The following is a 72089-nucleotide window of genomic DNA, read 5'->3' as shown; positions in this document are numbered from 1 at the left end:
TTACAATTATTTATTAATTGTAAATCGTCCACGTTTTCTTCCAAAATTGCCATTGTGCTGAGGGATTATTAGGAGGAGAGCAACATTTTGAGCCAAAATCAGGGACAGCCGAGAGGTTTGGATATACCTATTTCTATAGAGTGATTTATTTGTGTGTACTTCTCAACCTCTTAACGCAGGAAATCTGGACAAGGACAAATATTGGGGGAACATACAAACAGTACTAAAAATTGCTCTTATATAAACTTAGTTGATATAATAACAGGTCTTGCTTTATCAATTATTTTTCTGAAGGGTATGAAGTCTGAAACTCAATCTCTGTCATTATTTAGTGACTTCATTCCTAAATGATTTTCCAGAAAGCCACAAATTTTATTATGAACAAACCAAAAATAAGCAAAAATCTATTAATTCTGTGAAAATCTGGACAGTTGAGAGATATAGTTCACCAGGAGCTGTCTTTGAGTTTGCCACTCTTCCCCCTCATAAAATCAGGCCAAATGGGGCCTCTGCCCTGCAGCCATTCAAATGTCCCAGTACTTGGCTATTTCACCCCATTTAACATAAACACTGTAATGAGCATATTGCTTTATGTCTACAATGATTTGGATTTCATTTAAAAGTTTTATTTTACATTGTACAGCACAAACACTAATAGACATCTGCTAAATAAAGCAATACTGCCTAACAATGAAAACAGACTTAGCATTAAAACCTATCTACACTTGAACCTCACATTCATTGAAACAGCATTGAAACCCACATTCAAAGAAAATGCATCTGGCCAGTGGCAGACAAAGATTAACTTTGGGCTGTTTTCAAATCATAAGCCTCTTGCACATGAAACATACATGTGTTCTTTGATACAACTTCCTGACTGTATTAAATTATATTGTATACTACAGTACAGTTGTTAGAGGGTGTTTTAAATTTATTGCTTTGAAAACTTTTCCAGTAAGCAATGAAACAAAATGCATGCACCAACAATGACAAAACTGCCCAATTCAGAACATTTCCATCATAAAAGTTTACTCAAACGTCTGCAATCCACCAGTCATCTAAATAATTCCACATTATATAGATCTACAACTAATGAAGAGGTTGCTGTTAGCAAACAACTTTACATTTCATTGTTTCATCTGCAAATAAAGTGCCTGTTGACCTTGATGAATAAATTGCTTATGTTACACTAAAAAATGATAATCCAGTAATATTGCAATAGGGACTGGATGGCAAACTGATAGGTTCATAGTTACTAGGTATATTCGCCAAAGAGGACATTCTCAGGACTGCAGCATCCTCTCCCTTTAAAAGTACAACACAGTACAGTATCACCAATGCATCTACATATTGTCGGAGTAGAACCCACAGCCTTCTGCATCCAAAGCAAGTACACTACCTGTTGTGCTATTAACAAAGAAAGCCAACTCAGCATAAGCAGCACTAAACTTCTCTTCCTCTGAAGCTCTCAGCTCCTCGTAAAATCCACTCAACATTCAACTGTATCTCACCGCAGCACAAGAAATCTGGAAAAAGCCAAAATTTATTGTGGGGGGGGGGGAGCCCAAAAACCAGGGACACATTTTAAACATTGCTTGTATAATCTTGGAAAGTTGCTAGAATAAAATGCTGTGTTACCACCATGCATTTCACTGCCAAGTCTTGAACCCAGGACCCTGTGCACTACAGTCAGAGCAACATACCACTATGCCATATTAGCTGCTTCTGCAAAGACAGGAAGACTGAAACTTAAATGGCTATCATTTAGTGAATTTATTTCTCACCATAGCACTCAACCTCTTAGCACAAAACACCTGGACAAAGCGAATAATGGGTGAATACAGCCCCCAAACATATTCAGCGAATTCAGTTCTCACCTTAGCTCTCAACCTCTTAGCACAAAAAAACTGGACAAAGTGAATAATGGGGGAATACAGCCCCAAAAGTAGGGACAAATTTCAGATATTGATCTTATAAACTTATAAAATTGCTAGAATAAAAGGTTTTGTGTTACCATGTACCTTCTAAAGAATATGAAGTCTGAAATTCAAATGCTTATCATTACTTAGTGAATTAAAATCCAGAAAATCACAGATTTTATGAGGAACAGAAGAGAACAAAAATATGAGGGAAAAATCTGAAAATTTTTCACAAGTGGTGGTGGGTAGGGAATTCAGGCTGCTGCTATTTCCATCCAAGGTGCAGGGTTTGAGCCTGTCTCTAGCCACCAGGTATATTTAACTGGGGCATTACACACAGACACACACACACACACACACACACACACACACACACACACACACACACACACACACACACACACACACACACACACACACACACTGGAAACAGCTAGCAATAAAAATAACTCTCCCTACGGTCCTTGCCTCTGGAATAAAAATAACTCACTCTCCCTCCATGATAATCCTGGTCCTCTGTAGTAGTTGTTAAACTCACAGTCTGTGAACTGAAAGCAGAGAAAACTTAAGTTATTGGCTAAAAAACTAAGAAGCAAAGCTTCACCCGGTCCTGCGAGAGTAGAAGCAAAGTTTCACCCGGTCCTGCGAGAGCAGCTTGGTCCTGTGAAAGCAGCACCTACAGGCTTTACAGCCATCCAGCCTGCAGATGTTGCAGTCCGATCCACTTTCCAGTCTATGCGGTTGTAACCGTATAGATTTTTGGGGCATCTGCAGTCTGATGCCTTGTTTCCCAATCCAGACTGCTGTTCAACCAGTCTGAGTTTGGGAACACGTACTCTAAATTATTTTTTTTTTCTTTTTACATCATTCAGAGTTCAGGAAAATGGCCTGGACACTCTAAATAATTTTTTTCTTTTTCCAGCAGTCTGAGTTCAGGAAACGGACACTAAATTATTTTTTTCTTTTTCTTTTTACAGCTGGGAGGCTACAGTCCTGCAGTCCAATACACAAGTCGCCACTGCTAGAGAAGTCAAAGCATGATAACACCAATGTCCTTTTGAGTTTACTCAATCTCAGAAACATACCCCTTGACAATATACTTGGCCCGCCTACTAAGAGACTTCTATCTAGGCAAACCAGAACAACACTGCCTATCAGTTCCAGTTTGTTGAAGCCTCAAGCTAAAAACAACAGAGGAATCAAAGCCCAATTATTCAGAAAGTGTTATTTCCAGAAGTCCAGTTATGATAAATCGAGCAGATTTTTTCATCCATTGAAAGGAGAGATAGCGAGGATAAAAACAGCGAAAGTTTTTGACTGGATTGGCCAAGTAACAAGTGTATGTGCTGAGCTGAGGTCATATTTTGTGAAATATGAGGGTGTGGAGTGCAGGAGAAATCGCAGACATCTTCTTCCTTTAGCAGAATCAATATCGCTGCATTGTTCCTTTGATACAGACTCTAAATCTCAGAGCACTTCAGACAATCTTCCTGTTCCAGAACATGTCTTAACTCCTACTTCCATTCCAGGTAATGTTCCTGATGTCCCCAAAGTTGAACATGCAGCAGAGACAGTCCCACTTGCTACGCCTAATTCTAATTTCTATGTCACACGATTTGGTCATATTTCCAGACCTGGTGTGAAGTACACAGCAGCCTGGACATAATTGTGTATATGTATTTCATTCTGTATAATGCATTTCAAAGAATAATTTTGTATCAATTGCATGTAAGTTAATGTCATCAATAATGCATGCCTTATTTCTCACAGAGGGAGGATGTAGAATAGTATGTGTGCTGTACCTTTAAGAAGCATTTCCAAGGACAGCACGTGCCTATAAATAACAAGCATGTGCTAGCTTCATTGCCATTTTGAGAATGCAGCCAGAGTGTGAACATGTGTGTGTGATATCTAGTTTGTTTATAAGTTAAAGTTATTTAGCCTCAATCCTGATGTGTTTGTACATACTAAAGCTGCTTGAACAGAACCCACAGATGTTTGTCTGCTTTATCCTGACCAGATGAACAACAATATTCTTTTTGATTCTGCCTGTTTTTCATCACATGCTCTCCCAAGGAGTGATAGAGCCATTTCCTCTTCCTGGGTGAAGAAGGTATTTTATTCAAGGATGATTCTAGTGCCAAAGAAAGAAAATGCTTGGAGAACATTTCTACATTTTCTTTCCTAAACTTGTCTGTGATAGTTCCCAAATTCAAAATAATGTCACTTCACAACTTGCTACATCTTCTTCCTCTTTCAAGTTTGCTGGTAACACCAGACTTAAAAGATGTTTATCATCATATCCCTATTCATTCAGACTTCAGGCGTTTCTTAAGATTTTGTGTGTTGGGATCACATTATCATTTCTCTGCCTTACCCTTTGGACTATCCACTGCACCAAGAGTGTTCACAAAATTTCTGGCTCCAGATATAGTTCATTGCAGACTACAAGGTACCCACATTTTTCCATATTTAGATGACTTGTTTATCTTTGCAGACTCTTTTTCAAAATGTCAGGAGTCTCTCTCTTGGACAAGCAATCTCTTGCACAAGCTGACATTACAAGAGATCATTCAAAAGTCTTTCTTGACTCTTACACAGGATTGTGTTCCTGGGGTGTCAACTAGACACCTCTGTTCAAAGAGTTTTTCTTCCAAAGGAAAAATAGATCTTTATGTAGATCTATTTCTGAGGTTTTCCACCCAAAATTTGGTCCCTGTGAGGGAATACTTCAAGATTTTGGCTCGTATGGCATCTATGATCCTTATGATGCTCATGGCAAGACTCCACATGAGAAAGATACAGTGATATCTGAATTTTTTGGTCCCAGCTACAATTTCCTTTATCTTTTGAGATCCCAGTACTGGAGTTTGTCAGAAGAAAAATGTTTGGTGAAGACAAGGGTTGGGAGGGTGGCTTAATGGTTAAGGTATTTGCCTTACAAACACAAGGTGCAGGGTCTGAGTCTCACAAGGGATAATTGGCTAGGCTTAAAATGGCTCGCAAGGGCAGTTAGCTTAGTATTAATCTGTGAACCTATGAACAACAGATATCCTTAAATCCAAGTCTCCCATTCTCCCTCTCTGCTCTAAAGCAGTTAGTCACAGCAGATGCTTCAGAAGTTGCCTGGGGAGCAATTTTGGAGGGATAAAAGTGCAGGGGGTGTGGGGCACCAATGACAGATACAAGCACAAAAATATCAAGGCACTCAACTCTCTGAACTGTCTTTGGTCCCTGGAACCTATTCAAATGGTTACAGACAATACCATAGTTGTGTGGTTCATCAACAAGAAAGGGGGAAACCAGGTTGTACCTCCATCTGCAGACTAGCCATGTTAACTTGGGATATAGTTTTTCAGCACAATCTCACAGTACAGATATCCTCCATTCAGTCACAGCAAAACTGTATTGTAGGCAAGCTGAGCAGGACCAGGGAAGAACCTCACAAATGGAAACTAGATCAGGGGGTCTTCCAAAATTTGCTCCATCTGTGGGAGTTCCTCAGGTAGACCTGTCTGCCTCCTCTGAACAATCAACTGAAAACATTCTGTTTCAGGACTCTATGCAAGAAGGCCTGGAAGATAGATGCCTTTTCCTATTCTTTGTACAGGAATGTTTCTGTATGCCTTTTCACCCTTTCCACTAATATCCATGGTACTTCTGAAGATTCAGAAGGAATCCCCCAAGATCATTGTGGTGACCCCCTTCTGACCCAGGCAACCATGGTTATCCCTTCTTTTGGAAATAACCAGGGGCAATTACCACAAGCTTCCTCACAGAATAGATCTACTAATACAAGAACATGGGTATTCGATACACCCCAATATTAATCATCTTCAACTGATTGCCTGGATTATAGGGTCTTAATTCCTTTTAGGCACCTGATTTCTGAGAATGTACATCAGGTACTGATGGAATCAAAAAAGCCTGCTACTAGAAAATCATATATTAACAAATGGAAACACTTTTCTAGTTGGTACCAACAACATAACCTGCAACCATTCAGGGCTACTTGCTCTTTGGTTTTATAGTGTTTGAGTTACTATCCTAGGGCCCTTGTTATTCCCCTGACAGGGTTCCTTTATCAGGCATTTCAGCCCATGGATCCTCCTCTTTCAAGGTAGTCTCATTTCAAAATGTTCTTGAAAGGGGTTTTGCATATTGGGCCTCCAAGTAAACTGGTGCCCCTTCCTTAGGATCTTGGTGGCCCCTCCTTGGGATCTTAGTTGTGTTAGAAAAAGTAACACATTTGAACTGGATAATCTGGCTGATTTAAAGTTCTTAACAAGGAAAGCAGTTTTACTAGTTGCACTGACCTCTACAAGAAGGGTATCTGAGTTGCAAGCTCTTAGGGTGAGTCAGCACTACCTCATTTTCCATAGGTACAAGGTCTCTTTGAGAACTAATCCTTCTTTTATGCATAAAGTGATATCCAAATTTACTTTAAGCTAAACTATCCATCTCCCTGTTTTCTTTCCCAAACCTAAAAATGAGGGAGAAAGGATAAGCCATAACTTGGATATCCACAGACAACCCAGGTACTGTCTTGACAGAACTAAATACTTCAGATCTTTGGATCGATTTTTCATTTCTTGAGAAGGTAAGAAGGGACAACCTGCGTCAAATGCAGACTATTTCAAAATGGTTGCCTAAGGCTATTACTTTTATTAGTCTCACCATGACAAATCTGTTCCAGGCAAGGTCAAGGCCCATTCTACAGGTCCCTTGGCTTCATCTATAGCTTTTTGGAAAGGGTTGGATTCTAGAAGTATTGTAGATGCTGCTACTTGCTCCTTTGTACATATGTTTACAAAGCACTATAAGCTTGATTACGTCTAGATCAAGTTTTGCTAGGACCATTTTCCAGGAGCTCCTGGACCCTTCTCTTTCCTCTTCCCAAATATAGTTAGCTATGGCAATCTAGCTATATAGCTAAAGCTACTGCAATAGATCGATGTGAAGAACATAGCACAGCTGTGTAAGTTGAACTTACTATAACAGTAGATGCTCAAATGATCACTGCTGCAATAGATGCTCCCTCTCTCTACCACTCTTATTTTTGGTGTGCTTTTTATTCTTAGCATTGTCCTTTCAGGGCTCAACCTCCCTCTGTCTGCTGGCAGGAAAGCCCTGAAGGGCTTCACACCCAAACATGTCTTTTAGTCAGCTCAGCTTGAGCTGCTTGGCAGTTTTGGTGTGCGAAAGGCACCCTGAAGCTTTGTATGCTGTCTAGCTGTTATATCCTTGGCAGGATATAACCCATATAGCTAAGGCTACTGTAGAAGTGATTATTCAAGCATCTACTGTTATGGTAAGTTCAACATACACAACTGTACCTTCTTTTAGTTCTATGACCTGAGCTATAAATCAATTACCTCACGTAGGTTAGAATTTCAGAAACTTTAGCTTTTACAGAAGGGGGAGGGGAGGAACTGTAATTAGTGTACAACCAGTAGGGAACAGCAGGGTGAATAATACTTTAAATGTATCAGTGGAGGCTGAGGCAGACACAAGAATGAGAAAAACAGAAGCAATGTAACAAGTAGAAAGGCACTGGAATGCAACTTTAAGCAGGCAGATGATAAGTATAATGTAAGACTTCAGCAACAAAACTGGAATGTACACAGCTGTAGAAGCACAGAAACATACATTTTGTGGCAAAAATTACAATACTGCCACTATTGCAAGACCAGTGTAGTTTAAGGCACCAAACTAGGCAGACATTTAGCAGTATCCATGTTTATGGAAAAATGCAGTAATAAATGTCTGAAAGAGGCTTAGTTCTAGCAGTATGTCACAGTTATGCCACAGACCAAGTTAAGAATACAAACAGCTAGCTTATTCAAGTAATTCTATTAGAAGTACAGTAAAATGTATAAATGATGCTCATATCTTGCAGTAATTCACAGTTCTCTCAAATTTGAAAATGAAGCTACAATACTAAGTCCCAGAACAAACTAAAAAAAATGCAAACAAATAACTTTGGATAAAATTCTGAAAATGCATGAAAGTACAAAAAGAAACAGTATCACTACACATGTCACTATAAGTGCAATAGAAAATATAAAGCAGAATTGAAAAAAAAGCTTTTTCCTTCCCTTTTTGATGAAAGGTTTGTTTATCACATTTTGGGGTTTTCCTCAACTTCTCAGAGTCTTAGCATAGCTGCCCTTTCCCCAAAGAGAAACTCACAGTTTATTTCAATTTACATTTTACAGCAAACAACAGCAAAGTAGTTACATTTTCTTTCATACATTTAACATATTTGTTCTACATTTATATTTATTATCACTGTACTTTGCAGAAGGGCACAGTTGCAAGCCTTATATACTTTTTGTACATTTTACAGAAAAACAAGAACAAGTCTTACACAGTTCACCTTCTACAGCTCTGCTGCTTTATTTATAAATGTGCAGCTCATAAATTTATTGCAGTCTGACAAAAATGTGGGAAATCTATACACAAGAACTATAAGTGGTATTAAATTAGAAATATAGACAAACATTAGAAAGCACAACTTATGTATCTGAAATTGTTTTAAAACATCTGTTAAAGCATCAGATTTTAAGATGCAACATTAATTCACATAAATTATCAACCATCAAATCTCCTCTCCATGGGAATAATTACATATATTACTACAAAAGAAAGCAAACCTTAGTAGCAGTGTGTTACTGTCATCATGCAGCATATATGATTTCTTTTTACGGTGGTGGTGCTGCGGTAGCGTTGTCGCCTCACAGAAAGATGTTGTCCTGTTCGATTTTCAGCTAGAGCGTCTTCTGTGTGGAGACATGTGTGAATGGGCGTACCTTCGTTGAAGGTTGTGCATCAGGGCTGGCAACTTGGCACGTAAAAATCCACTGCCAATCATTAGCGGACCGGAGTTCCACTGTGGCGACCCCTAACCGAGAAAAGCCGAAAGACACAACAACATTACATAAGCTGCTCAATTTCTACCTTCCCTTAAACGTCACTTCTCTTTCTGAGCATTATTCTGCATGTATTGGTCCCACAAATTCCATTAATTTGTATGAAATTTCCTCCTTTCTTAAGATTCTACCTCCAATTTATGTCCTTTACAATATTTATTGCTTTCATTACATATGTTTGTATTTTATTTATGTATTGATTTTTGCTATAAATAGTATTAACCTTATTAAGTCCTTACTCTGCCTAGACAATTCAGATTCTATGTTTCAGCTGAAAATAATCATTTCTTTAGATATTATTTCTTCTGCCAACATTTCTGACAAAGTACCCTGCATGGACTTTTTTTTAAATCTTCCAATTTATTGCACCCCCCAAAAAATATTCACTATTCCCTCTGTCTTCTCCATCTCATCCCCAGCATTTTCTATTTACTTGAGAAAAATACTGTAAAGTTTATGGGAAGAATAAAAATACCTATGCAAACACATTCATGCAAAACTCCTAAGTGCTTTGGACTATGTTACATACTTGAGAGCCCTTCCAGTTCTTCCCTTGTAATTTGTCTTTCCATTCTCATTTCACAATCTTTTCTAATATCATATGATTGATTCTTATAGTTAATATGCAATATTTATACTCACAAGTAGTTATTTTAACAGCATCTTCCTAGCTCAACAAAAAAACTCTACCAAAGCTGGTCTTTCATTTAGCACCCCACCCCCCCATCATTTTCTCTTTTCCTATACATTCTTAGCAGTCCTTGATAGGAAAAGCAGTCTCTAACCTGCATTTTAAGCTCCTGTTTTGCCCTTGCCATTATATTCCCTTTCTCTCTTGGGTTATTTGTTCCACATATCCTCCTTGGTTCCTTTCCTAACTGTCTCCAGTAAATTCCATCCCCACCTTGCCTGTTTTCTTTGCCTGTGCTTACAGACATCCTTATTTATAACATCTGTTTTCTCCATTCCCATGCTGGCTTAGCTCTTAGAATACTTTGTGCTACTATATGAATATAATAATATTCTATATATGGTTGTTAGAATACTCCTTCAAAACTTGAATCTAAATCCTGGCTTATTAGAGAGCAGCCCACCCACTTTATTTCTTCCTTCTGGTCCTTCATATATCCATCTTATTAATCCTATTGTACTGTAAAGGAATGCATCTGCTACCATTGTCCTGCTCATAAAATTCCTGCTCAGCCTGTTAAATACTTTCAGTGCTTCAAGACTCACCAACAATAGCAGTGTTTTCTTATGCTTCTGTTTTCTGAAGATCACCATTGTTTTATTTACATTATCAGATATTTGCTTCCCCTCCACAAAACCACATTGCTCCATATCTAACAATTTTGGTAACATTTTGGACATTCTCTAAACTAATATTTACATAAACACTTTATGTGTGGTTTAAAATTGAAAAGTGTATATAAGGTGGGATCTGAAGGATCTTTACCCTCATTTGGTAATACTCCTATCATTGTTTACTTTAAGATGCAAGTAGTCTCCCCTTTAAAATATTCTTGAATAAAGCATTCTAGATCTTTATCATTCTTTTCCTTATTAACCATCAATTTTCTTCAGGAATAATGTTTTGATTATACATTACTGTTTTATTTAATCTCTTTCTGTCTTAGCTGTTAATTGTTGAGCTTTGTAGTGCCCTAACTTTTGCATAACTTTGTCATAGATATTTCCATTTGTACCTTTTCTTGACTTCCTTATCCCTTTGATCAGTGCAAATGCTTATCATATATCTTAAATATCTCTAGTACCTCCGCAGAATCTCTGGTTATTTGTCTTGTCATAGGTTCCCTATGTTTGGCATCAGCTTTCTGTTGCCTAAGTCATTGTGCTGATTCTGCACCCTAGAGTTGTTATTATAAAAAGGTTTCTTAATACAGCATAAATGGGGTGCTGCAGTCCTCAGTCAGATGGATGAGACTTTAAATCAAGGCCCCATCTGCCTGAGTTGGTGGTAGCTCAGATGGTTGTAAAATATCCTGTGGCACTTTTCAAAAAGAGTAGAAGTGCTATGGCCAAATTTCTCCTAGTCTGTAAGAATACCACCTCAGGTCTACCTTGAAAAGAGGTCACAGGACTAGTGGGACTAACTCAGTCAACAAGGTACAAATAAAAATATTTTCCTTCTTAATCCACCTTGTTACATCCTAACTATTGCTTATCAGGTTCCAGTTCTCATCCATAAATACTAAAAGATCCTCATAATGGCTGCAGAAGGGACCTGAAGGAGAGGATGTTTGATTATGGTGTGGCCACACTGAAGTACGAGCAATGGAAGTGCTCACTGGTTGCGCTAGTGCTTCAGGGTACTTTGCACAATCCAGTGCATGCAGCAAGAATGTGTGTGGCTGCTTTACAGGATCATGAGGCTTTTGTGCTAACCAAACAATACATTTATGCAGAGAAGATGCCTGTGGAAGGTAATTAAGGGAAGTATGCATAAGCTACAAAGGTAGACAAGGTCTAGGGCCACACAAATACATAACATAGACAAGTCTGCAAAAGGTATATGAAACACACAGATATCAATCTCAAGTAACTTAAGGCAAAAACGGTAAAAAAAAAAAAACATGATCAGTGGGGTACAGAAAAGTACCAGGATATAATCAGCCAAAAGCATTTATGACATCAGCACAGTCTGAAGACTGTAACTGTACTGTAATGCAGATGTCATGAAATAAGCACCCTAAGGTAATGCTGATGTGCCTATGTACAACTCTGAGGGAAATTGAACCCTCAAACTTCTCGACTTATATTATGCAAAGCACTTCATTAACAGGCTGAGCTACTGAAGCAGTCAGAATAACCGTGCCATTCAATGAACCACATAGCAAGTTATTGTTACACACTTTCAGAATGAAAGCATAAAAGACACAAAACACATTCAGTCATAAGGGGACTTATACCCACAACCCACCACAATTACACTGCACAAAGTACTTCATTTACAAGCTGACCTATAGAAGCAGTCACACTAAAACCATTAGCTTTATGCTGTTTTGTATATGCAGACTGCTGCTCAGTGATGTTTAGCTCATTTACACACCTGGTGGTAGCTGAAACCAATATACATAGCAGATGATAGTGGTTATACTTAATCATTGCTGTACAATGAACTCATCCTCTGTACATGGGCTTTGACTGTTCGCTTTTCCACCTGCCACTCGCAGTCACAAATTATAAGTAATTTAGAAGCCCTACATAAACATGTGTGAGGTGTGTTTATGTATTTTTGATCAGATTATAGGTTGAAAATGGGAGTATAGGAAACACACCTTGTCAGCTGTGTTTGCCATCCCCTGCTATCTAACCCTCTTATCTTCCTCTTATGTCCCTTTCTTCTTTTCTCACCATCTGCTCTACTCTCTGCTTGATTTTCAACTGTGGCGTGAGCAGGATGGAGGTGGGGAAGGTTTGGTCATTTTCTTTTTTTGTGGGACAGGTGTCCATTTTTCATGCATAAAGAGAATAAAAGTTCCAGAAGGAAGGAAGTAAGGGACGTAAGAGAAAGGTAAGAGGGCTGTGTTAGATTAAGTAGCATGGAATGACAGACATGATTGACAGGGTGAGAGGTAACACACAGAGGATGGGGAAACATAATGGTGAAAGATGCATCTGACAGACAGGAGGAAGACAATGGTGGGGGACGATTGCACAAATGGATGAACACAAAAGACAGGATAACACCAAGTTAGGGGATAGGATGGAGTGTTCACAGTTGTAGTTTCTGGCAACTAGAACTGTGTGGGCAATTACTCACCACCCTGAGTACCATCCCCTCTAGGCTATGTATCTGATGGTGAACATAGTGCTGGACAAGGTCATGACATAACAAGTTGCCAGAGGAGGTTCTCCCCCTGGATGATTTGGGTATCCAATCTCACATCATTAATCTCTCCCACAATGTCTAACAGCTGCCAATGGGTGACAAAAGTGTCATCTTCTGTGGCACTGCTACGTACATACATGTATCCAAGGTAGTAAGGAAATCCTATTTTGCTCAACTTAAGTACATGGCATTTAGGGCCAGGGAAGTCATTGTACCACTATACTTACTTGGCTCTTATCAGACCAATGATTGAGGATAATGCCCCCTTTGGTATGTACCTGACCAGACACATGCAGCAACTGGAACGTCCGCAAAGGTTCCTTACAAAAAGAATACAGGGCATAAACACAATGTTGTATGCAACAACCCAGTCCAGGAATAAATAAATTTAATGTGTTCTAGTGCCTCAGCATATACTGCCTTCAATGGAATAAATAATAATATTTTTTTATTCCATTGAAGGCAGTATATGCCGAGGCGCTAGAACACATTAAATTTGTTTAATCCTGGACTGAATTGTTGTATTTGATTATTTTGTGTTTGCAGTTTTTGTGGTTTAATAACAATGTTGTATGCAGTTCACCTGAAAGCCCTATCTCTATACTTGGCCTCCTACAGTCTACTTAGAGGTGATCAATGCTTGGCATACAAGGCATCCATGAACCTTTTGCACTAATAGAGCTAAAGACCTAAATTTTGCTTGCAACATAAATAGGAAATATTGGACAGACAGATATATATCTCAGAGAGTTCCCTTTCTCTGGAACAGGTTCCCCATCTATGTGAAACAAAGTCCTTCCCTAACCCTATTTAAGTGCAACTTGGACCATTGGATAGGAAATCGAAAATTCATCCCTGGTATGACATCCACATCTCTGATGGACAGAAGCAGTCAGTAAATCATGTTGTAACCAACAATCACCCTAGAAACATATAACTTGTGGGACACATTTGGGTTGCACAACTAGGCTTATAAAGGACCTTGTAGTTGTTAGTTTAGTATATTCCTATGAACCTGCGAAGATACCCCTGTGATGAAAAGTTGATCACATATACATATTTTCTGTCTAATACTGTAGCTATAATGAGACAGAAAAATAAACCTGAAATATTTCACAATAACCTAAATGATGAGAGTATTGAATCCACAGGAATCCTCACAATGTGGGAGCACTGCCTTAACATCCTGACTCGCTTAATAACATTAAATAGTAATACTTCTACCTTTGTGTTTTGGCAGTCATGAGTACAACTCCTCACAGAGCCAAGTCTTGTATGTTGGGGACATGCACGCGCTGCTGAACCCTTTGCCATGCATGCCCAGGACCTGTTGAGAAGACCAAGCCACGGTGATGCAACTGCTGCTGAGGCTGTGTCACTTGCAGATGCATGCTCACACAACTGTAGCCCTAAGTACATCACATACCTCCACTGACACTGCCCTTCCCCACCACCAGGACTGACATATCACAGAAAACCACATTTACTTTCATACTTCATGCACTTACACTCACACACTTCCCTGTGAAAGACATGGACTTCTGTGTTCCCTTCACCTGTGCAAACTGCCCTTTGCCATTGCCATTTGGGTTTCCTATGTCTGGTGCACAGCACTGCCAGCCTATTCATGAGTAAGTACAGCCTGGTCTTGGTTTTGCATGCATAATTTTTACTGTAATGCTTTACTCTTGTATACTATATTCTGAAGCTATGTGCATATTGCTGCCACTTTGCTAATACCATGAAATACTGTGCCTGCTTCTATCTGCCATGATCAACCCCTGCTGTTGACTCCTCCTCTGACTTCTCATCTGACTCTGCCTCTGCTGCCTGTTGTACTGAGAACTGCTGCTACTGCAAGTGCCCACCCTGCTATAACTGCTTTCTATGTATAATATTTTTAACACTGCAGAAATTGGCATTATTTCTGCACATACTGCAGGGCACCACAAAATGAATCCAGGCAGCAAAAGTGTGCTTTCAGCAGCCCAAACAAGTACTTTGTGATGTCTCTTGTTTGTGATTGTGTATGGTTGTACCCATGGTCTGTGTGATTTTATGGACTTTTTATGGAAGTCACAATCCAGGGTTCCAGGGTATATCTGGCATCACCAACAAAATGCCCATGTGGGAAGTCACCCCTCACAAAACATCATTAAAGGTCATAGATGTGCCATATTTAGGAGTCATGATATCTATCTAGATAGCCTGCACACACGTAGATGACATTGTGTGCATTATAGACCACTGGCAGTTGATGGAGTGATACCCGTAGCATTTCATGTATCTCCTTCCCAGTTTACTGATGGGGCCTTTATTTCAAGTACCATAGGGGGAAGGCTATATCATAGAAATCCCACATGGTGCTGGGCCTCTGTTCCTTGGTACATGGGAACCACATTTACTTCCCTACATGTTGAAGCATGGCATCAAAAAACTGATGGAGTATTCACAAGGCAGATGCCTAAGATACCACAAGTAAATAACACGTACTTTGTATCAGGAACCTTTTATACAAATATTAATACAAATGTTTTATTTATTGCCACCTCTCCAGTCCATTCATTGTCCTTCTAAACATTAATGACATAAACTGGGGATTGTTCTCTGCAGTTCTTCCACCAATTTAACATAACCAGCAAACTGTCAGTCTTTTTCATGCACTTATTTTTGCATAATTACATTTAATGTGTCTAAATTACATCTACTGGTATTCATGCTTTACAGTTCTCCCACATGTTCACTACATTTTTTACATTTCTTCACTACATTCACTTTGTTGCTGGTCTTCTTCTTGACCATCCTGATCTTCCAAATACTGGTCTCTGTTCTGAGGCCAAGGTACTTCTGATACATGTGGTTAGGGCCATGACTTTTTTTCTGCCCCTCAAGTATTTTACTTAAAAAAACAGGAAATGTTTTACTGCCAAAGTCTGTCTCTGGGTTATTTTACAGACAGAAGATTACGAAGCAGAGTTCCCTCCAGATTGCTAACTCACTCTTCATTGACTGAACTTTTTTATTTCTTCCATATTATGTTCTCATTCCAAACATTTCTTCAATCCACTAGGAAGACAATATTCTGATAACTAACCCTCAATATCCCCTGATTGCTGGAATAATCTTGTTTCTCTTTTGCCTGGTCTAAAGTGACTACTCATTTTCCAGAAACTATGTCTATGCTTTTCATTATTTTGCTTTCTGCAAGAATTTTGTCAGGAGGTGCTCTTTGTGCTGGAATTATTGTATTTTTACTAATATATTTCTTGTCTGATTTCTGATAACCAGATTTGAATAATATACAGAATGTGCCCTCTTAGTTAACAAATCTTTCTTTGGAAGACCACACCAGTTGCTTATTTGTAAATTTATAAAAATTGGTATAGACCACTCCTTTCAGTGTCTCTGGTATTGCAAAGAAATCTTAGGTTTTCTCCAAGTGCTGCGTCTTCTAACTGGACTATTTTTGAAACATTTCTTTTGGAGAAGGTTCATGTTCAACCAGTCTTTCCTTCATTTCAAGTCTTTGATTTCTGCAGTTTTATCAGCTCATGTGAATTGCTAATTAGGTTTCTTCTATTTTTACAGCCTTTTGTCACATGACTTTATCTATTCCTTCAGTGTTCCACTTATGTTAAATACCTTTGAGTCCATTTGATTTATTTTTGCCTCTAACTCACTAGAAGCCATCTCTTGTACTAAAGCTGCAACTTGAACTGCTTTTTGCTGAACAGCTGCAGATTTCTTCCCAGCCAGAGGTTTTCCTCTTGGTTTGGTTGACTTCCGCTTAGTTTTTCCCAAAAATCCTTGTAGTGCAATTTTTAACTAGTAAATTAATTTTATTAAAAGTGATATCTTACTGATTTTTAAATAAATTTTCGTTTATCACATTGGGAGAAATCAAGTGAACATTTTGCTCCTTCAGCTGCCATCTTTGAAATCCTATCCATAATTGTTTCAAAAAGAACTAGAAACAGAGAATGAATTAGTTGCAAAGGTTATGGCTAGACTGTTGATTGTAACAATGGAACTAATGTTATATAAATTATACAGAAGTTCATTGGTTAGTTCATATTTCGTATTACATTAGGCAGAGCTCCTCTCTAACCCTCTTCAAGAGAAACCTTGACGAGTGGATGGGAAACAGAAAGTTTACCGAAGGGATCACTTCAATGGCTCTGCTGGACAGAGGCACAGGGAACTAATCTAAGGGGGCGGCGAAAGCCAACACATTCTGGCTAGGCTTATAAATGCCTTCGGGCAGATAGCCTAGTACCTACCTATGAACCTATGAACCTATAGGTTAGTCCAAAGAAACTATTCAGTCCAAACAAGCACCCAAATAAGAGATGGAACGCTGAGGAACGATATAATGTTAACCAAAAATAATTTATTAACGCTGTCACTACAATTCTGCGTTTTCGTATAGAACACTTCTTCAGATAAATTCAAATGCTGCAGGTGCTATTTAAATACCATGACGAACATCAGATAACAAACCTCATTGGATATCCAATATTTAAAATTATACTATCTTTTAAAAATTGTCAAGGATATAAATGAATGAAACATCTATAATAATACCCTAGAATCTTCTGTAAAACAATAATAATACATATATATATATATTTAATTATATTTATAACAGACTTCTATTGATAAAAAATTAGTTAAAAAATAGTTAAAAAGTGTGTATATATATATATATATATATATATATATATATATATATATATATATATATATATATAAGTTCATGTTGAAGGAAATTATTGGTATGCCTATGCCCTCTAGTGGTGCATGTTAAAATGACATTAATAATTATTACAATTTAGCTGATCTAAGTTTTAAAACAGGCATAATAGACAACATTTCATTTAAACCGGGATTCCAGTTGGCCTCTAGCGTGATTTGCCAAAACAGTTCCCTGTATTCCAGTTTTGCCTCCCACATACCTCCCCTAATTTCCCTAGGAACCATTTCAAGAACAAAAAAGAAAAATGTAGATTGTGGACAGGTCATCTTGTGACGAAATAATGCATTTCTAGGATTAGCCTTATTTATCTCATAATAATGCTCGTAAATCGTAAATAAATAAAAAATTATCTGAAGAAGTGTTCTATACGAAAACGCAGAATTGTAGTGACAGTGTTAATAAATTATTTTTGGTTAACATTATATCGTTCCTCAGCATTCCATCTCTTATTTGGGTGCTTGTTTGGACTGAATAGTTTCTTTGGGTTTTCTTGTGTTTGCCATATCGTGAATTTACTGTTTTTTGTGATGGCCGAGCATCCAGGAGAGGAGGCAGAGGACGACTTTCCCAGAAGTGGAAGGGGAGAGCTACGCAAGATGATCGGACAGCTCTCACAACTTGTGGAGCTACTTACACCGGTTTGCCAATCATTTGCAGCTATTTTATCAGGTGTTCTGGGTAATCAGGAAATGCTTAGGAGAAGGACTAACATGATGCCATCTAGTTCGGACACTAATGCACAGGATTCGCAGGGTTTACCATTGCCTTTACGTAATGGAAGTATGGATTGTATGGGATTTCCCAGTATTTTCACTAACAAACCTAGCGAAACTTCGAACGGACTCGGAAGGTCTGTGCAACGCTTGAATCTATGTGGCGACAGTAACGCTGCACAAGGTGACTGTCTTAATGCTTTTAGACCCAACTTGTTACATTTTAAAGATATCATTGATAGAAAGTATGATTTAAATAACTATGTTCCACCAGAACGTATTATTCAAAATGTTCCTACTTACAAAGAGAACTTAGACCATTTGTATGTTTTGATGGACAAATTTAAGGGCTTTGAATGTGACAATGTTTATTTTAACGAATGTTTACAACACAAAATAGTTCCTAAGGGATTGAGAATTTGGAAATTCGCTAACAGAGTTCAACCTGGGTCTGATTTTCATACTAACCTTATTGAAATATTCGACAAATGTGGACTAGAAGTAGTTAGGGCCATTAAGGAAGAGAATGAAAAGGAAAAGACTTTTTTGTTGAAGGAAATGGAAAAGTTGAATGATAATATTTTAAATGATTTACTGTTCACCGTGGAAGAAGAGAAAGCTAAATACTACGAAATTTTTGTACAAATAGATAGGAAATGTACAACTAACATGAATAGAAAACATGGTAAAATGCAAAGGGATTTAAGGGAATATAAGGAAGGTATTGCCTATCCACCCCCCAAACCATTTAAAAAGTTTCCTATAAAAGAAAGGGATAATTTACAAGACATGAATGTTAGGGAAGGGGACAGATATACAGATATTGATTCTGAACAACATGAAAGACAGGGGGAATTCCCTTTAGATTACCCTCCTCTTCCAACGAGGTCAGACAGGATACGAAACAAGCCCCGGACATTTTACAATTACAATCACCCTCAATATCGATAGTAAATGAAATAGATACCTCGAATAATGTTAGAGATAATTTTATTTCTGTATTAGATAATGTTTATACTTACCAGGGATACAACATTTTTAATTATAGTCATATATCTATAGATATAGAGCATTTTAATTTATTTTCAAAAGGTTTTAAATATGTGCCATACAGGAAAACAGATCTGGTAAAAACCATTATAGATTTAAAACTGTTTATCAGAAAAAAGAATTTAGCTTTATTTTTTGGAAATACAGACTCAGAATTGGTTTTAAATCCAGTTTTAAAGAGAAAAGGAACTTCAATTGAAAAATATTGAGACTATTTTAGAAAGGGAAATCAGAAAGGAGGTACAAAATCATAAAGTTAGTTCTAATTTAACACTAATAGAAAGACAATACTTGGATGAGTTAAAAGCAGACCGTACCATCAGAATTATGCAACCCGACAAAGGGGGCGGTACAGTTCTGATGGATACAATTATTTATGAATCTAAAATGAAAGAGGAGTTACAAAATACTTGTAAATATTGTTTAGCATCGGTCAACGAGGTGAATCTAGCCAATTCAAAAATACACATGTTATTGGACGATTTATTACTAGAAGGTTCTCTAGATTTGGATACACATAAGTTTTTGTATAACAAATTTCCTAGAGTGCCTTCAGTATTTGGAATTCCTAAGGTCCACAAAAATTCTAAGGACCCACCTTTAAGGTTGGTAGTTTCTTCTGAAGGTTCCATAACTTCTTTTATTTCAAAGTTTTTGGACAATAAAGTTAAAAAAATAGCATATGAGGGTTCTGCAGTACTAAAAGATTCATGGGATTTATTAAGACTTTTAAAAACGGAATTATGCCATGATTCGTTGATGTTTATTACAATGGATGTTGTGGATTTATATGGTAGTATACCTCATGAAGTAGGTTTAAATTGGTTGGAAGAATATATGTTAAAGTTCAGAAAATTCTCTAACATGGATTTTAACAATATTCTTTTATTCATAGAAATGGTTTTAAACAATAATTTTATGTATTTTGAGGGAGAATTTTATAAACAGATCAAAGGGGTGGCAATGGGAGCAGGATGCGCTCCTACATTTGCCAATATTGTACTTTCTTGGTGGGAAGATCAATTCATATTGAATAGTGAATTTAAAGGTTGTTGGACACTATACAAATGTTTTCTGGACGATATATGTATATTATGGACTGATACAGAACAAAAATTCAATGAATTTTTGAATTATATTAAGACCACTACACATTTTTTGGATTTCACATACAATATTGACCATGATACTTTAAATTTTTTGGATATCAGTGTTTCAAAGGAAATGGGTAGTTTTAGTTCAAAAATTTTTAGGAAACAAACTTTTTCTAATTCTTACTTGCATTTTAATAGTGGTCACCCTTACTTTCAGAAGAAAAATCTTATTAAGTGTCAGCTGGTAAGGATTAGTCGGATGACATCAAAGGACACAGAATTTATAGTCGAAAGCAAAAAAGTCTGTGAAATGTTCAAAAGTAGGGGTTTTCCAACGGACCTTATATGCCAGGTAGAAAGAGAGGTTTCTGAAGGTAGAAAAGGTAGGTTTGGACCTATTTTAGGAACAGACCTGGTTAACCTTCCTAAAACTAAAGATTCAGTTCCAAGAAAAGATGAAAAGGACCCTAAAGAGACATACATCTTTGATTATAATGGAGACTCTAACATTATAAAAAAAATAGTGAATAGGGAATGGAATAGATTTCAACAAATTTCTGATATTGATCCCAAAGTGTTAGGGCCTTTACATTTTATATATAGACGGGATTTGAATTTCAAGAACATGTTTGAATTTGGAAGTAGAAAAACTAACACCAGTTGCCGTTTAAAATACGGCACATATAAGTGTGGGATGTGTTCCCAATGTTTCTTTATAGTGAATGCTCCTTCTATTGAAATCCCTAGTAGGAATAGGAATATTACGAACAAGGTGCATGCAAATTGTAATAGCTCAGGTTTAGTTTATTTAGCTACATGCAAAGTTTGTAATTCATTTTACGTAGGGAAGACAGAATGGAAACTTAGGACCAGGATTTATGAACATTATTATGAGATAAATAAGGCTAATCCTAGAAATGCATTATTTCGTCACAAGATGACCTGTCCACAATCTACATTTTTCTTTTTTGTTCTTGAAATGGTTCCTAGGGAAATTAGGGGAGGTATGTGGGAGGCAAAACTGGAATACAGGGAACTGTTTTGGCAAATCACGCTAGAGGCCAACAGGAATCCCGGTTTAAATGAAATGTCTATTATGCCTGTTTTAAAACTTAGATCAGCTAAATTGTAATAATTATTAATGTCATTTTAACATGCACCACTAGAGGGCATAGGCATACCAATAATTTCCTTCAACATGAACGTGTGTGTGTGTGTGTGTGTGTGGGTGTGTGTGTGTGTGTGTGTGTGTGTGTGTGTGTGTGTGTGTGTGCATATATATATATATATATATATATATGTATACACTTTTTAACTCTTTTTTAACTAATTTTTTATCAATAGAAGTCCGTTATAAATATAATTAAATATATATATGTATTATTATTGTTTTACAGAAGATTCTAGGGTATTATTATAGATGTTTCATTCATTTATATCCTTGACAATTTTTAAAAGATAGTATCATTTTAAATATTGGATATCCAATGAGGTTTGTTATCTGATGTTCGTCATGGTATTTAAATAGCACTTGCAGCATTTGAATTTATCTGAAGAAGTGTTCTATACGAAAACGCAGAATTGTAGTGACAGCGTTAATAAATTATTTTTGGTTAACATTATATCGTTCCTCAGCGTTCCATCTCTTATTTGGGTGTTTGTTTGGACTGAATAGTTTCTTTGGGTTTTCTTGTGTTTGCCATATCGTGAGTTTACTAACCTATAGGTTAGTACTTGGCTGACTGCCCTTGTGGACCATTTTAAGCCTAGACAGTTACCTGAAATTTTGAATGTAAAGAAAGAAACAAACATGTTTTAGTGTGTAACAAAGGAAAACATTGCAAACGGTTTATGAATACCTGATAAATGAGAAGAAGTAAGTACCAAGTAAAGGAATATAATTTTTAGGAATACTGAAGATATACTTACAACAAAAAAATTGGGGTCAAAGAAAATATGTTAGTGTAAAATAAAGAGGAAATGGTGGAGCTAAAGAAAAGAAATCAGAAGTAGTAGTAGTTAAAAAAGCAGTTCAAAAAAGAAAACAAAAAAAAATCTAATTACATGACTGAATGGATTTGAATATGAATCTCAGACTAATTTAAGAGCAAAGCATATGAGTATATTAGTGAGAAGTGTGTGAGAAAGATTTGACAAAGGGACATGGAAAATTATGAAAACAGGAGATCAGTATTAACAGACATTTATAAGTTGTCAAACATACTGCAATAAGGAATATCATGTTAATGTACTGAAAGCTTTGGGAAGACATTTTGGGTCAGAGAAAAAAAACATTTTATGAGAATGAGAAAGCACAGGTGAAATTATAGGAAAAAAGGGGTTATTTATAAACATTGCATTAGATAAGGCTTTTGATTATGTGAGTCACAAACAAATATTTGTTTGTTGCATTAGTAACATTATAAACTAGGTGGAAAGATCAATAGGGAAACTGAAATGGCAACTCTATGAAGGGGTAGAAGTACCACTCTTTTAACTTATGCTGATGATTTCATGTAATGAGGAAGGAAGGTGCTGCATGGAGAACATGGTTAAATTAATGTAGTAAGAGAATAGTGAGGTGGGTTTGAAACTGCACATGCAGAAGAATTAAGGAGTAGGAGTACTATGTCATATAGCAGTGAGAGAGATTAAGGCAAGCATATACAAGTTTGCAAGATAGTGCTTAGTAAAAATGGGATGTGATTGAATTGAGGAAAGAACTGAAGAAAATGTAGAATATTGTAGAAATGTTTATGTACAAATTTACACAAAAGAGGAAGGTTAAGTTGGTAAAAATGTTCCTGTTTGGAAAAACAAGTTATAGTGTTTGGGTTTACATTTTACTTGTGACCTTTGAAAAAGAGGTAGTGGAAGCTTATTTTTGAGCGGTTTGAAACCTGAGGCTGAATCCAGTAAAGTGGGAAATATTATATGGATCTAGAGAAGAATGTGGTTTAGGCACACACATTGTAGTTTTGCCATATTTCGTTATGGTCTGAGTTTTGATTTTGTACAATAGAGGCTAATGGTAACATAAGGAATTTAAATACTAGGAGATTTCTGACAAGTGGAGAGAAGGTAAGGGGGGAGGGGTGGGATTAATTGAAGAAGCTAGGGAAATGAAAAACAACAGCTAAGTTCAAAGTGAAAATAATGAACAGGACAAGACATGTAATATGGGACTATAGTAAATACTTTAGTATTAGAAGAAGGTTGGGAAAGTTTTGGAACAGAAGTAAAAGGAATTTGTACATTAATTTGAAATAGTTTAGTAAAGGTTATACAAAACAACAATTCTAGTAAAAGCTGACATGGATACTTACACAACTGGAGAAAGATTTTTTGATTTTAATGTATGTAAAGGAAGAAAAGGTTAAACCATATTAAGAAGTTATTGCTAGAATAAAAAAAAAAAAAACAAGAAAGGGAGTTTAGTAAACCTATTATGGAAGTAATTTTGTTTATATACAGGTATTTGTTTTGGTTTATACACAGAAATAAAGAGACTAACAAACATTTTTAATGATGCTTTAATTTGAATAATTTTGGGATTGTGGACAGAAATGTATGAAATGTTGCTATATAATAAAGTCAAAGGAGGTGAAGGATTTGTGAAAAAAATATTATTCGGTTTATCAGTTAACAAGGAAGAATGTGTATAATGTGAAAAGTTAAAGGGTATTATAAAGTTTGAATGATATCATTGAATATTAGTCGAATCATTTCACTAAGCTGTGTGGATTCTTCCACCTAAACTACCACAAACACAGGTAAAAGAGACTCTCATTTATGATCTCAAATAAAGGATGGTAGTTCAAGAATTCAGCTTTCCAAATTCTGCACTCCAACGTAAATATTAGATGATGAAACCAAGCATCTAGTTGGGGTTAGAACTCACATACTCTTGATCTTCCTGGCATTGAAGGGCGAGTGTGTTACTTGTTGAGTCACTGATCTGTGAGCGTAGCAGTGGTTACAGGAAATATCCTACCAGCCCTTTGTCTTTTTTCACATTCTTTATTTTTTTCTTTTGCTGGATCCAAAACTGGGAGGCTGCTTAGAGCAATGCTTTATGAGACAGGGAAGGTGGGACGAATAGACAGGGAAACATTTATTTGTCAAGCAATGCTATTCATTTCTGCATCTGCATATTTTCTCATACTCACAGGTCTAGTGTCACTAGTCAGTATCCATAGCTTTTGTTTATATGTACTTCTGTATAGAACATATGTAGTATATCGTGGTGTGGCATTTAATAAATGTGATATATGGCACAGTGTTTTTGCGAATGTGTTTTACAATGAGTAGAACAGTTTCTAAAACCCGCAGTACTAGAAGATTCATTTATTATATTCAGATCCCTTATATCCCATTTATCTACCTTTTAACATTCCTGTTTATCTTCATTACAATGGATGTAGTTTTTGGACGTTGTTATGGGTATTTTGGTGGGTGTACAATTATAACAATGTTCACTGGTTTCCTGAAAGGAAAGGGTATAGTGCTATCAGGTTACCTTAGGTCCAGTTTTATTTAATTCTCCAGTATTGCTATACAGGACAGTGTTTCTCTAAAGTAAGTTTTCTGTATATTTGTTATGAGATATTTATTTATATTTTTGTTGTTGAAGTACTCTACTTTATTTGCATTTTCTGATATTACTGCATTTGATTTCTATTTTTATGCACTTATTTTTCTGTATTCTGAATGGCTGATTTTTTTAATATTATTTATCTTAGTTTTCTTTCTTATTATTTTAGGTTTCTAATTGAGATATTTATATGTTTTCATGTTGACATAGATGATGAATACTGTGTTGCCTGGTTGACCCTATATACATTCTGGATTTTACGTTTGAATACCATTTTTTCATTGCAGCAAAAAGGATGAGGTGTCTTTACATATATATATATATATATATATATATATATATATATATACATATATCAACCAGCACAAAATAAATCCAGTATAGCCAAAGAATCCACAGAAATTTCTTTAATAGTAAAGGACGGGGTTCCCACCTCACAGCAATATATTAATTTAGTCTGAAAATACTTGAAGCATGCGTTTATAAATGAAAAAAAAGCATAAATCAAGAAAAATGTATTCATTCAGCACAGCGTATCTATTTCAACACTTTTGTCGGTTCTGAAGCAAAGCTCTGTACTTTTATATGAACAAATAAATATGCAAGTGCTCCCTCTTGTGTACAAATAAAGTCACAGGATCCTCAAGATAACATGAGATGGAACAAAACAAATAAGTCAGAACATGCTCCAATGAAAAGAACATCAATATTATATAAAGAAAATTAGCCATTATGCATAGTTTTAAGTTCCTCATTCAAACCTGGTTTGAATAAGGCTTTCAAATTAATAATCCAGCTTTTTCCTTCTTATCCAAAATCATATGTTTGTTTCATAGTGATTGAACTCCCTTATCTATGCCTATGAATAAAAAACGTTCAGTGGGTTGTGACTTGGTATATTTGAATAGTGCACCTCTATTCCTCTTGCATCTGATGCTGCTGACATGCAATGCCACTTCCAGGGCCAAGAAGTTTGGACTACGTAGAATGAATCACAGTTATAAGTAACCATGTATATGACTCAGTAATTGTTATAAGTGATCAAATTCTTGATTTTTAAAGTTTTGTGTGTGTTCACAGATATAAAATATTTAGTCTTACAGCCAAAATCAAACTAAAAACCATTGCCTTGAGAAACTTACTAGAACATCTGCCAGTTGAGTATTTTGTTCGGGTCTCTTATGTTTAGATAAATGTTGTCCCAATGTTTTACCTCTTTGGGACCGAAAACTACAATAATCTTTCACTGTATTACTGAAAAATCTAGCATTAGTCAATAAGTGCCAATATTTCTGAATAATTCACATGATTAGATTACTTTTCATACTAAAAGCTGTAATAAACCTAATGAGGGTCTCATTGCTGGTTTTACTTTCCGTGTGATAAAACAAAGTTTCCATTTTTGGTGTTTGAGAGGCCAATGTCCTGATTCACTTGATGGTTCCAAACTGATAGCCCATATTCTAAACATGTTCAGTAAGAAAATTGTCCTCTCATAGGTTCATAGGTTGGTACTAGGCTATCGGCCCTAGGGTCTATACAAGCCTAGCCATAACAATTCCCTGACTATTTCTTCCCACAATATTTACTTCCCTGGACCCCTGTCTAGCAGGGTGACTGACATGATCCCCAGGGTGAATTTCCTATCTCCCATCCAATCATCAAGGTTCCTTTTGAAGAGGGCCAATGAGGTGCTCTGCTTGACATGTATGGGCAGTCTATTCCAGAGTATGGGGAGTCTCTGGGTCAGGAACCTATCTCTCCAGCATGTTTTGTTCATTGTGATGACAAGGTTTAGATCCCTGGAGGGTGTGGCTATGAGGGATTATCAAAGTCATTTTGACTGCTGCATATTTTTCTTGCCCTGAGAAACTGTGATTTATGAATATTTTCTACAATATTTGAGGGATGGTAGCTCTTATCATGGAGAAGAGATTTTTTTATTGACAGATTTATGGTAAATGTTGATACAAACATTGCTATCAATCAATTTACTGACAATGTCATTCAAGAAATCCATGTTAAATAGGTCACATTTTTGAGGGAAATTAATCAAAAATCTACTGTTCTTTAAATATGCCAGAAAGTGTTTTAATTCAGCCGAAGTGCTTCTACAAACTAGCCATATGTCACCCAGAAAATGATGCCACACAATAAAATAGTGCTTGAAGGAGGTTACCTCATGAGACAGAATATATTTTTCTCCCAAAAAAACCCATAAATATGCTAGCATATTCTGGGGCAAATAAGGCATCCATGACTGTTCCATTTACTTGTAAAAAGTGTGTATCCTCAAAGTATAATGCATTCTTTTTCAATACATGATCCAATAGGGCTAATTAAAACGAATTGAAATCTGGTTTCTACAAATCCATCTTAGTCAGGAAATTATGTGCTGCCTCAATCTCCCCTCAAGTGGGATGCTAGTGTATAAGGCCCTAACAACTAAACTGCACACAGAGTCTGAAATTATTAAGATGCATGTAAGTATTTGCTATTCAAAAATCACTGGTGTCCCTGAAACGTTCAGATAATAGTTCAAGGTTTCAAATATTTTTCCAAAAATGCAGAAAAGAGTTCAGTAGGCCAGTCCTTCCCTAAAACAGTAGGTTTTTGCATATATGGGGAAAAGAATTATTATGAATTTTATGTAAAAATTATGTTTTTTTGGAGGAGGGGGCTTGTCTACATTAACTTGATGTTTCAAAGCTTGTGTAATAATTCCCCGTGTAACAGAAATGTCCAAGCTGATCCAACTGCTTCTTAAAAATGTAGTAGGCTCTACATGCACATATTGATAAAAATCTGTTTTTCTGATAAGGAAAGGGCTTCCTTAATATAGTCATCCTTGAACTAAATCACTACAGTGCCCCCTTTGCCCACATTTGTAATAATCAAACCCTATCTTAATGCCATATTTAATAAAGCCTCATATTCGCTGTACTAATTAAATTTGGAATGTCTAAAAATTCTACTTTGGTTATTATTTAACTCATAATATTGACTGGTCAAAGGCTTTCACAACATGATGATAAGGTAGAGAAAAATGATTTTTCTAAACTTAATTTCCTGTGTAAAACAAGTACTCTTGGAGGTTCAATCAGGGTGTGAATGGAACCAGTATTTTACACTAAATTGCCTACAAAAATATTGCAAATCAAAAATTGTACGCACTTAGGACATAAAAGATGCTGGCACAAAACACAAACCTTTAATTAACGATTCACATTCCTTAGACAATGGCCTATTTATTAAGTCGACAAAAATAGAATCACTTATTTTAACATTTTCTGAAACATCTGCAGCGTTTTTGCTTTTACTTCTGTGTTTTGAACCCTCTAAGTGTAATCTTAATGGGGAATTATCCCTTTTAATACATTTTTTATGTTTATTCACTGGAGCTAGTGAGTCCACTGATTTAACTTCAGCATCAATATTTCAAGAATGTTCCAAAGCGGGTTCAGAATTTTTAATATCTTATATTTAATTTTATGAGAGACAATTTCTGTTACTTTATGATAATATTTCAAGTGCAGCTTTTTGTTGAAGATACTACATATACGGATTTATTTGTTAACTACTAGAAAAATATGGAGTACTTGCATAATGCACTTCAATTTAGAAAACAAACAAAAGTTTAGAAGGGACTGAAGAAATTATAAGACTGGAATTGCATTCTATTGGAAGAAATAAAAAATGAGCGTTTGCTAAATCTACCCCTTGGGAAAAAGGGGAGCTAAAATCAAAGCTAAAAAAAAAAAACAAACCAAGGGATCTGTGTTAAAATATACTGATTCTATTAGTGAGCATTCTTGAAATACTGATACTGAAACTGACTCTCTGGACTCATCTCCACTGTTTTGCAAGATGGCTGAAGTGGGACTTTCTATGATGCTTCTGCTCCTTTGCTGTATGGTTCTTCACTGCCTCTCTCTCTCTCTCTCTCTCTCTCTCTCTCTCTCTCTAGTTCTGTGGTTCAGGATTGCCCCTAGTTGCAACTGCCTTTGAGATATTGGCCATAGTGGTCACAATGGCTGAAGCCTGAAAGGAAGGAGAACTCCTGTGCAACCTCTTGTGGGTTGATCAATACCAGGTTTTCCTTCCAAGGATTCTTGGGGGCTTCCCATGGGATAATCCCTTTTTCCTCATTTGCATTTTGGTGGGATTGCTCTGTTTTGCCATGTGGTCCTTCTAGTTTCTACTCAGCTTGGATCTGGAACTGTCTTTGTTATTTGTCCCTGTCATTGCAGGATCCTTGTACACCTTGGCTTGGTAAGCCTGTGCATGGGCACATGCAATACGTGAGTTTGAGACTTCCTGCTTCTGCTAGGTGTGAATGTAGCCTTATGAATAAGGGTGCTGTAGCACTCCTGAGTGTATAGATTTTCTTCTGTGATCTTGAGGGTCTATGGTTGTTCCTTCTCACATTTTGTATTTCCTCCATAGTCACTATTAGGTGTAATGGCCACTTATTAGATTATTGTTTTACAGAACTCTAAAAAGGTATACATCCCATGGCCTTCCTGTTACTGCCAGAAGTTAGTTGCTGGCAGGTGATTTAATACTAGTGATTTACTACATTAGTGAACATGTCAGAGGAAACAGACTGTGAACAGGAACTTCAGCAAATGGCTGGGGACTAGAATGCAAAACTAAAGGTAGATGGGATGAGACAGAGACTGTTGTAGCAGCAAATGGGAGAAATCAGAAGAAGCTGAAAATTGAGATACAAAGAAAAATAGTGGGACAGTAAATAGCTTTAAGTGTTGGGGAGGTGTGGTTTAGGAAAAGGTCTGAATGAGAAAGTGAAATGTAGAATTAGAAGGGCTCCAACCAACTGGCATAAGTGTCAGGGGTGAGGGTATAACAAAAGAATACCAAAGAAGCTGAAGAGAAATGTACTGAAAGCAGTGGTGTGACCAGTGCATATTTATGGTACAGAACCCTGGGCAGTGAAGGCAGAACAGATGAGAATGCTTGAGATGATGGTGATGAAATGCCTGAGGCAGGTGGTATAAGGCACATTGTGGAACAGATGAAGAAATAAGGACATCAGAGCAGAAGCTGTTGCAGTCCCAGTTGCAGAGAAGGTCAAGGAAAACATATTTTGGTGGTTTGGACATGTGCAGAAAAGTAGAAAACAATTTGGTGAAGAAGATTTGGGAGAGGCAATAGTAAGGCAAAAGTAAATGAGGATGTATGGATAAGAGATTGAAGAATTATGTCAAAGAAGACCTGTGACTGTCAGGCATGACTGTCAAAGGATGTAGGGTGACACTGAAGTGAGATGTGATGACAATTCATAGGTTCATAGTTATAAAGTAAGCTGGCGACCACCAGGGCCTTTATAAGCCAAGCTGTGCAATCCAACCTGTCTGACATGGCCATTTATTACAAGTAGGGTATGTTAGTTAGGAAATTTATAGAGGTTATGCACCCATCCCACATAACCACTTCTCCTCTCTATACCTGAGACATCTCAGGTACTCCAGTCCTACTCCTTTCCTCATAAAGTACTAGCAAGAAATTACAACAATTCCTATTTTTTTATTTTTCTAAACCTTGATTGTTTGCTTCATATTGTCTCTGTAAATACTATGATTTTAGTTGTACGTCTGCATTTACTGTTATATAATTACTTGTTTATAACTTTTGTTATTGTGTAACTTTCTACAGTTACTTGTTTATACCTTTTGTTGTTATGGAGCTTTTCTCTCCAGGACTCAATTGAAAACGGGTTCTTCTTGGCCCAATGGACCATCCTGGCAAACAAACTGCAAGTAAATAAAATAAATAAAAATGCGGGCGTTGGGGGTATGTTAGTTTGGGCATTACTGTCTGCCTCTGTCTATCAGAGACATGGGGGCCAGAATTGGGGTGAATTCCTGATTTCCCATCCATTGATCAAGGTTATGGTTAAATAAGTTTAGGGACAGACTCTTCTTCAGATGGATGGGGAGCATGTTCCAGAGCATGGAGATACTCTGAGACATATATCTGTCTTACCAACATGTCTTATTTATGTCAGAACCAAAGTTTTAGTCCTTGGATCTAGTGGTTCTGATGCTGTCCATTTTGTTGATGTGCAAAAGGTCCATCAGAACTGGATCTGAAGATGACTTGTATTGCAGGCATAGATTGCCTCTTGGTAACCTTTAGGAGATAGGGTATAGATATAGGGTTTTAAGACAATCTGTACTGGACAATGGGTTTATACCCTGGATTCTCCTGGTAAGGAACCTTTGTGGGCATTCCAGCTATTGCATATGTCTTCTCAGGTACATGCTGAAAGGGGGATTATACTCAATGATGGGTCTGGTAAGGGTCGAATAAAGTGGTACTATGACTTCCTTGACTTGACATCCTGACCACATGTAGAAAGATGGGAAAAAGGGAGGTTGATAATGATGAATTTAATTCTGGTTTTATATTTTATGGTTATTAATATTAATTAATTGTCATGAAGTGAAATGTAATATTTTCCAGTAAAATGGCAACAGGGCCTTCATGTGTCAAAATGTATCTGGCTAATATGTGGGTGAAATACAGTAAACATTTTTCCCTCTTGAAAGCTTATCGGCTGTTCCTGTGTACCAGTAAACTGTATGACATTATGTGGGCTGTGAAAATGCTTTTGTATGTAGTGATTATATATACATGGTAGAAATAAAATGTTTTAATTGTGAAGTACTGAAGTGTTAAGGATGTGTTATTGGGTCTATATCACTTCATCAAAGTATTATTACATCGAATACCTTTTTATTGAACCCTTTTCTGTGAAGTAAATTTTTATCAAATGCTTTATTTCCTGAACTTCATTAAATAAAACTTTTTTTATTTGCATTTGCTTAAAAGTATGTAACGTTTAATGTCACTTAGCAACTATGGAAGCCAGAACCATTTTACCGGTAAACTTTATATATAAAATATTAAAAATCAGTTTAATAAACCAAAATACTTAATAAAACACTTTTGCTTTTGCAGGGGGGTTGTACCCCCCAGTGTGGGACCTTTGCCCCCAACCCTCGTCAAATTAAATATACCAACTCTGAGATCGCACTATGTTGATAAAAAGGGTAAACTAGAAATAGGCTATAAATATTCATGCTACCATCGGTATGAATATTCATTAACTTTCACCGATTGTTGAATGGTGGGCAGTTATGTTTCTTTGGTGAATCACTGCTGCATTGGAGCAATACATGAATCAATTAAGAATGACAATAGTATTGTTTTGCACATCTTCAATGGGATATTAATATTTTATGAGTTAACGTGAATGCTCATGTTTATTTTAACTTTGTAAATACATTAGTGTGTTGTTTTGGTAGATCACTGCTATGTTGGCACAATGCATGAATCAATTAAGAAAGATTATAATATTCCTTTCCAAGTCTTCAATGGACTATTAATATTATTATTTTTTGAGTTGATGTTGTTCACTGGTATTTGATTTCAAAATATATCCATGGTATATGTTGTTTACTGGGTGTTGGCCAACAAAACATAAAAGCAATTCAGCAAATAGAGTGTTCAATAAATAGGTGTTTCACTGAAAAGTTTTGACAAAAAGGTATTCAACAAAATAATACTTTGATCAGTGATACAGACCCATGTTATTGGCTTAACATGCCTTTATTTGTAGCTTTCTATGTGTTACTGATGAATGAAATATGACAGCATTATGAATAGAAGACAATGGTAGGCGGTAGGAGAACAATGATTCTGTTAATAAACTAATTGCTCAACTGTTGAGAATTTATCTAGTGCAGACATTGCTATAGCACTTTACTTGGCTGGACTGACATTTTGCATGTGTATATAATTATGGGTTTTTCCAAATAATTTTTATGAGGATCTCAGGCATACTTTCATGACTGTGTTATTTGACTGATGATTACATTCAAATGTTTTTCGTTATGAGTAGCATATTTTTCATATGCAGTAATGATGCAGAACAAGGGACAAAGGCAGAGAAAAGACGGCTTCAGTCGTGAGGAAAATCACATCATCATGGCAATCCAGGACATATGGCAAATATCTGTTTGGTGAAGGTGGGACCAAACAAGCTGGGAAGGCAAACACATGGAATAAAGCCTGCATGAACATCAGTGAGGTTGGTGAAAGAAACCATACATTAAAACAGAGAAAGAAGAGGGCAAATGATATGGTAGGATGTGCTAGAAGGGGTCTATATCATATCCTCAAAGAGGCGCTCCATCTAATCGTCTTCATTGACATGTAATCAGCAAAGTCACTAAACTCGAATATTGACATCAGCGATTTCTTTCCTGGGAAAGAAATCTTGGCCATCCCTATTAGTTTGCCATTTTCTCCACTGTAGTATGATCTCAGAGTTGGTATACCTTTAGTTAGGGGGGGGGGGGATGAAACTCCCCACTTTATGTTTGAAGTGTTGTGTTTTGAGGGCAAGTGGTTTCTTTTCCAGGGAAAGAAATCACTGTTGTGAACATTAACAGTTTAGTGACTTTGCTGATTAAGTGTCGATGAAGAGGTGTTCAATGGAACACCTCTTTGAGGATTTAATATAGACCCGCTAGAAGCAAGGCAAGGTAGAATGCAAGTGTACATACCAGTACTGGGGGGGGCTCCATCTGTTATCCCTAATGCCAGACAAGGAGTACCTTCTCTACATCTGTGGGGATAACTGTGACACAGAAGATGATATTACTGGAATACATGATCCAATAGGGCTAATTAAAACAAATTGAAATCTGGTTTCTACAAATCCATCTTAGTCAGAAAATTATGTGCTGCCTCAATCTCCCCTCAAGTGGGATGCTAGTGTATAAGGCCCTAACAACTAAACTGCACACAGAGTCTGAAATTATTAAGATGCATGTAAGTATTTGCTATTCAAAAATCACTGGTGTCCCTGAAACGTTCAGATAATAGTTCAAGGTTTCAAATATTTTTCCAAAAATGCAGAAAAGAGTTCAGTAGGCCAGTCCTTCCCTAAAACAGTAGGTTTTTGCATATATGGGGAAAAGAATTATTATGAATTTTATGTAAAAATTATGTTTTTTTGGAGGAGGGGGCTTGTCTACATTAACTTGATGTTTCAAAGCTTGTGTAATAATTCCCCGTGTAACAGAAATGTCCAAGCTGATCCAACTGCTTCTTAAAAAATGTAGTAGGCTCTACATGCACATATTGATAAAAATCTGTTTTTCTGATAAGGGGAAAGGGCTTCCTTAATATAGTCGTCCTTGAACTAAATCACTACAGTGCCCCCTTTGCCCACATTTGTAATAATCAAACCCTATCTTAATGCCATATTTAATAAAGCCTCATATTCGCTGTACTAATTAAATTTGGAATGTCTAAAAATTCTACTTTGGTTATTATTTAACTCATAATATTGACTGGTCAAAGGCTTTCACAACATGATGATAAGGTAGAGAAAAATGATTTTTCTAAACTTAATTTCCTGTGTAAAACAAGTACTCTTGGAGGTTCAATCAGGGTGTGAATGGAACCAGTATTTTACACTAAATTGCCTACAAAAATATTGCAAATCAAAATTATGCACTTAGGACATAAAAGATGCTGGCACAAAACACAAACCTTTAATTAACGATTCACATTCCTTAGACAATGGCCTATTTATTAAGTCGACAAAAATAGAATCACTTATTTTAACATTTTCTGAAACATCTGCAGCGTTTTGCTTTTACTTCTGTGTTTTGAACCCTCTAAGTGTAATCTTAATGGGGAATTATCCCTTTTAATACATTTTTTATGTTTATTCACTGGAGCTAGTGAGTCCACTGATTTAACTTCAGCATCAATATTTCAAGAATGTTCCAAAGCGGGTTCAGAATTTTTAATATCTTATATTTAATTTTATGAGAGACAATTTCTGTTACTTTATGATAATATTTCAAGTGCAGCTTTTGTTGAAGATACTACATATACGGATTTATTTGTTAACTACTAGAAAAATATGGAGTACTTGCATAATGCACTTCAATTTAGAAAACAAACAAAAGTTTAGAAGGGACTGAAGAAATTATAAGACTGGAATTGCATTCTATTGGAAGAAATAAAAAATGAGCGTTTGCTAAATCTACCCCTTGGGAAAAAGGGGAGCTAGAATCAAAGCTAAAAAAAAAAACAAATCAAGGGATCTGTGTTAAAATATACTGATTCTATTAGTGAGCATTCTTGAAATACTGATACTGAAACTGACTCTCTGGACTCATCTCCACTGTTTTGCAAGATGGCTGAAGTGGGACTTTCTATGATGCTTCTGCTCCTTTGCTGTATGGTTCTTCACTGCCTCTCTCTCTCTCTCTGGTTCTGTGGTTCAGGATTGCCCCTAGTTGCAACTGCCTTTGAGATATTGGCCATAGTGGTCACAATGGCTGAAGCCTGAAAGGAAGGAGAACTCCTGTGCAACCTCTTGTGGGTTGATCAATACCAGGTTTTCCTTCCAAGGATTCTTGGGGGCTTCCCATGGGATAATCCCTTTTTCCTCATTTGCATTTTGGTGGGATTGCTCTGTTTTGCCATGTGGTCCTTCTAGTTTCTACTCAGCTTGGATCTGGAACTGTCTTTGTTATTTGTCCCTGTCATTGCAGGATCCTTGTACACCTTGGCTTGGTAAGCCTGTGCATGGGCACATGCAATACGTGAGTTTGAGACTTCCTGCTTCTGCTAGGTGTGAATGTAGCCTTATGAATAAGGGTGCTGTAGCACTCCTGAGTGTATAGATTTTCTTCTGTGATCTTGAGGGTCTATGGTTGTTCCTTCTCACATTTTGTATTTCCTCCATAGTCACTATTAGGTGTAATGGCCACTTATTAGATTATTGTTTTACAGAACTCTAAAAAGGTATACATCCCATGGCCTTCCTGTTACTGCCAGAAGTTAGTTGCTGGCAGGTGATTTAATACTAGTGATTTACTACATTAGTGAACATGTCAGAGGAAACAGACTGTGAACAGGAACTTCAGCAAATGGCTGGGGACTAGAATGCAAAACTAAAGGTAGATGGGATGAGACAGAGACTGTTGTAGCAGCAAATGGGAGAAATCAGAAGAAGCTGAAAATTGAGATACAAAGAAAAATAGTGGGACAGTAAATAGCTTTAAGTGTTGGGGAGGTGTGGTTTAGGAAAAGGTCTGAATGAGAAAGTGAAATGTAGAATTAGAAGGGCTCCAACCAACTGGCATAAGTGTCAGGGGTGAGGGTATAACAAAAGAATACCAAAGAAGCTGAAGAGAAATGTATTGAAAGCAGTGGTGTGACCAGTGCATATTTATGGTACAGAACCCTGGGCAGTGAAGGCAGAACAGATGAGAATGCTTGAGATGATGGTGATGAAATGCCTGAGGCAGGTGGTATAAGGCACATTGTGGAACAGATGAAGAAATAAGGACATCAGAGCAGAAGCTGTTGCAGTCCCACTTGCAGAGAAGGTCAAGGAAAACATATTTTGGTGGTTTGGACATGTGCAGAAAAGTAGAAAACAATTTGGTGAAGAAGATTTGGGAGAGGCAATAGTAAGGCAAAAGTAAATGAGGATGTATGGATAAGAGATTGAAGAATTATGTCAAAGAAGACCTGTGACTGTCAGGCATGACTGTCAAAGGACATAGGGTGACACTGAAGTGAGATGTGATGACAATTCATAGGTTCATAGTTATAAAGTAAGCTTGCGACCACCAGGGCCTTTATAAGCCAAGCTGTGCAATCCAACCTGTCTGACATGGCCATTTATTACAAGTAGGGTATGTTAGTTAGAAATTTATAGAGGTTATGCACCCATCCCACATAACCACTTCTCCTCTCTATACCTGAGACATCTCAGGTACTCCAGTCCTACTCCTTTCCTCATAAAGTACTAGCAAGAAATTACAACAATTCCTATTTTTATTTTTCTAAACCTTGATTGTTTGCTTCATATTGTCTCTGTAAATACTATGATTTTAGTTGTATCGTCTGCATTTACTGTTATATAATTACTTGTTTATAACTTTTGTTATTGTGTAACTTTCTACAATTACTTGTTTATACCTTTTGTTGTTATGGAGCTTTTCTCTCCAGGACTCAATTGAAAACGGGTTCTTCTTGGCCCAATGGACCATCCTGGCAAACAAACTGCAAGTAAATAAAATAAATAAAATGCGGGTTGGGGGTATGTTAGTTTGGGCATTACTGTCTGCCTCTGTCTATCAGAGACATGGGGCCAGAATTGGGGTGAATTCCTGATTTCCCATCCATTGATCAAGGTTATGGTTAAATAAGTTTAGGGACAGACTCTTCTTCAGATGGATGGGGAGCATGTTCCAGAGCATGGAGATACTCTGAGACATATATCTGTCTTACCAACATGTCTTATTTATGTCAGAACCAAAGTTTTAGTCCTTGGATCTAGTGGTTCTGATGCTGTCCATTTTGTTGATGTGCAAAAGGTCCATCAGAACTGGATCTGAAGATGACTTGTATTGCAGGCATAGATTGCCTCTTGGTAACCTTTAGGAGATAGGGTATAGATATAGGGTTTTAAGACAATCTGTACTGGACAATGGGTTTATACCCTGGATTCTCCTGGTAAGGAACCTTTGTGGGCATTCCAGCTATTGCATATGTCTTCTCAGGTACATGCTGAAAGGGGGATTATACTCAATGATGGGTCTGGTAAGGGTCGAATAAAGTGGTACTATGACTTCCTTGACTTGACATCCTGACCACATGTAGAAAGATGGGAAAAAGGGAGGTTGATAATGATGAATTTAATTCTGGTTTTATATTTTATGGTTATTAATATTAATTAATTGTCATGAAGTGAAATGTAATATTTTCCAGTAAAATGGCAACAGGGCCTTCATGTGTCAAAATGTATCTGGCTAATATGTGGGTGAAATACAGTAAACATTTTTCCCTCTTGAAAGCTTATCGGCTGTTCCTGTGTACCAGTAAACTGTATGACATTATGTGGGCTGTGAAAATGCTTTTGTATGTAGTGATTATATATACATGGTAGAAATAAAATGTTTTAATTGTGAAGTACTGAAGTGTTAAGGATGTGTTATTGGGTCTATATCACTTCATCAAAGTATTATTACATCGAATACCTTTTTATTGAACCCTTTTCTGTGAAGTAAATTTTTATCAAATGCTTTATTTCCTGAACTTCATTAAATAAAACTTTTTTTATTTGCATTTGCTTAAAAGTATGTAACGTTTAATATCACTTAGCAACTACGGAAGCTGGAACCATTTTACCCATTTACTTTATATATAAAATATTAAAAATGAGTTTAATAAACCAAAATACTTAATAAAACACCTTTGGTTTTGCTGGGGGGTTGTACCCCAGTGTGGACCTTTGCCCCAACCCTCGTCAAATTAAATATACCAACTCTGAGATCGCACTATGTTGATAAAAGGGTAAACTAGAAATAGGCTATAAATATTCATGCTACCATCGGTATGAATATTCATTAACTTTCACCGATTGTTGAATGGTGGGCAGTTATGTTTCTTTGGTGAATCACTGCTGCATTGGAGCAATACATGAATCAATTAAGAATGACAATAGTATTGTTTTGCACATCTTCAATGGGATATTAATATTTTATGAGTTAACGTGAATGCTCATGTTTATTTTAACTTTGTAAATACATTAGTGTGTTGTTTTGGTAGATCACTGCTATGTTGGCACAATGCATGAATCAATTAAGAAAGATTATAATATTCCTTTCCAAGTCTTCAATGGACTATTAATATTATTATTTTTTGAGTTGATGTTGTTCACTGGTATTTGATTTCAAAATATATCCATGGTATATGTTGTTTACTGGGTGTTGGCCAACAAAACATAAAAGCAATTCAGCAAATAGAGTGTTCAATAAATAGGTGTTTCACTGAAAAGTTTTGACAAAAAGGTATTCAACAAAATAATACTTTGATCAAGTGATACAGACCCATGTTATTGGCTTAACATGCGTCTTTATTTGTAGCTTTCTATGTGTTACTGATGAATGAAATATGACAGCATTATGAATAGAAGACAATGGTAGGCGGTAGGAGAACAATGATTCTGTTAATAAACTAATTGCTCAACTGTTGAGAATTTATCTAGTGCGCAGACATTGCTATAGCACTTTACTTGGCTGGACTGACATTTTGCATGTGTATATAATTATGGGTTTTTTCCAAATAATTTTTTATGAGGATCTCAGGCATACTTTCATGACTGTGTTATTTGACTGATGATTACATTCAAATGTTTTTCGTTATGAGTAGCATATTTTTCATATGCAGTAATGATGCAGAACAAGGGACAAAGGCAGAGAAAAGACGGCTTCAGTCGTGAGGAAAATCACATCATCATGGCAATCCGCAGGACATATGGCAAATATCTGTTTGGTGAAGGTGGGACCAAACAAGCTGGGAAGGCAAACACATGGAATAAAGCCTGCATGAACATCAGTGAGGTTGGTGAAAGAAACCATACATTAAAACAGAGAAAGAAGAGGGCAAATGATATGGTAGGATGTGCTAGAAGGGGTCTATATCATATCCTCAAAGAGGCGTTCCATCTAATACGTCTTCATTGACATGTAATCAGCAAAGTCACTAAACTCGGAATATTGACATCAGCGATTTCTTTCCTGGGAAAGAAATCCCTTGGCCATCCCTATTTGTTTGCCATTTTCTCCACTGTAGTATGATCTCAGAGTTGGTATACCTTTAGTTAGGGGGATGAAACTCCCACTTTATGTTTGAAGTGTTGTGTTTTGAGGGCAAGTGGTTTCTTTTCCAGGGAAAGAAATCACTGTTGTGAACATTAACAGTTTAGTGACTTTGCTGATTAAGTCGATGAAGAGGTGTTCAATGGAACACCTCTTTGAGGATTTAATATAGACCGCTAGAAGCAAGGCAAGGTAGAATGCAAGTGTACATACCAGTACTGGGGGGGGCTCCATCTGTTATCCCTAATGCCAGACAAGGAGTACCTTCTCTACATCTGTGGGGATAACTGTGACACAGAAGATGATATTACTGGAATACATGATCCAATAGGGCTAATTAAAACAAATTGAAATCTGGTTTCTACAAATCCATCTTAGTCAGAAAATTATGTGCTGCCTCAATCTCCCTCAAGTGGGATGCTAGTGTATAAGGCCCTAACAACTAAACTGCACACAGAGTCTGAAATTATTAAGATGCATGTAAGTATTTGCTATTCAAAAATCACTGGTGTCCCTGAAACGTTCAGATAATAGTTCAAGGTTTCAAATATTTTTCCAAAAATGCAGAAAAGAGTTCAGTAGGCCAGTCCTTCCCTAAAACAGTAGGTTTTTGCATATATGGGGAAAAGAATTATTATGAATTTTATGTAAAAATTATGTTTTTTTGGAGGAGGGCTTGTCTACATTAACTTGATGTTTCAAAGCTTGTGTAATAATTCCCCGTGTAACAGAAATGTCCAAGCTGATCCAACTGCTTCTTAAAAAATGTAGTAGGCTCTACATGCACATATTGATAAAAATCTGTTTTTCTGATAAGGGGAAAGGGCTTCCTTAATATAGTCGTCCTTGAACTAAATCACTACAGTGCCCCCTTTGCCCACATTTGTAATAATCAAACCCTATCTTAATGCCATATTTAATAAAGCCTCATATTCGCTGTACTAATTAAATTTGGAATGTCTAAAAATTCTACTTTGGTTATTATTTAACTCATAATATTGACTGGTCAAAGGCTTTCACAACATGATGATAAGGTAGAGAAAAATGATTTTTCTAAACTTAATTTCCTGTGTAAAACAAGTACTCTTGGAGGTTCAATCAGGGTGTGAATGGAACCAGTATTTTACACTAAATTGCCTACAAAAATATTGCAAATCAAAAATTGTATGCACTTAGGACATAAAAGATGCTGGCACAAAACACAAACCTTTAATTAACGATTCACATTCCTTAGACAATGGCCTATTTATTAAGTCGACAAAAATAGAATCACTTATTTTAACATTTTCTGAAACATCTGCAGCGTTTTTGCTTTTACTTCTGTGTTTTGAACCCTCTAAGTGTAATCTTAATGGGGAATTATCCCTTTTAATACATTTTTTATGTTTATTCACTGGAGCTAGTGAGTCCACTGATTTAACTTTAGCATCAATATTTCAAGAATGTTCCAAAGCGGGTTCAGAATTTTTAATATCTTATATTTAATTTTATGAGAGACAATTTCTGTTACTTTATGATAATATTTCAAGTGCAGCTTTTTGTTGAAGATACTACATATACGGATTTATTTGTTAACTACTAGAAAAATATGGAGTACTTGCATAATGCACTTCAATTTAGAAAACAAACAAAAGTTTAGAAGGGACTGAAGAAATTATAAGACTGGAATTGCATTCTATTGGAAGAAATAAAAAATGAGCGTTTGCTAAATCTACCCCTTGGGAAAAAGGGGAGCTAAAATCAAAGCTAAAAAAAAAAACAAATCAAGGGATCTGTGTTAAAATATACTGATTCTATTAGTGAGCATTCTTGAAATACTGATACTGAAACTGACTCTCTGGACTCATCTCCACTGTTTTGCAAGATGGCTGAAGTGGGACTTTCTATGATGCTTCTGCTCCTTTGCTGTATGGTTCTTCACTGCCTCTCTCTCTCTCTCTCTCTCTCTCTCTAGTTCTGTGGTTCAGGATTGCCCCTAGTTGCAACTGCCTTTGAGATATTGGCCATAGTGGTCACAATGGCTGAAGCCTGAAAGGAAGGAGAACTCCTGTGCAACCTCTTGTGGGTTGATCAATACCAGGTATTCCTTCCAAGGATTCTTGGGGGCTTCCCATGGGATAATCCCTTTTTCCTCATTTGCATTTTGGTGGGATTGCTCTGTTTTGCCATGTGGTCCTTCTAGTTTCTACTCAGCTTGGATCTGGAACTGTCTTTGTTATTTGTCCCTGTCATTGCAGGATCCTTGTACACCTTGGCTTGGTAAGCCTGTGCATGGGCACATGCACACGTGAGTTTGAGAGTTCCTGCTTCTGCTAGGTGTGAATGTAGCCTTATGAATAAGGGTGCTGTAGCACTCCTGAGTGTATAGATTTTCTTCTGTGATCTTGAGGGTCTATGGTTGTTCCTTCTCACATTTTGTATTTCCTCCATAGTCACTATTAGGTGTAATGGCCACTTATTAGATTATTGTTTTACAGAACTCTAAAAAGGTATACATCCCATGGCCTTCCTGTTACTGCCAGAAGTTAGTTGCTGGCAGGTGATTTAATACTAGTGATTTACTACATTAGTGAACATGTCAGAGGAAACAGACTGTGAACAGGAACTTCAGCAAATGGCTGGGGACTAGAATGCAAAACTAAAGGTAGATGGGATGAGACAGAGACTGTTGTAGCAGCAAATGGGAGAAATCAGAAGAAGCTGAAAATTGAGATACAAAGAAAAATAGTGGGACAGTAAATAGCTTTAAGTGTTGGGGAGGTGTGGTTTAGGAAAAGGTCTGAATGAGAAAGTGAAATGTAGAATTAGAAGGGCTCCAACCAACTGGCATAAGTGTCAGGGGTGAGGGTATAACAAAAGAATACCAAAGAAGCTGAAGAGAAATGTACTGAAAGCAGTGGTGTGACCAGTGCATATTTATGGTACAGAACCCTGGGCAGTGAAGGCAGAACAGATGAGAATGCTTGAGATGATGGTGATGAAATGCCTGAGGCAGGTGGTATAAGGCACATTGTGGAACAGATGAAGAAATAAGGACATCAGAGCAGAAGCTGTTGCAGTCCCAGTTGCAGAGAAGGTCAAGGAAGACATATTTTGGTGGTTTGGACATGTGCAGAAAAGTAGAAAACAATTTGGTGAAGAAGATTTGGGAGAGGCAATAGTAAGGCAAAAGTAAATGAGGATGTATGGATAAGAGATTGAAGAATTATGTCAAAGAAGACCTGTGACTGTCAGGCATGACTGTCAAAGGATGTAGGGTGACACTGAAGTGAGATGTGATGACAATTCATAGGTTCATAGTTATAAAGTAAGCTGGCGACCACCAGGGCCTTTATAAGCCAAGCTGTGCAATCCAACCTGTCTGACATGGCCATTTATTACAAGTAGGGTATGTTAGTTAGGAAATTTATAGAGGTTATGCACCCATCCCACATAACCACTTCTCCTCTCTATACCTGAGACATCTCAGGTACTCCAGTCCTACTCCTTTCCTCATAAAGTACTAGCAAGAAATTACAACAATTCCTATTTTTCTATTTTTCTAAACCTTGATTGTTTGCTTCATATTGTCTCTGTAAATACTATGATTTTAGTTGTACGTCTGCATTTACTGTTATATAATTACTTGTTTATAACTTTTGTTATTGTGTAACTTTCTACAATTACTTGTTTATACCTTTTGTTGTTATGGAGCTTTTCTCTCCAGGACTCAATTGAAAACAGGTTCTTCTTGGCCCAATGGACCATCCTGGCAAACAAACTGCAAGTAAATAAAATAAATAAAAATGCGGGCGTTGGGGGTATGTTAGTTTGGGCATTACTGTCTGCCTCTGTCTATCAGAGACATGGGGGCCAGAATTGGGGTGAATTCCTGATTTCCCATCCATTGATCAAGGTTATGGTTAAATAAGTTTAGGGACAGACTCTTCTTCAGATGGATGGGGAGCATGTTCCAGAGCATGGAGATACTCTGAGACATATATCTGTCTTACCAACATGTCTTATTTATGTCAGAACCAAAGTTTTAGTCCTTGGATCTAGTGGTTCTGATGCTGTCCATTTTGTTGATGTGCAAAAGGTCCATCAGAACTGGATCTGAAGATGACTTGTATTGCAGGCATAGATTGCCTCTTGGTAACCTTTAGGAGATAGGGTATAGATATAGGGTTTTAAGACAATCTGTACTGGACAATGGGTTTATACCCTGGATTCTCCTGGTAAGGAACCTTTGTGGGCATTCCAGCTATTGCATATGTCTTCTCAGGTACATGCTGAAAGGGGGATTATACTCAATGATGGGTCTGGTAAGGGTCGAATAAAGTGGTACTATGACTTCCTTGACTTGACATCCTGACCACATGTAGAAAGATGGGAAAAAGGGAGGTTGATAATGATGAATTTAATTCTGGTTTTATATTTTATGGTTATTAATATTAATTAATTGTAATGAAGTGAAATGTAATATTTTCCAGTAAAATGGCAACAGGGCCTTCATGTGTCAAAATGTATCTGGCTAATATGTGGGTGAAATACAGTAAACATTTTTCCCTCTTGAAAGCTTATCGGCTGTTCCTGTGTACCAGTAAACTGTATGACATTATGTGGGCTGTGAAAATGCTTTTGTATGTAGTGATTATATATACATGGTAGAAATAAAATGTTTTAATTGTGAAGTACTGAAGTGTTAAGGATGTGTTATTGGGTCTATATCACTTCATCAAAGTATTATTACATCGAATACCTTTTATTGAACCCTTTTCTGTGAAGTAAATTTTTATCAAATGCTTTATTTCCTGAACTTCATTAAATAAAACTTTTTTTATTTGCATTTGCTTAAAAGTATGTAACGTTTAATGTCACTTAGCAACTACGGAAGCCAGAACCATTTTACCCGTTTACTTTATATATAAAATATTAAAAATGAGTTTAATAAACCAAAATACTTAATAAAACACTTTTGCTTTTGCAGGGGGGTTGTACCCCCCAGTGTGGGACCTTTGCCCCCAACCCTCGTCAAATTAAATATACCAACTCTGAGATCGCACTATGTTGATCAAAAGGGTAAACTAGAAATAGGCTATAAATATTCATGCTACCATCGGTATGAATATTCATTAACTTTCACCGATTGTTGAATGGTGGGCAGTTATGTTTCTTTGGTGAATCACTGCTGCATTGGAGCAATACATGAATCAATTAAGAATGACAATAGTATTGTTTTGCGCATCTTCAATGGGATATTAATATTTTATGAGTTAACGTGAATGCTCATGTTTATTTTAACTTTGTAAATACATTAGTGTGTTGTTTTGGTAGATCACTGCTATGTTGGCACAATGCATGAATCAATTAAGAAAGATTATAATATTCCTTTCCAAGTCTTCAATGGACTATTAATATTATTATTTTTTGAGTTGATGTTGTTCACTGGTATTTGATTTCAAAATATATCCATGGTATATGTTGTTTACTGGGTGTTGGCCAACAAAACATAAAAGCAATTCATTAAATAGAGTGTTCAATAAATAGGTGTTTCACTGAAAAGTTTTGACAAAAAGGTATTCAACAAAATAATACTTTGATCAAGTGATACAGACCCATGCTATTGGCTTAACATGCGTCTTTATTTGTAGCTTTCTATGTGTTACTGATGAATGAAATATGACAGCATTATGAATAGAAGACAATGGTAGGCAGTAGGAGAACAATGATTCTGTTAATAAACTAATTGCTTAACTGTTGAGAATTTATCTAGTGCGCAGACATTGCTATAGCACTTTACTTGGCTGGACTGACATTTTGCATGTGTATATAATTATGGGTTTTTTTCCAAATAATTTTTTATGAGGATCTCAGGCATACTTTCATGACTGTGTTATTTGACTGATGATTACATTCAAATGTTTTTCGTTATGAGTAGCATATTTTTCATATGCAGTAATGATGCAGAACAAGTGACAAAGGCAGAGAAAAGACAGCTTCAGTCGTGAGGAAAATCACATCATCATGGCAATCCGCAGGACATATGGCAAATATCTGTTTGGTGAAGGTGGGCCCAAACAAGCTGGGAAGGCAAACACATGGAATAAAGCCTGCATGAACATCAGTGAGGTTGGTGAAAGAAACCATACATTAAAACAGAGAAAGAAGAGGGCAAATGATATGGTAGGATGTGCTAGAAGGGGTCTATATCATATCCTCAAAGAGGCGTTCCATCTAATACGTCTTCATTGACATGTAATCAGCAAAGTCACTAAACTCGGAATATTGACATCAGCGATTTCTTTCCCTGGGAAAGAAATCTCTTGGCCATCCCTATTAGTTTGCCATTTTCTCCACTGTAGTATGATCTCAGAGTTGGTATACCTTTAGTTAGGGGGGGGGGGATGAAACTCCCCACTTTATGTTTGAAGTGTTGTGTTTTGAGGGCAAGTGATTTCTTTTCCAGGGAAAGAAATCACTGTTGTGAACATTAACAGTTTAGTGACTTTGCTGATTAAGTGTCGATGAAGAGGTGTTCAATGGAACACCTCTTTGAGGATTTAATATAGACCCGCTAGAAGCAAGGCAAGGTAGAATGCAAGTGTACATACCAGTACTGGGGGGGGCTCCATCTGTTATCCCTAATGCCAGACAAGGAGTACCTTCTCTACATCTGTGGGGATAACTGTGACACAGAAGATGATATTACTGGAATAATCAAAGGTGGTGTGGACACTGGCCACTATCAATATCTGCAGCAGCAACATTCATCTGCTCAGGAAGGTTGGTTTAAGAACAGTAATATATATTTTTATATTGCAATGAATGCTGACATTGAATAATTACATTAAACATCTGACAATTACTATTAATAAGTGAACCTTCCACATCTGCACAGAATGACAAAGAAGGCAGTGTGCATGGTAAGTGTCCGCCACACCTGCTTACTAAACAAATTGTAGTGTATTCTATTCATTTATTAGTAATGTTTTCAAACCATTTTTACATGGTTATCAGCAGAAACAGGTCCACTATACCAATAAAGTTTGATGACATCATCAGCAGAATGGCTGTTGAAGATGATGATGAAAACAGTTATATTTGTGGGGCAGCCTGAGGAAAGTAGCACGCAATCCCCTAGTTTAATAGCAGGATCTCACACCCAACAACATGTTAATATCTCTGCAGGAAGTGCTAATGCATCATAAAGTGAAGCACATGCTGACATTACACTCATGCTTGTACAGGGAGAAAACCCATGCACTACTAACCCAGCATGTACAACCCCAACTTTCAGAATGATAGCAGGCATTCAGATGTTACAATGTCCACAGTAACATTTTTATAAAGGGGAGACAAGCACAGGCTGTCCAGAAGCAAATATGCCTTGATATTGTTATGGCTCAAAGCACTGCCACAAAGAGTTGGCTGGAAATGGTCAGTGTCTTCCAGGGAATACCTGAGAATTCCTAGCTCTACATAGAAATGGCATGGAGTAGGGATAATGCCATGACCACAGTGATACACAGTATGGTAGCACACTAAGCATCTGTGGCTGCCTCCATTTGTACATTAGATAGCGCTTACCAGACTCAAGTAGAAGTCAGTCCTGGAAGGGAAAGAGGACAGGGTCCTGTCTGGATGAGTGGGGGCAGATCACATGAGATTACAAGTGCTTCTCAAGAAAGTATTGTAATTAGTTAGGGGGAGCAGACACAACAGGTTTCATGCAGACTGCATTAGTGTTCACCTACACCTAGCAGATCCTGTCATTTGAAATCCTGATCATGGTCTTGCAGCATTGTCAGATCAGTGTCTGCAGGACCACCTGCATCAAGTGCATCACAACATTGGACCAACTCACCATCCAGCTCTCAGGACAGCCCCTCTTCAAACTCACTTTTACCACCACCTTGCTATTTTTGCAGATGTGTATGACATATTTAACCTTACTCTACCGTGAATCAAGTCTGACATTTCTGTTACTTACAATGTGACCTTCACAAACAAAGGTGAATGTTTAACTTAAAGAGGAATTAGATCTTTAAAAAAAAGAAAAAGTGGGGGTAGTGGACTTGCGACACTTTGTTACTGTATGCATTTTATTTCTATAATAGTACTGCTTAAAACCTTAGTGAACTGTGGAAATAAAGCTGTATGTCACAACATAAAATTGCGGTGATTAACACCATTAATGCTGTATGCACTGACACTGGTAGAGCTGGCAATTACCTACAACTTAAAAGTAATAATACACAAGTCTTCAGGGAATCACTTATAAGAAAGTGATACATTAAAATAAGTATCCCACCATGTAAACAAATACTGCTGCCACTTTGCCCACACCACTGCACAAGTGATATTTTTTGTCTTCAATGCCACAAATTATTATGTATGACAAAATAAAATGATCTGATGTGCTGCTCCTTAACAGACAACATACTTCAAACTGAGAAAACATTGCATAATATAAAAATACAATTATGGTAGGAATTCAATAAAGCCTGCACAATAATTTTTACAGTGTGCGCATTGCAGAGCGATACATACACAGCTGTGGAAAGTTTTAGATTCAGTACACTCCATGTAGCAGTGCACATTCACAATCATTCATGCACAAACATGGAACCTTTCACTGAATGCAAATTTCAGCATAAGTAGCTGGATTTTATGCTAATGAAGGAAACTAACACAATGGAGAGATCCAACAATCTGTAATGAAACTGTGTAGACTCCATGCTTGTGTTGGCTGGGTATTTTCTGAATACAGGAATATACATGGAAACACGAGCAGCTAAAAACTGTGAAATATGTACAGAACTGACCCTAACAGCCCTAAGTACACACTGTTGATGCTAGAAAATTAGTTACCCCCCAAAAAAAATTATTTTAACTGACATTACATAAATGCGCCTTTGCTCCACCACCCCCAAATGAAGAATAAACTTGCACATAATGCAGGCTGCTAAAATGTTTAAAACTCATGAAACAGAATATTCTAATGTACTGCAAGCATAATGTAGTATATATCACATGTATAGAAAAGTAATACCCTGCCTCGTTTTTACAACATTCTGCTCCTGTGCAGTTTCCCTGCTTACACGGTTGCTAACAATGTAGATTCCAGGCTGTCAGCATGGTGAAGATGCAAATGATCTCAAAACTCAGTAGATTTGTTGAATAACAAAAAAGAGTAACTGTGTAGGGATGTTCAGTTTGTGCAGCTACTTCTACAGTGTTTTTGTTTCCAATGGAACAGTGAGTGATGACATAAGGGGGGTGTTGGATTACAATTTTTTTTACGACGTTTGCCCGATGGTGCGCTTAGCACACCCATGGAAAATGGAGTAATGAAAGGCAGGTTTTAGTCTGCTTGTTATGGTACTATTCCTGTGGCAGCATGTGTATGTGTAGGGCTAGAGTCTTGATGGTCCTGTGTTCAAGTATAGGATGTGCAACCTTTTCTTCACTTTTTATGTTCCATGTTTGAACGATGTCAGGAAAACAGAGACACAAATATTAATTTTGCTTATGCATACTTTGTTTATGCAATGGTGTGTGGAGCTGCGAGAAGGTGTGCATAACACACTACTAAGCACTCAGCAGGTGTGTTAAATTCATGATAATTACAGCCTATGCAGGTACATAGGTTCATAGATTAGTACTAAGCTAACTGCCCTTGCGAGCCATTTTAAGCCTAGCCAATTATCCCTTGTGAGACTCAAACCCTGCACCTTGTGTTTGTAAGGCAAACACCTTAACCTTTAGGCCACTCTCCCAACCCCAATTATTATCATTGCATGTTAATTAGCCAATCCCACGCAGTGGACCTATTCAACAAATGTATATGGTATCCATGTAGCCTACATTCTTGTTTTCCCCTCAATACTTCAATACCATCATAATAGAGACAAGAAAATTTTAACTGAGATAATGCCAAGGGCTGCTGCAGCTATTCTACATCTGCATGCGCTACAGGATGAAGCCAGTGCTGCTAACATTACGCCTAGGCTGAGAAGGAGAACAGTGTTCAGGCCCAGGGTAACCTTCCAGGTGCTACATGAGCTGGAGGTTTTAGAGGGCTACAGGGTAGACAGAGACACATTACAAGAACTCTGTGAGCTCTGCTGTCCTCAACTCAGAGCCAGAGCCAACTGAGGGTAACCCATCTCAGTGGAAACTAAGATATATGTGGCCCTTAGAATATTAGCTACAGGTTTTTTTTCAAAGACCAACTGGGGACATGATGGGTGTGATACAGGCATCAGCATACAGGATCCTCTGCCATTTCCTGGATGCTATGCTCACACATGCAGTGAACACATATATTTTCCCCCTTCTTTTGAGGAGAGGGCCAGCAATATGCAACACTTCTATCATGTAGCGTATTACCCTGAAGTACTGGGTGCCATAGATTGTGTACTCATGTACACATCAAGGCACCATGTGGTGAGCTGGGTAGAATCTATATTAACCTCAGGGGATAGCACTCCATCAACTGCCAAATCATGTGTAATACCCAGGGAATTATCTTGAATGTGTGTGCTGGCAACCCTGGCAGATATCATGACTCCCATATCTGGCACACATCACAGCTGTACCAGATGTTTGCTAGGAGGGACATCCCATAGGGTCATTTATTGGGGGATGCTGGCTACACCCTGGAACCATGGATGATGATGTCATCCATCAGAAGTTCACACACACCCATGGAGGAATGCCATAATGAGGCACACACTCAAACTAGAAACATCATAGAGCATGTATTTGGGCTGCTAAAGTCATGGTTCTGGTGCATAGATATATCTGGTGGAGCCATGCAGTATAATCCATGCACATGTACACAGATATTCACAGTATGTGCTATGCTCCACAATCTGATCCTGTGGAAACAGCTGCAGCAGGATCAGCAAGGGGTCACCACATCCACAATCAGAGGAGGACTCAGAGGAGGAACCACCAGCTGCTGTCCCTGTAGACAGACGTAGGTGTGCTCAGTATGCCCTTGCTTTGGCTAAGAGACAATGCATAGCACATTTACTGACCACCTAGGGACCTAATACCCTTCTCCTACACACATACATATTTTAAAATTTATGCCAGACAACTAAACCAACATTTACCTGCCAGTGTATTGACTGAGTACTCCTTGCATCAGATTGAGTCAGCCCTGAACTAAAGGTCAAAGTCAAGTCAAAGTCAAAGTAAACTTTATTGTCATTTAGAACTACACGTGTAGCCTAAACAAAATTTCATGCATCAGCTCAATTCTTGAGATTACAAAGGAAAGTGAAAAAACACATACAAGTAGAGGAATAAACATAACTAACAAATACAATACTACTTCCAATACATGCAAGAAAGAGCAGAGACATTTGCCAACACTTCTTCTTTCGGCTTTTCCTGTTTATATACAAAAAGAATATCCTCCCCTGAGTTAAATTAACTACCCTATTTAAAGTAAAGCAAAACACAGTACAGATTGAAATGCCTGTTATTTGTCTAATATTGTACTTGAGTGAGTTAAATAAAACTATGGATATATTAAAAAAATATTGCACTTACTTGGAACATATGTAAGTATATATTGCAGAAATAAATAAAAAATGACTTATTATGTGTCCAGACCCCTGGCACTAGTGCCCAAGTTCAGAAGTCTAACCACTGTAGGGTAAAAACTGTTACTGAATCTTGTAGTCCTGCTGCAGATGCTGCAATATCTCCTGCCCGATGCTTAAACAGTCTATGCACAAGATGTGTGTTCCTCTGTATTATTTTGCTGGCCTTTGGACTTTTTCTTGCAGAATAAAGATGTATGGATGGAAGACTGGAATCTGTTATCTTCTCTGCAACCCTCACCACTCTTTGTAGTTCTTTCCTTTCTGTAACTGTGCAGCTTCCAAACCACACTGTGAAGTTGTAGGTGAGGATGCTCCTACTGCACCTCTGTAGAAGGTTGAGAAAATATGAGGAGGAAGCTTAGATTTTTTCAGCCTTCTTAAAAAGTGGAGGCATTGGCGCACTTTCTTGACCAGTTGGCTGGTATTTCTCGACCACGAGAGGTACTCTAATATGTGTACACTCAGGAATTTTACACTCTTAACCGTCTCCACACACACCATGGATCCTAAGCACTGGGTGGTTTATTCTCCTTTTCCTGAAGTCGATGATAATCTCTTTGGTCTTGCTTACATTCAGGTCAAGGTTGTTCCCCTTTCACCAATTGATCAGAGCTGCCACCTCCTCTCTGTACGCCCTTTCATCCTTGTTTGTGATGAGCCCCACGACTGTGGTGTCATCAGCAAACTTGATGATATGGTTGGACTTGTGCTTAGCATAGCAGTCGTGGGTCAGAAATGATGATCACAAAGCATCTTTCTTCATTCCTGCCTCCTTATTTTGACCCTATGCAGTTTGTGTGCAGAGCTAACCGATCCAAGGTTGATGCAATATCAGTAGCACTACGCATCTCCCTTGAGCATTTACAGGGCAAGCTGAGGTGTCAACTACTACATTTGCAAGGTAAGTATTGAACCTAGACTGTATTTTTTAATAATATTATGACATATCCTTGTATTTCTTAACATATTACAGTAAGTAAGTAAATAGTGGTGGATTTGTACAGAAATTACCTTAACATGTGACTACAGACACTTATTTTACTAATATGTGTCTATTTGTAATAACTAGGCCTCAGGCATGAAACAGTCACACAGTCATACCTCTGCAGAAAACTGATGTTCACTGCATGATCTCAGTTTAGAACCATAGCTTTGTATTGGTAAATCATTCAAAAGAGAAATTAGAAAGTGAGGATACACATTGCAGTTTCTGACTTCAGACCTGTGTGTGTCATAACAGTAACTACGCTTTGTTCCCTCATACCCAAAAGAGGAGTGTACCCTTGTTCCTGCCATAACAGTAACTCAGCTATGCTACCTCCAACACAACAGTATATGCGTGTTTATACCACAGTAATATTATAAGGACAATTACATAGACTGACTTACACATAGCATGTGTTAGGTAACTGATGAATTATCAGCAAACACAGACAGGTAAGACACAGCTGTATATTTGTAAAGATAATTGAGACAGGTTGTGTGACTACTAACTGCTCTATGTCCAAATATAATACAGAGAATTGTTCTTTTGGCTTTTCCTGGTTAGGGGTCACCACAGCAGAACTCCGGTCTGCTAATGATCGGCAGTAGATTTTTATGGTGCCAAGGTGCCAGCTCGACGCCCAACCTTCAACGAAGGCACGCCCATTTCACACATGTCTTTCGAAAGCCACTCGACTGCTGGGAGGACATGCAGAATCCACACAGAAGGCGCTCCAGCCGAGAATTGAACGGGAAAACCTCTTGCTGTGAGGCTACAACGCTACTGCTGCACCACCACGGCTTAGGAATAAATATAATACAGAGAATTACATGCACAAAATGCAGTCTATGTTTTAATAGCAATGTACATTCTTATGCAGTCCGTAGTGTAATGAATGACCCCAGTTATGTGCTGGCAAGCTGCTTCTGTGGCAAAAAGGACTAAGGCATCCATTATGTTTTCTGAAGCTGTATTGGTGTGAGGGTTCCAGTCCTGACATATGTATAATTTTGTGATGTGTACTATCAATTGGTAGTGTGCTTTTACAGACTTTGATTATGTGTCCCTTACTTTTAATATTTATCCTCTTTGTCTTCTTTTAATTCCACATTTGTGCGATGTGCCACATCTAGAAAATATTTTTTGAGAAGGTTTATCTAGGTTGCTCAAAGCATTGCAGAAATGGAAAAACAAGATAAGATTATGTCGAAACAGACTGCCAACAACAAAAAGTGGATACTTTCAATTATTGCTGTTAGTGACTGGGAAATCCCAGCCAGTAGTATAGGTAGGACTGGGCTATAGTAGCAGGTATATATATTACAAAATAGTAAGTCTCAGATGTTGGCAATGTGGCTCACGTTTGCACACTGCTTACCTACGTGCAAACAGATCTATCTTGCACATGTGTACACTTAGTTAACCATCTTGCAAATCCATTCTTCTTGCGCTATTACATTGTATATTGCACTATATTTCTCAGTTCCTTTGTCTGACATAAAACTACACATAGAAACTACATGTGGAAACATTTCAACTAAGGGCACAATATAACTATCTATATGTTCATATGTTTTCAGTCCATCTATTTGTTTCCCCACCACCAACCACACCAAATGTCAGTACAACCCTGGGGTCTACTTACTGTTTCAACACATATCAACAAAAATACAAAATGTAATATATAATGTTGTGTGCTCTCTCATGGACAGGGCCATTTGGTGGTGCTCACAGGGTTGCTCTGCCAAACTCAGACAGCCAAATATGCTCAGTAAGGGTACTTGGGTTGTTATACAGCTAGGCTTCTAAACAGTATACTGCTGTTAGGCTATTACCCTCAGATGACACTTAGAAGTTATGTGCCTATGCAGGACTCCCAAGCTGTGGTTCCCCACATGGCTTGCTGGTGTCATATAATATAAGTTCGCCTGCAGTCTTATGTAAATCAGACTTGTGGCATGGCACTTGTGTTAAGTACTGTGTTCTATAGCTTATGTACTTCAATAGGTAGGGTTTCTAGTCTCACTGCAGTCATCTGTGTGTGTGTGTGTGTGTGTGTGTGTGTGTGTGTGTGTGTGTGTGTGTGTGTGTGTGTGTGTGTGTGTGTGTGTGTGTGTGTGTCCATAGAAAAGAGTGGAAGTGTGCATCCCAAACTGCCTTCTCCAATGGCATGGTTTTGCAGTGTTTTTGTGCTTGCACAAACATTTCATGCAGGCCTCCAACCTCTTGTCTCCCACATGGCCTGCTGATGTCATCTACTATAAGATCACCTGCAGTCCTATTAAAATCAGACTTGTGCTGTGGCACGTGTTAAGTACTGTGCTCTGTAGTCTGTACACTTACATAGGGGGTCTATTCTCACTGCAGTCAATTGAGGGGGTAAATTGTGTGTGTGTGTGTGTGTGTGTGTGTGTGTGTGTGTGCGCGCTTACTGGACATTACATAGAGAGTGTTTTACAGCAGCCTATAGAACACCTTTCTATGCCCATTCGTCATACTATTGCTTTTAGGCACTTTTATGAAGCAAAAGCACCATAATATGTCCAGCTGCTGCTTTTAATTATGTAAGAAAAAATACAGTTCTGTTTTTTTTTTTTTTTGCTATGATTAAATTTGGAACATATTGTTCTGCTTTTGAGTCTGTTGTCTATGTAATTTCATGAACAAACAAACGGTGATTTCCTGCTGTTATTCTGTTGCAGTTGGCACTATAGATTGGATTCACACTGGATTAATCCAGTCCTGTTTGACTGCTGATAAGTAAACATCATGACACCTGCTTTGTGAGAACCCCCCCCTCTCTGTACCGTTGTGACTGGAGTGTACACTAGGACTATATATTTGAAGGTAACTGTCGCTGGTCTCAATTTGAACTTTAACAATGTTTCATTGTCTTAGCTGATCTGCTGTTGTTTGTGTGCAGAGACCTTAACTCTTTGTGGTTATACATGCAGAAACAATAATTCACTTATTTGCCATTACAAATGGCCAATGCTATCTAGCAGAGCAGATCTTCAACAGCTCAACATAGGTGTGAGAAGTTTAGTTAAGCAAGCAGTAATGTCACATCTTACTTATCCACAACAGAACTATATATCCCACTTTGGATAGACCTCCTACTATACACCCCATAGTTTAGTCCCTCTAAAATAGCACCATATCCCATACCCCCATCCTTTTCTCATTCTCTATGGAGATACCAGGTTCACACCTCTCATTACGACCTGTAATTTTCCCTATTTTTCTTCTGCTAGCCTAATTGATATGTTTTCTTTGACTCAGTACAGATCATGCCTCATGTTCACTGACAAGCTTGTACTACAACATCAGTGAAGTACCATCATGGGCAGAGATACTCTCCAGAAACCTACCTAAACAGCAGAGGCATCCAAAACACGAGTATGCTACACCTAACACTTCACCAAATGCACACAATACACATAAAAAAGGAGCACCACTGTCTCACCCACGAAGTGCTTAAGGCAATAATTTTTTATTCCAATTTTTTCCTTATAGTTAATTGTGATTGTAAGCCATACACATGCCCCGCTCATCAGCTTAAATAAGGAGAAATTTAGGGTCAGCTATGTGGCACAAGTAGCCACATCACACATGTAAACAAGTCTCTCCATAACAAGACCCACTATTAATCCATCATAGTTGGTGTTTGTATGCACAACCTAAGTCGTATCTCTAGGGAATATATGGAGACGGACATGATTGAGCTCTCTAAATATGTGCCCCAGGCATTTGTGTCCCTATGTTTGACCAGCATTATAAGCTTGCTTAGGATGATACAACAATATAAAGAACAAATGATTTTCTAAAATTGGTTATGTGTCTGGTGTCATTCTAAGGGGATCCAGTTTCTATCAGAGTGGGATGACATTGTGGATAGACCATACTTCTTTGCAAGACATGGACTTCACCTGGCACCTCTAGGCTTTTGTTTGCTGGCTGTGGCACGTGCCTCCACCGTATGCCTTTATTAGGCAAGGTCACAAAAACAGAATTTAACATGTGAACATATACACCTCCAGGAAAGTAAAGGTCATGCTGCTAAACTGTAGGAGTTATCAGTAACTGCACTCTCTGTAAACACTCTTCTCACTTGAAGTTGTTGACATCTGTTCAGTCGCAGAAACTTGGATTAAGGCCAATGTCAGTTGCAGAAACTTGGATTAAGGCCACAGTAAGTAACCTGGCCTTGCAAGGCTACATTGCCTTTCACACATTCAGACCACAAATTAAAGTTGTGTGAACCACGGGAGGTGAATATTTGTCTTCACTGCAGATAATTTGCCTCTAGACTGGTTACACAACATAAGTATATGGAGTTAATGAGTCCAATTTACTGTGGCTAAAAAAACCCTTCATGTTATAGCCAGTTATATGGCCCCTTCCATGAACAAGAAAGCCCACACAGCCTATCATAAGTACTCAGAGCAATAAAAGTTGAACAAAACAACCAGCTCAGGGATGATTTCAACTATACCTAAATTGATTGTGAAACTTATAGGAGGCCAGACTCACTTGCACAATACTTCCTGGACTTTGGTAACTCACATGCCATGGAACAAAGACTGCACCATCTCACAAGGGTCTGTAATATTGTAGATCTAGTCCTCACAAATAGCATTAACCAGTCCAATGCCTCATGTGTAGGACCTGCACTGTTTAAAATCCAATCGTAAAACAGTCTTTTTAGAATTAGCAATAGGTAGAGAATTACGAAAATGAGAAGTCAGCTGAAAAAAACATCTTCCAAGGTAACTACACCCTCCTAAGGGATTGTATAATCTACTTCCAAACTCCAGTTTTCACAGAGGACATTGATATCTATAGTAAGGTATACCCTGATGCCCTGTATAAACATCTACACAAATGTATAGATGCAGACATACCTGATAGGATCAAAGAAAGATCCTCATGAGAATACAAGCCATGCTGATGGATGTCTGACATTGCTTGATTATACAGTAAACAAACAAAGCTGATGTATACAAGTACAAAAGTGGGAATCCCAAACTGGAAGATGACACTCCCAAGCCTAAACAAGCAAATAAGACACTTGTAAAATCCTCACAGAGCAGCTATGGGAAATATGTAGAAACCATAGCCAAGGATAACCATAAGGCTTTTTTTTGCTACATATGCAACCTCAAAGGTATTAACTCAGATGTGTGCTGAACTGATTGTGGATGGTATTGCACACACTGACCCAGTGTAAATTGAAAACCTGCTAGCAGACAGGCATGGCTAAAAATTAACCCCCACCCACCCCCAAGATTACCACAAAACATGTCTTCAACATCACCTGCAACTTGCATCTGCAAAGATGCTCTCCCAAAGACTAGGAACATAGCCTACATGGGACCAGATGGCATTCTGACATGCGTTCTTAATGTTCTTAACCACAAACTACTGCACTAAGCACCCTATTCAACCACAGTCTGAGTACTGCCTTTATCCATATAGATTTGAAATCAGTGACCAATTTCCCCCTACACAAGGGTGGATCAGCAACATACACATGTACTTATAGCCTCTTAAATTTAACCAGCCTCAACTGTAAGGCAATGGATGTCGGATACAAGGACAGAGTTAACATCCAGACACTACATCTGTTCCACCTTGATTTTCTCAAAGGTAGATTGTGCATGCTAAACCTGGTGGTATTCAATAATGTGACCGGAGACATAGCATGTGTGCACAACTTTGACTTTGTCTATCTTGACTTGGCCAAGGCCTTCCACACTATCCCACATTCGTGCCCTCAGTGAGAAACTAACCCAGGTGAATATCAACTCCAGTGTTGTCAGGTGGGTTGCAAACTGGCTCACAGACCAACAATACTCAAAGTGGGAGAATTCACCTCTAGCAGCATAACTATCATCCAAGGGTTACCCCAGGTGTTAGTGCTGTGGCCATTAATGTTTGCCATGTACTTTTCAGAAGTCCAGACCTGTGGCTAGCCAAGTTTGTAGTCGAATGCAGCATAGGAGCTATCATTGAATCCCCTAACCATGTGAGTGCTGTTCAAAAGGGGCTTACACAGACTAATGACTGATGACAAATATGTGCAGTTCCACGAACTTCAAATAAATGCATAATCATTTCCTTTGATATTAACAATGTTCCAGCTTATTATGACATAATCCTGACTACCCTAATCATCAATTCTGTATTGATAGACCTGGGAAGACATGTAGACTGCAACATGTGTCTATTGTGGTGAGGAAGGTTTTCTACATCTCACATCAAATTAACAAAGGCATTGCAGTACTATCACATTAAGTTCTAAATCCCCTATAGTCATCCCTCCTCAGGCCTATTCTTGAATATAATGCTGCCTTTACTATGTAGTGTAACAGACACCTGCAGAAACTTGACAGACCTCAGAAATTTCTAAGTTATAAAAATCAGGGTGTCAAACATATCTTATGGACAGACTGAAGTAGTTGCCACTGTACCCAGTATGATATAGACTGCGTTGAGGAGACTTATGTATGCTTTACAGAGCTATCTCTGACAAAACTGTGATGGAAATGCTGCCCCTACATATGTCATATGCGACTATAGTCACCTGTTGCAGGGCCCTCCATGGAGACTGACATATATATAGTATGTGCTGGAGAGACAGATACATCTCCCAGAGGTTGTCACTCCTCTGGAATAGGCTTCAAAACCATGTCAAGCAGAACACCTCCATGACCTATTTTCATCACAGCTTGGATGATTTGATGTGAAACCATTAACATCTGCCCAGGATTGCCTCTGCTTCTCACCTGGACTTGTGTAGTCCTTGCTAGACAAATCTTGGCCATGCATGATATCTGTCATTGAATTTTATATTGTGATTTAATGGCTAGGCTTCTAAACACCATTATTTATTTAATTTATTTTACATTTGTTGACCGGGATAGTCCAACTAGATATATGTCCATTTTCAGCAGAGGCCTGGGGAGAAAAGCTCCAAGATAATAATACACATTGAACAGTTAGTAAATGCAAGTTTCAAGCAGATTACAGTCATAAGCAATACCAGCATTTAGCACATATAGTACTAACGTATTATAAAACACTTTACAAAAACATATCATTATTTTCAAAGTTTTATATATATATATATATATATATATATATATATATATATATATATATATATATATATAAAATTACATTCAGGTTTAAGACACATTGAGCAGCAGTTACACAACTGACCCTTCCTGAAATTGTGTGGTAGAAAAAAGTTAGAAGTAGGTGAAGGTAAGGCACCTAAGTAATAGAGAGATCACTAGTCGGGGTTAGTGCAAGGACATAACCAATGAGTTTTGAAGTATTTCTTGAGTTTGTTTTTGAACTGAGTTAGTGAGGATTCTATGGTCAAGTCAGTTGGGAGTGTGTTCCATGTTTTTCCAACAGAGTTGGCAAACAGAGAAAGTCCCCAGCTGAGTAGATTGATTTGTATCTTTGAACTAGGAGTCTAGTGGATGATCTCAGTGGCTGGGTGCTGGTGTAGGGGCTGATAATATTTTTTAGTGCAGGTGTGTTTTCTGGTTGATAAAGGACTTTATGTGCCACTATTAGCTGGTTGAACTGCAGTAGACTAGGCAGTTCAAGCCATCCTAGGCGATTTAGGTTGTGACAGTGGTGTGTCCGGTAGGCTGTGTCAGTAGCAAATCTGGCAATGTGGTTATAGCAGGATGATAGTTTATTAAGATCTGTTTTGTTTAAGTTGGAGAATAGAGGTGAGACATAGAGAAGAGTTGATAGTAGATGGGAATAGGCAATTGCAGTTCTAGCAAGTGGGGTAAGGAAAGGTTTGATTCTGTAAAGAGAGCCAAGTTTTTTATTAATGGTTTTGATAGTTTGATTGATATGCACATCAAACTTCAGGTTTTTATCAACTATGATGCCCAGGGGAGATGATAGTGCCATTGTTAGCGGTTATGTTGAAAGATGGCAGGGGGTTCCTGCATGTGGGGGAGAAGAGCAGCAGCTTAGTTTTGTTGGGGTTTAGGATTAGATGTTGATTGGAGAGCCATTTTTCCACTGTATTGAAGGTATTTTGGTTTAATGTGAATAAAATAGCTGGTGTATTGAAGGTATTTTGGTTTAATGTGAATAAAGTAGCTGGTGAGGTGTCAGAACAAATCAAGGTGGAGTCATCCGCATATTTAATGCAGGTAGCATCTGGGATGACTGAATGAAGGTTGTTGATAAAGATGGAGAAAAGAAGGGGCCCTAGTAACAAGCCCTGGGGGGCTCCTAATGTGTGGATAGGTGAGATGATAGCTTGTCCTGCCATAGGACTGCCTGTTGCCTGCCCTGCAGGTAGGATTGAAACCATCAGAGTGCATGGCTGTTTAAGGAGAAGGCTTTCAAGGTATTTATAAGCATTTTGTGGTCAACCATGTCAAAAACCTTGGATAGATCTAAAAAGAGTGCTGAAAATAGTTTGTTATTATTCCAGTTGTGGTTAATGACGTTAGAGAAAGAGAGGAGGGCATAAATTGTACTGTGGTGTGGCTTAAACCCATGCTGAAAGTTGGACAACAACTTGTTCTGTGTGAGGTAGTGCATGAGCTGTATGCGTACACACTTCTCCATAATTTTAGCTAGAGGTGACAAAATAGCTATGGATCTAAAGTTTGACAGTTCAGTGGAACTGCCTCCTTTATGGAGAGGTATAACATGGGAGATTTTCCATATAGTGGGTACAGTAGCTTCAGATATAGCTCTGTTGATCAAGATTGAGATGGGGTATGCTATGGCATCAGCAGCCTTTTGCAGATAGTCTGCTTGGAGGAGATGAGGTCGGCAGCCAGGGTAGTGGGTCTTAGTTTCCTAAGTACGGCATGAATAAGTTGAGGAGGAACAGGTTGGAAGGTAAAGTATGTTTGGGTACTTGGTGTGGGTGTATTAGAATTAGAGCCATTGGGAGATAATTGGCTGTCTAGAGACTGGATAGTCTCTGTGAAGAAGCTGTTTAAGTTATTAGCAATGTCTACTGGGGATTTTTGTTGGGAAGCTGAGGCGGAGGTGTAGAGTGGCGGTTTGGCCTGGGTGGAGTAGTTTGTTTATTCCTGCCCAGAACCTTCGAGGTTTGTTTTGTTGTTTTTGTAGTAGATAGTAGTAGTGGTTCTTTTTGTCTATGGCTATGGATTTTTTGGTGTCATTCCTTAGGTGTCTGAATCTTAGTTGATCAAGTGGGATCTAGTAGCATCCTATGTACCTGTTAAGCTATGATGATGTACATGGCAGAAATACCTTTATACTGTATTACTGGTCTGATGAGCTTTGACTACAGTGCTGACATACAATCTTGAGATCTGAATCTGATGTTGTGACTTCTGATGTGCGCCATAACTCAGTAATAAAAGTCATTACAGAGAAAATTTCTAAATGTGTGAGGCACATTTCAGTTGTTAACTTCACAACCCTTACAACAGCATCCACTATAAAGTAGTGAAATGATAATGCTAGCATCTGTATAACTGGCCAAGTACAATATAACTGACAGGTGCAATCATCAGTTCAACATGGCACATGCAGATGTTATCATCATTTATGTAAATAGTCACCCTGTGCATCAGACACATAGCTTTACTATCCCTCAATCCAAAAGATAGAAAACAGGGATATATCACAGTTAGCATCACTTCCATAGGGTGTTGTGTAGGGGTGGAGGAGGCCTAGGCTGACACAAAAGGTGTGTGAGTGTGTGTGAGTAAGCAAGGAAGCAGGCAAGATGGACCATGAAAATGTTGTGTGTGTGTCTGGAGGTGCACTCAGTGTCACATTGATGTGTGAGCATCTGCATGAACAAGCCAAGCTCAGTGCGAGCTCTACATGTCTGTATGTTGGACAGCTGTGAGCCATGCACGCTAAAGTTGACAGTTCATCATTGTTGCCCCTGACCATGAGAACTGGCTCTGCCAGGAGTTGCACTGACACCTCCATGCCCAAAGTCAGATGCAGGGCTACTACTTGAAGGTAACTAATGTCTGCTGGATGTGCTGCCTTCACAGGAACACCCAGGACTATGACCACTGGGCCTGCCACATCTGGGTGTGAACAGCACACTTCCTGATGGAGCAGTGAAGTACTTCCACTACAGGAGTGTGAATGGACATGGCCACTTTGGCTCATAGCAGATGTAGTTGCTGACCTATGCCCATGGGGCCAACTTTCTCCTCCCAGCAGATGTTCCATCACAGACAATGTGCGTTCCATGATAGATACTCCACGCTCCATCACAGACACACCTTGCTCCAATGTGTTATTCATCCAATCCATGGAATCAATAGCACAATGGAGGCAGTCACAGATGTCAGACTGTGTCGCATCTAAAACCATGTGGATATGTCTGGAGTGCCTTTCTAAATGTGCCTGTGCTTCCATGATGGCCCTAAACATATGTTGAGTTACACATAAAAAGACACCTGTACCAGGTGGAGGAGGGAAAGCAGTCCTCCTCCAAGCACCCCTATCAAGCCTCCTGCGTGGCACCTCACCAACAGTTTGGCTATGGCCAGAGTCAACAGGCCCTGAAGCTGCAGTAGCCACACTTTGCTGGTCAATGTCCTCGCCCTCCACCTGTCAAATATCTGTGGCCTCAGTGGACTGGGGATGCGTAGGCATACTAGCTGTGTATGGGGAAAATGGGGGGGTGTTGCTAGGTGTCAACTTCTGTGTCAGATTTGGTCTCTGCACCCCCCCCCCTCGGCTGTGCCTCACTGTGGCCACCATCATCATAGTCTGATGAGACACTGACATCAGGTGATGCAGGGACCACAGAACCACTTCCATGATCACCTGTGATAAATGGAAGACACAGGAATACATTAATACTTGCACTACTATGCTGAAATATATGCTAATCAATTTACACCTCTGCCACTATTACAGACAGTACACCAATACATACAGCAGGCATGATAGGACACATTATTAGATATCTTGAAATTTATCTACAGTACCGACATAAATGTATTATGCTTACCAACTGCAGGAGACCTATGTCTCTGCATTCCCAACGGTCCTGAAATAAGTACAGGAAGCGGTAATGGCAATAGCACCACATTTACCAGTAAAACTGGGAGTAATACATTTACTCTTTTGTATCTGCAGTAACTCAAATATCAACAAAAATGTCTGACAACAAAATAAGCTTAAAACTGTAGCAATCTTAAATCTCCCTACCCAAAAAACAACTGACACAGACAAAGAAACTATTGGAAATATTTTAGAATGTCACAATATTCTAATGATAATCTAGCAAAGCATACCTGGAATCTCCTCTTTGAGACACAGGAGTGGCGCCCACATCCAGAAAGTACTGCGTCATCAATTGCTGGAAGCTGTCCTGGGTGGCAATGTTCGGTAGGATTTCCTCAGTGGCAGTGAGAGAGGATTCTGCAGGAGCCCCACCACCAGTGATCAGGTGATCATGTGCCTCTGCAGCTGCATGCCTCCTTGCAGCAGTAATCATATCTGTGGCTTTGTGATGCACCTGATTATAGGTGCAACTGTGTCAGCCAACATAATTTATGTTACAGACTAATTCATTCCAAAGAGCGGTACACTCTGCCATATTGGCCCACCTCGGGCCAGCAGTACTGCATGATGTTGCCTTAAGGCCTCAAGGATAAGGTCATTCTCTGCCTCGGTAAGTGGGGGTCTGTGTCGAACAGACATTTTGTGTCCTAAAAGAAAAAAAAAATGATAATACGTATAGGGATCACATAAGTGCAACTTAACTGTTTACAGATAAAGCAGTAAAGGAAGGCAGTCAGTATTTCCCCCCTGGATAAACATGAAAGAGTCAGCATACCATCAAAAATAACAAGGAGAGTTACAAGAGAAACATATATTTGTCCCCCCCAAACAAATTAACAGGCTAAAGACCAGCTGTGCTAACCAAACAACTTTGAAATGCCAAAACTGCTATCAAAGGACCTTTTCATGAAACATGCATACAGTTATCACACAAGATCATATTTTCATCTCTTATACAGCCTCCGTATCTCTGAAATGGCTTGACAAACAAGGCCATGCCATGATTACACTGCTAAGTAATGGATACAGATTTAATGCACATTATTCTTAAATACATTCCAGCATGTGCATTATGTAGGTAACAAAATGGGTACATACCTGCTGGAGTTCAATTGTCCTCTGTAGAGATACCGTGCTTCAAAGAAATGTCTCACTGAGTTAAACAATGCAATAACTCATTGATATCAGTTTGGCTAGCTACACATTTGCCTTTTTATAATGGAATACATTAGTAATGGATTGCATCTGTCTTAGTCTGTGCTTCAGAGATGCTAATTACAACATAAGCAAATGAATTGCATGCTAATCAACCAGTCTTGTGGAGCTTGTCAACAAGATATAAAGCATCCATGTAGTCTCCATGCTGTTTTTTTATGCGGATTTCAAAATGAGTGGAGTACAGACACAATGTAAACACAGACAGATTGTTAGGAGCTGCTGCTTCTTTAAAACATTTGTCTGTGCTACAGGCTAAAGCCAGTGCTGCTGCTGCTGCCAACAGACAGAGAAGGTGAAGACTTTTCAGGCCAGGGACACAGTACAGGAACTGTTCGACCGCTGGCAGCCTTGGCTCAGAGCCAGAGACAAATGCAGGGAAGCCATCCCAGTGGAAACTAAGGTATGTATTGAACTTAAAATCTTAACCACAGGTACCTTTCACAGACTAACAGGGGACATGTTTGGTGTATCATAGGCATCAACATCCAGGATCTTCCAAAAATCATGCATGCTGTGCTTCAACATGCCAGTGAGCACATATATTTTACCATTATTTCTGAAGAGAGGGCCACAAGAATGCTGCAATTGTACCATGTAGTGCACTACCCTGAAGTAATGTGTGACATACATTGCAATCATGTACACATGAAAATAACACCTGGGGAACAGGGTAGGATCTACAGTAACCATAAGGTCTACCACTCAATCAACTGCCAGTCATGTGTAATGGCAAGTAATCATCCTGAATGTTTGTGCCATACCTCCCAAATGCACCAGATGTGTGATATGGGGGATATCTCACAGGTTCATTTAGAAGTGGATGCAAGCCATGCACTGGAGTCATGGCAGATGAAACCCATCAGAAATGCACACACACACCCACACCCACACACACACACACACACACACACACACACACACACACACACACACACACACAAGAAAACCTTAATGTGGCACACAGTCCAACCAGTAATATCATACAGCATGTTTTTGAGCTGCTGCAGTCATGGTTCCAGAGTTTACATATGTATGGCCAAGGCCTCCATTACAATCCACTGACATGTCCCACACTGCTCACAGTATGTGCTATGTTACCCAAGTTAATCTTGTGGAAACAGCCGCAGCAGGATCAGCCAGGGGAAGTGGAACACATCCTCCTGACAACACCAAGGTCACCACAGCCACAGGCTGGTGAGGAGTCAGAAGAGGAACCAGTAGCTGCTGTGGTTGTAGACAAACATAGACATGCTCTGTATGTCCTTGCATTGGCTAGGAGACAAGCCATAGCATACTGACTCACCACCTAGGAGCCTAATACCATCCTCTTACATCACCATACTTTCGTACTGGGAAAGAATTACAGAGAAAGGTTGGACAGTAAAGATGAACATTGCAGTTCCTCACTTCAAAGCCCTCACTAAATCAAACAGCCAGGATGCCATACAAGCAGGGTAACCAGAACAGCATATTCGTATTTGTGCCATAGCAGGAACACACCTTTGCTCCATCCCCATCCCCTCCAAAGAGCAGTCTATGCTTGTTTGTGCCATCCAATCTGGCTTTCATTAGTTGGAAACTGCATATCACATTATTCCCAGTTATTATCCCTTGACAATGTTAGTGCGATGATACTGAATGGTTTACACACTGTATATCTCAGAGTACTGATCAGGTAACTGCTGAATGACCAAGAAACACAGAAAGGTAAGACAGTGCTGCATATTTGCAAGAAATAATCATAACAGCGTGTGTAATCACTAAGTGCAGTATGAGCAAAGATGAACATTTCATTAAATGTACAAGTAACATGTAATGTTTTAATATAACTGAACATTCTGTTTAATTTGCTTGTGTGCTGAATGAGTGTTGAAGTTTGCTGCAAAGGTGTTTTTGTGAAAAGCAGGGTTAAGGCACCCATCCTGTGTTCTGAATGTGCATTGTATGGTTATTTGGAATCCAGACCTATGTAGGCATATCTCATGTATGCTAACATATTCTACTGTGTATGTCATACATTGATTTCTGTTTCTGTTTTTACTTGTTTTTTTCTCTTAATTTTTGGGCCACTGTTTGCTCGGTGCTGTGCTTAGCACAAATGGGTTTGGCTATGCTCAGCTGGTTTGCACGCACAGTGGCAGTGCACAAATTGGACGATTGGACCACCCAAGTAGCAGACAGGACCCAGACATCTAAAAATAGACATGGATGCATTCTATTCATGTAATTGTGCCTGGTGCAAACCCAGTAAGTGATATGTTGCATTTAAGAGCATGAACATCACAGTTAATGCTGTTGTAGGAGATGGTCATGTAACTTATCCTTTGGGTGCAGATGTTAAGTCTAAGACTGAAGTGTAGATGGTCCTGGGTTCTACTGCAAGATTTACTGCCTTTATTTTGCTGGTGTGACATTACAGTATATAGTAATGAAATTAAACATCGACAAGTGTTTTCTCCATCTTCTTGTGGTAACAGCTGTAAGTGAAAGGATACCATACATAAGGTCCAGGGTTTGAATCCAGCATATTCCATTCTGTTTTAATGGTGTTCCACTTCAGATTATAGTCACTCTCAATTGTAGCAGTTGACCTAGTGTATCTTATATAATATTTATATTCCTGAAAGCTGTCACACTAATATTGTGCCAGTTATGTACTTATGTATTCATCTCTGTATTGGTTACCGTTTCACAAACATGTTGCCTGTGTTTGCACAATGATAAATGATGAGCACCATTTTCAAATGTTGTAAAATCCAAAAGTGCATGCTCTCAGTATGCGAGAACTGGAATGGGTGGGAAAACATAATTGTAGATTGGTCTTGATCTGCAGTATACATGGCTGGTGTTCGGGGAGAGGTTTAGAGATTTTGTGCTCAAAGGTGAGGTGTCCAGGAGTCCAAAAGTGTTTGTTGGACTCCTGTTGAATGAGTAAGGGTCCTGGCTGTTGCAGGAGCACCATCATGGATCAGATTACAAATCAGATGCATGAAATAGTTTGGCCAGTACTACCAGTATCCCCCACACTGGTGAACAATGAAGAAATCACTACAAAAACCTCAGGATGAAGAAGGTGGATACCCTCGCCGTTGGACCGAGGAATGTCAGACTGGAGGCACTCCACAGATGTGTAAGTATCACTTGCAGGCACAACTTGTAAGAGTTAGAAGCTGCATTTTTTCAGGATTGGTATTCTTAATTATATTCTGTTCTATTCTGCTTTTTCCACAGCCCCTACAGATAAAGCACTGAATCAGCAAACCTAGAAGTAAGATCGGATGCGAGACACATGTGATATGTATGCATCCAAAAAGTACTGTTATCTTAGCATTAAAAGTAAGTCTTAAGTCTTGTCTTAATTTAACACTTGTATCACACTGAGTATGCATCTGTCAGCTGTAAAAGAAAAATATGCATGTATTAATGTGTAGGCAAAAACAACAGTCCAGTATTACAGAGTAGTCAGAGGTTGTCAGTTCAAAAACCACACTTCTGAACTGTACAATATTGTTAAGTTTACATCAGTATTGCAATATAATGTCAGACCTGTAGACCAGGGCCAACAACAGCCTGCTGTAAAGTGTAATCGGTATAACTGGAATGCTGATATCTGCAATTTATGCACATATCCATGATTGCTTGATGCAGTCAGTAATATACCATGCATCTGATATGAGCTTGGTTATCTTAACAGTGTAAAAGTTATTTGTTAAGAGTTGTTAGTGTTAAAAGTAAAGGTAGCAGAATCATACCTCTCAACTCCCAGATATTCGCTGAATGTCAAGATTTTTAGTTCATATTTTTGGTCTGTTCCTCATAATATTTGTGGTTTTCTTAAAAAACACTACGATTATCTGAGGACTGAAGTCACTAAATAATAACATACATTTGAGTTTCAGACTTCAAATAATTCAAAAAATGAATGTTAAAACAAACCCTGTTACTGTAGCAACTTACTATGAGTAATATTTAAAATATGACCCTATTTGTGGGCCTTTGTCCCCCCCACTTTGTCAGGCTTTGTCCAGATTTCTTGTACTTAGAGGTTGTGAGGTATGAGAAGAATAGAGTCAAAGAATTGTATAAATGCGCATTGTATGTCACATATGAAGTTAATAATGTTCTCCTTTTTTTCCTCACCCCACCCTTTTTATTTTATTTTTATTGTTAATTTCCTTAATTGCTGTTAATTTTCTTAATTGTTGTTTTAATATGTATAATTTTGTATATCTTTGTTGTTACCTATTTTTAATTTATTATTTTAATTGTTTGTGTTTTTTTTTATTATTTAAAAATTATTTATAATATTGGTTTTCTTTATCTTTTTTTTAATAATTTTATTATTTACTTTTTTTGGTTTATATTTTATTTTGTTATTGCATTTTAATGTTTTTTTTTTATTTTATTACAACAGCACAACAGGGTAGGCAGGTTCCACATGATCCACCTATGTTCACTCCACCGGCTACAGCACCAAGGCCCAGCACTTCTGGGCTGCAGCCTGGCCACACTCCCCCTGTTGCCCCTGCACTACCTGGCCCCTCAAGTAGTTCTGTCCCAGAGGATAGGTCTATGGTTCCTTCTGGGAGCAGTGGCAGAAGGGGTGATTTTATCACCCCAGCTGAACTGCCGGGTATGGTGCGTAGTCTTGTGCACCACATATTTTCATGAACATTGTACAGATTATACCCACAGTAATGCTTTTGATAATATATGCACAATACTCATATAAATCTCTCCTCTGCTGCTTTCCTAGACCTATCTAAAGCATTTGACATGATCCCACACAAACAACTTATCTCTGTCCTCAATAACCTATCCTTCTCACAATCCATCACCAACTGGTTTCACAGTTACCTGTCTGACCACCAACAATCCGTTGTATGGCAAAATGGAATACCTCCCCAACTACCTGTCTCCATAGGGGTTCCCCAAGGATCCATCCTTGGACCCCTACTCTTCTCTGTTTTCACCAATAATCTAGCCTCTGCCACTAAACAAGGCACACTCATACAATACGCAGATAACTCAACCATCATCTGCTCAGCCCAGTCCCTACCCAAACTGCAAAAAGTCACACAGGAAGCCTTTTCCTTTGTTGAAACTTGGTTATCTGATGGCCAGTTAATACTCAACCAAAACAAAACTAAACTACTCATCTTCCAACCCACCAAACATACTCAAAACAACTCTCACTTTAACATCACAGCAAAAGACAACACCACTATATACTCAACTGAATACACCAAATTGCTAGTAGTGGAAACAGATAATAAACTAAAATGTGACAATCACATATCCATGACCATAAAAAAGTCCACAAAAAACTAGGAGCGTTATACAGAAATAAGTAACTTCTCACCAAAGCAGCAACGATTTCAATAGCAAATTCCCACCTTATCTCCACCCTACTTTATGCCTCTCCAATATATACCAACCTAAGGCAATGCAATCTAAACAAGCTAGAGACCTGCTACAACAAAATCGCCAAATTCGCCACAGGGGCATCCTACCGTAATCACCACTGTCTCTCACTTGCTGAATTGGGCTGGCTTGAACTCCCTTACCTGCTTCAATGGTATCAACTTTCACTCACCCACAAACTATTAAACCATCCACTAAATGTCCCATCCCTCCAGAATCTACTCCAACCCTATCACACCACCAGACCACTATGATCCAGCAACAAAAATCACTTGCAGATCACTAAAGCCAATAACTCTGCTGGTGAAGCACTATTCTCTTTCACCATAGCCAAATTATGGAACTCCCTCCCACCCACAATTACCTCCATACCATCATGCACCCACTTCAAAACTTTACTAAAAGCGCACCTAAAAACATGCTGGCTATGCCCTTGCAACTCCCACTCTAATATCACCCACCCCATCCAACCACTACCTTTCTTTCCACTACACTAACTACCTTGATTATAGCAAGCTCAGATGCTCATAAGCCTAGTACTTATACAGCAGGAACTTCTTATTTTAACATTTGTTAATGCCTGTTATGTACTTCACAGATAAAGATTCTAGTTGTCTACTGATGTACTATGTTCTTCATCTGTAAATATGTTGTAAGTAAATATGTTGTAAGTAATTGCTATGTAAATTGTTAATCGCTATGTAATCCAATGTAACTACTGTCTGTTTATTTTAACTGTGGTGCTTTTCTCCCCAGGCCTCCACTGAAAATGGACCTACATCCAGTCAGACACTCCCGGTCAACAAATATAAATACATAAATAAATAAATAGATAGGTAAATAACTGACACCAACTATGTCAGGTATTATAAGTGAGAGTAAGTATAACATGATCTGGAACAATTGTAAAAGTGTATGGAATATACTACTTTCGAACACAGAACCATGTGTACAGTAGTCTTAAACGTACAACTCTTGCCACAAGAAGATTGAGAAACACTTGTCTATGTAGCACTTTATTTGTATAATCTGCAATGTCACAACAGTAAAAGAAAAGTTTGCACCACCTGTACTAGAACCCAGAACCATCAGCACTGCAGTTCTAGACTTAGCACCTGTTGCCACAGTCGCTTAACAGGTATGCATAATGCACAGCGGTATTAATGAAATGCATCCAGTATCTACTTTTTGCTGTCTGGGTCATGTCTGGTACATGGGTGGTCCAGTCATGCAAATGAGGAAAGCATAGCCAAAACTGTTTGAGGTAATTCGCACATTGTGAAAACATGGGAAAGAAAAAAAAAGGAGAGAAGATAAAGCAGTTACACATACAATATTAATTAATAATAATCCTAATATATATTGAATAAGGGAAAAGAAATTGTCACTCAAACATTGAGGACAGTCAGCCTTTCACAGACAACCTTACACGAAAATACTATCTGCATTTGCGAAGAGGTTTTGTGGCCAGATGCATTGCTGTGCACAGAGAACCCTTCTTTAAACATGCTGTGATTCATTAATATGCATTGCGCCACCGCCACAGGCCCAACTTTGTGTACATGATAACACTCTTTGCAGGCTGTACATGAACCCTACATGGAGTTTATTGAATTCCAAGGTATATGTTTTTATTCAAATGTAAGGTATTTCTGAAGAAGTCTTTTCGATGAAAGCATTGAATAAAATTTCGGATTGCTATTTGAGACTCGTTCCTCTGTTGCTTTCAGTTTTTTTTATTTATTAGTTTTGGTTTTACACTGAGTGCTGTTTTTGATTATTGAATTCATGTTAAATACTGAATTAACACTTTTTACTAACTGAACCATTTGAGTACATTCAGTACATGCATACTTATTTAAAGCATCACACTAGAATTCATTGTGCAAAACAGTTAAAAATGTGATTATTACTTTTATGATACCTTATGACATCACTGTACAGAGGCATTAATGAGCACTCAGGCATGACTTTTGCAAACAATGATAGGAGTAATCGTTGTGAAACAAAAAAAAAATATATGTATATTTAAAGATGTGAAGGAATGTTTGAAGAACAATGACACTAGACCATGCACTATACAGGGTATCCCACAAGTATAACATCAGCTATACTCTATGTGTGTTTTACAAGAAAGGAAACACTAACTTGCATGCCA

This window comes from Protopterus annectens, chromosome 3.part0 (assembly GCF_019279795.1).
Source record: "Protopterus annectens isolate FY-2018-M chromosome 3.part0, PAN1.0, whole genome shotgun sequence".
In the NCBI taxonomy this organism is placed as follows: domain Eukaryota; kingdom Metazoa; phylum Chordata; order Ceratodontiformes; family Protopteridae; genus Protopterus; species Protopterus annectens.
The sequence above is the reverse complement of the archived record's forward strand: the minus strand, read 5'-3'. Positions refer to the sequence as shown.